Consider the following 71,073-nt stretch of genomic DNA (forward strand, 5'->3'; position numbering starts at 1 on the left):
TGGTTACAGTCCTTTAAAGTGGCAGTAATTAGACTCCTTCTCAAAAAAGCAACCCTGGATCCAGAAGTTTTGGCCAACTACAGACCAATATCAAATCTTCCTTTTCTCTGCAAAATTCTGGAGAAAGCAGTTGCTAAACAACTGTGTGACTTTCTCCATAGCAACAGCCTATTAGAGGATTTCCAGTGAGGGTTCAGGATTCATCATAGCACAGAAACAGCACTTGTCAGAGTTACCAATGACCTCCTACTAGCATCAGATGAGGGACTGGTCTCTGTGCTGGTCTTATTAGATCTTAGTGCAGCTTTTGATACCATTGATCACCATATCCATCTATGGAGACTGGAACCTGTCATTGGCATGAAAGGAACTGCACTTAACTAGTTCAGGTCATATTTACTAGGTCAATCTCAGTTTGTACTCACTAATGATAAACCCTCGGAAACCACTGCAGTCACTTATGGTGTTCCTCAAGGCTCTGTGCTTGGACCAATCCTCTTCACCCTTTATCTGCTTCCTCTCGGTCACATTATTAGGAAACACACAATTAAATTTCACTGTTATGCTGACGACACACAGCTGTACTTATCAATGCATCCACATGAAATAAATCAGCTGACTAAACTGGAGGCCTGTCTAAAGGAGATAAAAACTTGGATTACCCTTAATTTCCTTTGATTAAACTCCAATAAAACTGAAGTCATTGTCCTGGGCCCAAAACATCTTAGAGACACCCTATCTAATGAGACCCTGGAAGGAATTACCTTGGCCCCCAGCACGACCGTAAGGAACCTAGGAGTTCTCTTTGATCAGGATCTGTCCTTTAATGCCCACATTAAGCAAATTTCTAGGACTGCTTTCTTTCATTTATGAAACATTGCTAGGATCAGACACATCCTGTCTCAAAAGGATGCAGAAAAACTAGTCCATGCCTTTGTCACTTCCAGGCTGGATTACTGCAATTCCCTCCTATCAGGCAGCACCAGTAGGTCCCTAAAGACTCTCCAGCTGGTCCAAAATGCTGCTGCCCGCGTATTGACGAGAACTAGTAGAAGAGACCATGTCTCTCCTGTACTGGCCTCTCTGCATTGGCTCCCTATCAAATTCAGAATAGAATTCAAAATTCTTCTTCTAACATACAAAGTCCTCAACGGTCAGGCACCTTCATATTTGACAGAGCTCATAGTCCCCTATTATGCAGCTAGAACCCTTCGCTCCCAGGATGCGGGGTTACTGGTGGTTCCTCGAGTTTCTAAAAGTAGAATGGGACCAGAGCCTTCACCTATCAGGCTCCGCTCCTGTGGAACCGTCTCCCAGTTTCGGTCCGGGGTGCAGGCACCCTCTCGACCTTTAAGAGCAGACTTAAGACCTTCCTTTTTGATCAGGCTTATAGTTGGGCTACTTAGGCTGGCCCTTAGATATGCTGCTATAGGCTTAGACTGCTGGGGGATCTCCCATGGTGCACTGGGCTTCTCTCGACTCCTCTCTGTCCTCCTATATTTGTCATACATAAATCATACTCATGCATATTACTAACTCATCTTCTTCTCCGGAGCCTTTGGGCTCCCCTCATCCTAGATCCCGGGTGCTGCTGGAGGAGGCTGCAGACCTGAAGAAGCTCAAGCTGCCACACGTAGCTCCACCTGCTCACGTCCCCGTCTGTCCATCAGTCTCTTCCTTTTCTCTCTCTCTTTATCTCCGTCCCACTCTTTCCTTCTGCATAAATGTCTTCCTCCATTATCTGTCTTTGTCTCTGCCCCGCTCTCCTGCTCTCTTTCCCCCCAACAGGTCAAAGCAGAAGGCCGTCCCCATTGAGCCTGGGTCTGCTCGACGTTCCTGCCTGTTAAAAGGAAGGTTTTCGTCGCCGCTGTTGCAGGATGTGCTTGCTCATGGAGAACTGTTGGGTGTAAATTCATTGAAGGAGCGTGGTTCTAGACCTGCTCTACCTGTAAAGTGTCATGAGATAACTTTTGTTGTGATTTGGCGCTATACAAATAAAATTGACTTGACTTGACTTGACTTGACTTGACCCGGTTGGGACTCGGCGAGAGCAGTCGCACTCCTCTTCTCTCCTCCTCTTCTTTTCTGTCTGACTATCATTCTTTGTCTCAACTCCTATCCAACGCAGCTGTGAGCTCTCTACCTAAAAACTAATCATGGAATTGATCAGCTGGTCTCTCAACGCTATTGACACCATATTTTCGACAAGGAAATCAGGACCGGAGGAACCTGCCTGTCCGCATGGAACCGACCCTGCGGGCTACGTTCTCGATTCCTGGGGGAGATGGCGTACCACGTGCTTGACGCCTCTCTCCGTGGAGGACATCGAGGATCTCTACTTATTTGGGTTCATGGTTGTGAGGCTTCTCCTCCTCGGAATTGGAGGTGCCCTCACATACCGCAAAATTGGCAAGACGTCGGCTGCCACCAGATCTGGACCTCCACAACTGACCGTCATTTACAACGCAATTATTGAGGCTGGCAAAGTGGGGCAACAACAGACTCTTGAACTGAAACAACAGACTCTTGAACTGAAACAACAGACTCTTGAACTGAAACGCAGGATGGAAACCATCTCGGAGCAGTTGGCCGCTTTGCGAAGAGGAGAGTGATGTTGAAGACCAGAAAATTTTTAACTTACAATTTGGATTGGACTGAAAGAGAAGACGGATTGGAATGTGTGCTCCTCTGCCCTAACCCAAACACAGCTTCCTTATCGGCTACTGAAGGTCATCTACCCACTGTTTATCCTCCAGGAGAACTCCTTCTGCCTTGGTGACGCAAATGGCACGTACTATCCCCCCCTCCCCCGTGTGTTCCTGACCCCCGCCTCTGCCCTCCCTGTTAATCTGAATAAATTCTTTTGAACTAACTGGAAGGTGTCCTCTTCAGATTTTGAACAGCGCAATATAGACTCTGTGGGTCCATCTGAATGATTAATGATGACTTGTTGAAAATTTCTACACATTCAAAACATTTTTGGAGCCTCTTGTTGGATTTTGCCACAGAGAATCAGAGCCAATCAAAAGCATGGTGGACTTTAAAATGGAGGATTGAACAAGTCAAGAAATCCTCAGTTTGACCTTCACAGGTGTTTCTTTTACTGTCTAAATGCTGTAGAAAGAGCCTGAGGAGCTCAGACGTGAGAGCATCAGACTTTTAATCTGAGGGTCCAGGGTTCAAGTCCCTGTTCAGGTGTTGTGGAGGTTCCAGTGTTTGACAACATGGCACTGGATGAAGTTATTGTTGAACAAAAAGCCAAACTTTATTCATCCTTGTCTCAACTCCGAGTCTGTTGATCTGCAGCACTCCAATTATTTGTTTCTTTCCAGACAGAAGCAGGTTGATGGAGGAATAAAACCTCAACAGTGAACAAACAGCAATGAGAGAAGTGAATCCTGCACTCAGAGAAGTTGTGTCTGCACTCGCCAACCAGGAAACGTGTCTATCTTCTGTGTGACTGAGGCAGCTGCTGAGAGCTGTGTTTCTCAGCTGTGTGGGGGCGGGACTCTGTGTGAGATTGACAGGTCAACTGCCTCTCAGACAATGTTGTTGGACACAGACACCAAATAAACACTGAGCATGGAGGATGACACTTTGTTACTGGTGCTTGTTTATTACGCTGCCTTTTCATGACTACATCATCCCTACTGGATGCTGATTTCATCCAAGTATAGAAGTTTAGTGTGTGGTTTGCTATCAACTGTTGTCACATTTAGGGATCAATTTAGCTGATAAGATGAAGGCTGCAAGGGACCAGCTGGAGATGCCAGCTCTGGAACCCGGGGCCTCATACATGCAAAGCATGCGCTCTACCACTGAGCTACATCCCCTCTGGTAGAGTCACTGTTTTACTGATGCAGCAAACACAAATACAGACACAACACTTTTTCCTCATTTTAGGGAAAAAAAGCAACTCAGCCTGTCATCTCAAAGGCTCTGTGATCTCAGTAGTTTCACTGTGATGTCAGCCCACACAGCCTTAGACCACAGAGGCAAGTCAGGCTCCAGGAAGCTGAGGCTGCTCCGTTCTCAATCCAGTCCAGAGTGAATGTTTCCCTCTCAGAAGCTTCACAATCCAGCCCAGATCCTCTCTGACTTGTAGGAGTCAGACCTGATGTTAAATGCTGTGATGAAGGACAGTGTTGTGGAAAAGTGGACAAAATGAGTCAATATCAAATGAAACTGGAAACCTATTTGAAGTCTTATTTTGTGTTTGATGGCCATTTTAAAAATCACTCATGATTTTTTGTCTGAACATCCTGGACACTGTGTTGCCTGATGAGGAGACAACTTGAGTACAAAACTGGGGAAGAGGGATTCTTTTTTTGCAGTGTAACAAGTCAACAATAACTGTGGCAAAATGTCATCATGTCTCAAAATGTCCTCACTAAGATGGTTTGTAATTCTGTCTCTCCCTCATTATCAGCTGCTGCAGCCCTTTAGAGAAAATCTTTGACTGGTGGATCTAACAAAGATCAGATGTTGTCTCATCAGGAACAGCAACAGTTTAACATTTTGGCAGGACTCCAACCTGAGCAGGGAGACCCCAATGGATTTCTAGTTCTGATAGGGGGATGGAGCCTCCTGGGTAGCGGAGTAGGACGATTCGCCCACTGTGTTTGATTGACAGGGCAGGCTTGATCTATGTTTTCATTGCCAAAAGCAACTTTGAATATTTGTGGAAAGTTCACCCAACTTGAACATGTCTTCTGATAGTTTATCGACTGTTGTCACATTTAGGGATCAATTTAGCTGATAAGATGAAGGCTACAAAGGACCAGCTGGAGATGCCAGGGATTGGCCTCATACGTGCGAAGCATGCGCTCTACCACTGAGCTACATCCCCTCTGGTAGAGTCACTGTTGAACTGATGCAGCAAACACAAATACAGACACAACACTTTTTCCTCATTTTAGGGAAAAAAGGAACTCAGCCTGTGATCTCAGAGGCTCTGTGATCTCAGTAGTTTCACTGTGATGTCAGCCCACACAGCCTTAAGGTGTGTTCACATCAATCGTGATACAAATTTTTCGTGCAACAAGTTTACATGTAAAGTTTATGTAGAGAGGTGAACTTGTGTGTATACTCGCCGGGCAACGTGAATGACGCGTATTCTCGCATTTGAAAATATTCAACTTATTAGACAAATTCGCATGACAATGAGTTCAGAGAGCCTATCAGCATTGAGATTCTCCTGGTGTCAGGGAAGTCACGTCAACGGTCCCGGCGCCTGGAGTTGGTGTCGGTCCGAAATATCCTAAAAGAAAAAATGTCCGAAAGAATACAGAGCTCTGGAGATGGTCTTCCCCTATCCTGGAGTCAGCATACGCAGATGCGTCGTCCCTGGCGTTGGGGCAAGAAGTCCAACGATCTAACTCTCTCTTCCAGGTTTATGTGTTACAAGGAGGTGCTTATGTGATCACTTCTGCGTGCAAGTGTGTATTTTTGATCTTCGTGTTTTTTTTTGCAGATTCTTCCGTCTGACCGCGTGCCAGCACTATCTATTCCCATCGTAGACTTCTTGTTGCATCTGTGAAGATCAAAACCTCTCTTTTCTCTGATTCATGACCTTGCTCTTGTCTTCTTCTGACTCCCGCCACTTCATGCTACCGTAGATATTCTGTCGACTCTGTTCTGACTTAATTAGCTTGAGGGAGTGATGCTAGCCATGAGCTACACTCCTGCTATTCCCTGTTGTGACCTTTTCACCTGTGTCCACTCTTATACAATCTGGTCTGTGCTTCACTGCCTTGTGTTTCCTGCACTCTATTTTAAGTAAATATATATGTATAAATTTAACTACAGTTTAAGCAAATATATATGTATGATTAATCTACAGTTAAAGCAAATATTTGAATAAATTTATCTACAAATGTCATAAGAATGCACAGGATGAGATGTTAGTTTCCTTCATGTCTGCAGTTCCTCCACTGGAAAGTAAAGTCAATGCTGTTCCTCTGCTGAAACCAGGGATCAGACCAGGGACCTTTAGAGCTTCAGTCTAACGCTCTCCCAACTGAGCTGTTTCAGCTCTGAGTGATGGCCCTGCTTCTCTCATTTTATAATCTCATCCACTCTTATTAGAACTTAGAGAGGATTTGAGCTTCTGAAGTCATGTCACATTGAACAATTCTACAGGACCATTTTTTGATGAATGTCTGAATCACACCAGCCTTTTTTGTTTGTGTTCTTCCAGTTGCCTCAACATGATGCGAGCCAATAATTCCACATCTGTACCACACACCTCTTATTGGTGGGTTTTATGGATCTTTCTGTTCTAACAGTATCTTTTATCTTAAATATGCCACTTTCACATGAAAACATCAATAACAGTACAACATCAATAGCATTCAACCTGCAGTATGGAGGATTTTATTGTTTTAATATCGGACGGAGAAAGTCTACTACACCATCGACATCATAAAGAAGCACATCATCTGACGGGGATTTGAGAATGCTGACATCTTTTCAACTGAGCTTGACAGTTTCTTCTGTTACTTTAGCTTTTGCCTTGTTACCTGCTGAGCTGGTAAGCTAACTAGCTTAAAATGCCTCGGAAAAAAAACGACGTGCAGCATCCAGATTCCAGATACAACAATCATCGAAAGGCCTGAGATTAAGAGGGCTACAGGCTGGCCACGACCAGCTGCTCCTCAATTACAACCTCAAAAAAGAAATACCCAGAGGATATGACATGACGAGCTACATACCAGATTAAAACTGAAGTTCAAGAGACAGACAGACTCAAGATTCAACAAAAAAAAAGTCGGCAAAAGAAGACAAGCCAAGCTGGACCCCTGGCTTGGTGATGCCACTTTTAGATATACAAAACTGGGCTGAAGTGATACAAAGATGTACTGCTACTTGAATGAAAAGACCTCTGATTTAGCAAATAAAGGCCCAGAGATTCTGTCCACACACAAGACTGTTGACAAAATCATCTTACACACTGGCACAAACGACATAAGTCACCAGCCATCAGAAGTCATAAAAAAGGACCTGACTGAACTGCTACAACTACTTGCCCCGGCTCGGGTCAATGTCTCTATTAGCGGCCCAGTGCCAGCGGCTGGATTAAGATGGTACCAATTCAGTAAGATCCTGCAGATAATTAACTGGCTTTCATGTATCTGCCCCCTATACAAGCTGAACTTTGTCGACAATTTTAACTTATTTTGTCAAAATTCATGCTTTTTTCAAAAAAATGGCTGCCTAAACCGAGCTGGAGAAATAAGATTTCTCCAGGAAGCTAGAGTATGCTGTTACACACCCGATAATCAAGGACAGGGGCCAATCCAAGGACGCCAGCACACAGACGGAGACATCGGCCATGCACATTGCGGCACCTCAAGATCAGCCACGGATGCCCACACCTGCCCACACAAAGGACAAGCCACAGACGTCATCACAGATCCCGACTCCCAGAAATAACAGGCACACCCCGACACATGAAGACAAGCCACTGATGTTCACGGTACATCAACCAGCCGTACCCACCTCGACTCCCAGAGAAGACAGCACGTCCACGGCACAGCAACCAGCCATACCCACCTCGACCCCCAGAGATGACAGCACCCTCTCTGTCCCCCCCTTATCTCCCCTGTCTCCCCATGCCCTCCAGCATACCCCTTTTCTCTCTCTCTCTCCCTCACCCCCTTACCCCTCCCCTCTCTCTCTGCAGACCCAGACCTGCTGACGACCACGGCTGACACCCAGCCAGTCCTGCCAAGCCAACCCTGCATACAGGGTGGCACTACGGCTGCGAAACAACCACTGGCCTTTCCAACTGCTCCTGATGACTGGCCCGACCTGTGTGCTCCTGTCAGAGCAGAACCCACACCTGGCACTGCCCCCCCACGGTCAGATCAACCAGCAGGTCACAGAGGCAGGCCGCGATGATGGTGATAATTCTGCTGCAGAACAATCACAGACCTGTGTGAACACCCCTGCCCCAACAACCGCCCACCCTTGCCCGCACCCCTCCCCCTCACTCTCCCCTCCTTCCCCCACTCTATTCCTGCCCTTCACAGACGAGATGGACAAATAAATTGCTACCAGCCTACCCAACATAGCAAGCCCTCGACCGAATCCAAGTATATTCAGCCCATTACCAAGTCCCTGACCAGTCTTCACCCATCACCCAAAGCTGCCATGACCACCCACCATCCACCATCCAAAGCCTCTCCCAAACCACCCGCATCCCTGCCAGACACCCACCCCAGAGAAGCCAAGACTTCAAAGGAGCCATCTGCACCCCACCTGATTCAAGCATCGACCACTAAAGGCTTTGCGATTCAAAGACACAACATTTGCCAAAATCCTGGAGAACAGAAAAACATCCCAACCATGATTACTGATAGGCCCGACAGCCACTGCACAACACGCTGTATATACAAGCCCAACCTAATTGGTATTAGCAAATCTCAGAGAGCAACCCTTAACGTCACAGAGCCCTTAGCGCTGAGACTGGTGTAACCCACATCAGGTTACAGGACTTTTCTGCTTTTCCAGGACTGCTTCAATTCCCTGTTTCACCTCTGGGTGGTGCGTACGGCATAAGGAAAAACTCCCACCTGTATTCACTCTCTTTGGATCCAGACACCAACAAGAGCATACATTCACCCCACAGAGACCATCCATCCATCCATCCATCCATCCATTGTCCATCCATCCATTGTCATCTGCTTATTCCTGTTAAGGGTCGTGGGGGGTGGAGCCTATCCCAGCGGCGACGGGCGAGAGGTGGGGTTCACCCTGGACAGATCACCAGTCCATCGCAGGGCCAACATAGAGACAGACAACCATTCACACTCAAAGTCACACCTACAGTCAATTTAGAGTATCAATCAGCCTCGTCCCCAATTGCATGTCTTTGGATGGTGGGAAGAAGCTGGAGTACCCGGAGAGAACCCACGCAGGCATGGGGAGAACATGCAAACTCCACACAGAAAGATCCCGTGACCGAGCTGGGACTCAAACCCGGAACCTTCTTGCTGTGAGGCCACAGTGCTAACCACTGCACCACTATGGAGCCCCACCACAAAGACCCCAATTAAAAAACAGAGAGCAAGAGAGTTGAGCTGCACGAGTCTGTGAGCTCCTCGAGATTCCTCCAATATATATTTTTTTATCCAGACCGTGTCTGTCGGAATCTGAACTTGATTCTCAGTGGTGAGCCAGTGTTAAACGAAGATCCAGAATGTGGAGGAACCTGCCAAGAGGTGTGGCAACCCGCAGGATCCATCCACAGGACCCAATAGTTGATCTCCCATCCTCACTCATGTACATATAGGAAAAATACACGAAATCGACCCGGGTCGTAATAACAGAATTTATAAGAACCTTCACACACACACTCACACACACACACACACACACACACACACACACACACACACACACACACACACACACACGACTTGAGCTCTTTACTTAAAGATGAAATGCACATTGAAAATTGAATTTAATTTTTTGGGGGGGGTCCCTTTTATTGTGTTTTTCAGGATGCTTGGAGCATACAGCATGATATGGCACCAAACCAATCTGCCAAAAGGGAAGGAAGAGACCTGCTGGACCAAGCCAATGCTTTTGGATCCGTCCCCCATTCCCTCATCTGGACAGCCTTCAACTTCTTCCGCATCCCAAATACCATCACGAACCTGGTGAGAAACTACTTCCAAGATCTGCAATTCTGTGTCAGAACAACAGAGTACACAGCATCATGGCAATCTTTGGAAGTGGGAATAATGTCTGGATGTACCATCACCCCACTAGCCTTCACCGTGGCAATGGAAGTGATCATTCAAGCTTCCAAATGGGTTGTGGGAGGAGAAAGACTGAAGTGTGGACAGCATTTACCTCCCATTCGTGCCTACATGCAGTGGCAGGGTGGCCGTTGCGACTACCGGAGTTTTCCTGGTGGCCTGGCCCCTTGGTGGCCTGCCTGGCTAGCAAGGAAATTTTTTAATTTTTTTTCCTTCCCCCTCAAGCCAGGCCAGGCCAGCTAGCGACAGACAGCACAGATAAAACAGAAGTCTCAATTCTGTCTTGGCCATTCATTCAATCAATCTGCTCAGTCAGTGCTGCTGCTGCAGTCTCCAGTTTGTGTAGCACGAGCAAGCGACACGAGAGAGCTGCACTCACTCGGCTTGCTCGCATGCTCGCCCCCTCCTCCTGTTTCTCAGTAAACTGAAAGTGAAACTTTCACTTTAGACTGAGAGGCACTCATGGCAGGCATGGGCAGTCAGACGAGTGATGGTGTAATAGAGAAATTAATTAAGTAATTATTACACCTTTGTTTTTATATAGCAATGAGAATGTATTGCTAATTTTACTGCACAAAATTGTTAGTAGATCTGGCCAAAAATAGCCTGAAAAGTTTGACCACCTCTTGAGGTATGATAGTCTGTCAGACAGATGCCACCATTTCACCGGCTCGATGGCCAAAGTGGCTTGCTGGTATTAATTCCTCCTGGTCAGATTTGGAGTCCCACCCTGGCCCTGCCAATATGGATGACTTGACCACCCTGACCTCAACCGTCGCATGCACCAAACATCTGCTAGGAAAGCTTCATTCCAACATTACACGGGCACGGATGAAGCTCAAACCCAGCAAATCCTGGAGAGGCTCCACATCAAGGATACACCCATTCCATTGGTGTCAGAACTGCCAGTGAAGAGTCTGGGGTGATCGCACTACGCAAGCCTTAACGACTTAGAACAGAGTGGTCAGCTGAGGGAAGAAACCATCAAAGGCCTTGTCAGCATAGACAAGACCTTGCTTCCTGGTCAGTTGAAACTATGGTGCCTGCAGATTGGATTACTCCCCCGCCTGATGTGGCCTCGAACGGTTTACGAGATCCCCATGACCAAAGTTGAGAAGCTGGAGAGGACAGTCAGTTCATACATAAAGAAGTGGCTTGATCTCCCGCGTTGCCTCAGCAATATCGGCTTGTATGGACATGGTGCCCTGGAGCTACCCGTCTCTAGCCTCACAAAGGAGTTTAAGTGCACCAAGGTGAGGCTGGACATGACCCTGACCAAGTCTTAAGATGACGTGATCGGAGCAGCTGCTCCCAGGCAGACAACTGGGAGAAAATGGATCCCACCTGAGGCTGTACAGTCTGCTCTCAGGCATGGAGACATTATAAGACAGGTGCAACATGGAAGAGTTGGATTTGGACTTGGCACAAGTCGACCCACATGGCACAAGGAAAACTCAACCCAGAGGAGAACGCTGGTAGCGGCTCAGGTTCGGCAACAAGAGGAGGCAGACAGATGTGCAACAGCAGTCACACAGTCCAAACTGGCCAGTGGATTAACTGGGAAAACCTGGAACACCGTAAGCTCACATGAAGGGATCTTTGGGAAATGGAAGGAAGCCAGATCAGCTTCATCATCAGAGCCACCTACGATATTCTTCCCACACCCAAGAACCTAAACCAGTGGCTTGGAGAAGATCCCCTCTGTCCACTCTGTCAAATCCCTGCAACACTAAAGCATATCCTCACTGCCTGCAACACCTGTTTGTCCCAAGGCCGCTACACCTGGAGACACAACCAGGTCCTACGACAACTGGCGATCACCCTTGAAGAAAGGAGAACTGCCAACAATGCCCTCCCTCCATGGATGCCCCGATGTGCAAACATCACCCCGTTTGTAAAAGCAGGACAACTCCCTGCAAGAATGGAGGCAACCCTCCTGGACTCAGCGATGGATTGGAGGATGCAGGTCGACCTAGATCAAAGACTCATCTTTCCACCTGAGATTGTCACAACTAGTCTCAGGCTGGACCCGGTGTTGTAGTCGACCTCCCAGAAGTCTGTGTTCATTGTAGAACTGACTGTACTATGGGAGGCTGCAGTTAGTGAAGCATATGAACACCAACAGCTGAAGTATGCGGACATAGATGAAAAAGGCTTGAGACTGAGGGCTCACAGGAATTGCAGGTAGGTGCTGCCCCCTAGTGACCCAATGACCCATTTCTTGAAGCAGTTACATAAAATTATCATGTTGATCAAACTCCAAAACCTTCAAACACGATGTGAGTGCAGGTGTTTAAAGTAGAGTGTCAATGATGACAACCCCAGTAGTTTGTAGTCTGTTGTGTATCTGTAGGATAAGCCCAGCCACCCCCTATTTTTTTGTTATTTCTATCACTCTATTTCATTCTCAAGTTGTCATCCAAGTTTATTACAGAGTTCATGCTACTGCAAGTTAAATAGTTAAAAAGATAAAAAAAAAAGAGTTCATGCATAAGTCTATTTTATTTTGTCATTCTGTGTCATGTACATAAGTTAAAAACAGTAAAATAATCACTGGATTTCCCTGCTTAGACAACACATATACAATAGCTCCAGCTCACCACCAGGTGACAAATGCCCTCCAGTAAGCACAGCAAGTTTCTGTTTTGTCACGTGAAGAAGCCATTACATCCTGCATTGTAATGAGGAGAGACAACACTGCAGAAACGTTCATTCATGTTATATGTGTCCATATCTGTCTTTGCAGGTGAGATATTATAAAAGTGGGTTTATTGAGATGCATAAAGTAGTATTCGATGAGGGAGCATGTTGAGGGTGGATAAGCTGGCCATTTGTGTATTTCCACTTGTTTATGTTAAGTAGTCAAGTCATGCTCTGAGTTTGGGTTAGCATGTAGCAACCAAGCTTAGCAGCTACAGCTAACATGACTGGAGGAGTGACTGTAGAGGCTCCAGGTTGCTATTTTGTGAGTCTAATGGGATTTATGGAATTATGCCACTACCCCACTATCATAGTGACACTATTTTATAAGTAACAGTGCTATTGCTGGTGTGATGTGCATTTATTTTATTTTGGAAACCGTTTTTGGGTATTAACTGTATAATTGTAGCCTGTTGATATGTCATGTTTATGTTCAGTTACAGTATTTACAGTATCTGTCAGTGTTAAACTCGTGAAGAAGCCATTACATCCTGCATTGTAATGAGGAGAGACAACACTGCAGAAACGCTCATTCATTTTATATGTGTCCATATCTGTCTTTGCAGATAAACTTATTATGAACCACACCACTATGGAGTCCTTATTTCATAGAAGTGTGTAACATATCATAGAATGTTTGCTAGTGAATGGAAACGTGGCAGCCCTGCACCAACTGCTCCTGGTTCATGTTGCCTGTGTGGACTGTATGTTTGTGTTCAGTCATCTGTCTTGAAAGCCTTGTCTGGTTCTTCCTCCACAGAACTCTTTGCTCACAGGACATTCCAGTCTATTCATGACAAATGTGGTTTTCCAGGTCATGGAATGATTCATAGGGAATTGTTTTTGGGAGGCAGCATCCTGGAAGGTTTGGTTTGCTCTCCATTTGCTCAATGATTAAATAGAAACCGACTTTTGACATGGACAGTGCAGTGTTGGTGATAAGGAAGAGCTGGTTTGTCTCAACGATGGTTCTGGTACCAGAACTGATGTGGCAATAGGTTCAGAGCCTGCAACAGATTTAACTCTTGTTCCAAAACCACTCGGAGGTGAATGTGATAGGGAAGTGCTACAAAGCTACGATAAATGGAAACACATCCAGAAGGAAGCAGGAAGAGGATGGGGTGTCCAGGATGAGGCAAGGACTTACAGGTTTGAATCCAACTTTATTTATAATGACAAAGATGTTGATGGTGTGTGAACACTGCAACAGTCAAGAGACCAGAGAGCCTCCAGTCATGGAAGGCCTGCATCCATCAAGCAGACAAAGATGAAGTTCACAACTTCAGGACAACCAGATGACATTTAATCTATGCGATGAACTGCAAAGGGAATCTGGAGAAATCTGTTTTCATGTTCTGTTTTCTTTTTGAAGAAGACCTGGCTATTGAAAAGAGTCGAGGAGAGCGGAGGTTGACCACGTGATCCACGCTCCAGTCCAGGTGGTGGCGGTAATGAACCAAAAAGCTGGCTGACAACTGCTATTCAGAGGAAGAAGAAGAAGAAGAAGAAGAAGAAGAAGAAGAAGCGGGACGTTTTCAAACAACAAGGAAAGAAGGAGAAGTCCGCGAATTCCCGGTCTCGGTCTTTGTCTCCTGAAGGCTGAGTGGCGCAGGTACAACCGCAACATGTGCGCCGCGCAGCTGCTGCGGGTGTCGGTCCAGGAGCGGATCCTCGCCGCCGCTGAAGACTTCCTGCTGCAGCTGGGAGAAGGAGACTCAGCGGCTGGGGTCCCGGTGCTCAGAGCGCTGCTCACCGAGCGGCTGGCGGCGGCCACGGAGCAGATCGTGGCTCTGCTGGAGGAAACCGTGGCGGAGTACGAGCGGGAGAACCGCCGGCAGAGGTTGCTGCTCGATGCCGTGATGAAGCCCCGAGACAGGCTGGACAGAGCAAGTGAGTCCCCGCCATGGACCTGCTGGGCCCCTAATTCAGCCCAGGAAGTAGAGCTGCAGAGGCCCTCCAGGCGCGGAGCAAATCCCTGTCCTGGGTCCTGTTAAGAAGCCCTACCTTAACGATCAGTAGCAGCATGTTACCATTGAATGGAGTCACAACAAGACCTCGCCTGGGTGACGTTCACACTGGATCACCAACTACTGCTAACTTGTGTACCAGAATGTGAACCAGGCTCCAGCTGCATTGTTTCCAACATAAAAGGGAGGTTTTAGTAGCTCAGGAAAGGAAGTCCAGGAAATCCAGCTGGAGCTTCATCAGACCAAGTGGTCCAGACCAGCATGGGAACATCAGTTCAGCAAACTCCACCTGCAGGGGCCACAAAGAAGGTTTATAAAGGCAAAGGTGGTAAAATCCCATCCATAATCCCAGAATTGTTTAGTGCCCACTCAGATAAAGATGGTGTATAAAATCAACAACAAGTCAGAAAAAGTCAAAGAGCAGGCAGCACAACGTTGTTGGGACTTGTTCTGATGATTGAGCTCCATTCTACCAAAATAATGGATCAGAGAAATGAGGAAAGCTATGGAGCAGCTGAAGGTGGTTGCTGCCAGGCTGAAGACCATCAGACACATCAGTAGGATCAGTATGTTGATTCTAAAAGAGCAGTACAGGACTCAGTCAGCACAGACACACACACACATGCAAGCAGTCTCTGTGTCTCCTGCAGCAAGTCACATGATATGCAAATGAGTCACGTCAGAATTCACTGACATCACAACACTTAGCAGGACCGTAGATTTTTTTTTAATCTGTTGTTTTTACTCCTCCATTTCTTTCTCACCTGTCTTCATTCTTTTTGACATTTTTTTCCACGCTATCATCACGTTCAAATTAAATCAATTTTATTTATATAGCACCAAATCACAACAAAAGTTCTCTCATGACACTTAACAAGTAGAGCAGGTCCAGTATGTCACTCCTTCAATGAATTTACACCCAACAATTCTCCATCAGCAAGCACATCCTGCAACAGCAGTGATTAAAACCATCCTTTTAACAGGCAGGAACATCGAGCAGATCCAGGATCAGTGGGGACGGCCTTCTGCTTTGACTGGTTGGAGGGAAGGAGAGCAGGACAGCAGGGCAGAGACAAAGACAGATAATGGAGGAAGACAGATATGCAGAAGGAAAGAGAGGGACAGAGACAAAGAGAGAGAGAAAGGGAAGCAGGTGGAGCTACAGGTGGCAGCTTGAGCCTCTTCAGGTCTGCAGCCTCCTCCAGCAGCACCTGGGATCTGGGATGAGGGGAGAAGAAGAGGAGTTAGTGACACATATTAGTACGATTTTATGTAGGACACATATAGGAGGACAGAGGAAAGAGAGGAGGAGAGAGAAGCCCAGTACATCATGGGAGATCCCCCAGCAGTCTAAAGCTTGGTTTATGCTTCTATGTCACGGCGAAGGCGGTGACCATACACTGTCATTGAGCAATCGAAGTTCAGCATTGAGGGAATGCGTTGCTCTGCAATTCACCAACAAGGCGCTAGGGGGTGTGGCTGTGTCTTTGTATTGTTTCAGGGGCTCTTCTTAAATTCCAAAACAAAACTATTTCTAACAGAAAGTCCAGTGTTTTTCTTTGAACGGCTGTTTGCTTTCATGAATCAAACTGTAAACTTTGAACATGACAAACATGACTTCTTGAGGCCGTTTTCTTCCAGAGATGCACATATTTGTCACGGAGGTTCTTCCACCTCTAAATGCATTCAGCGACCTCCTCTGAACGGACCAATCACAGTCCTTGATGTTCACGTCACAACATGTCAACACGATGCGTAGTCAGAATTTTTTGGAGGTGCACGTCAGGCTGCGGCGTAGGGTCCGCGTAGGGCTCTGCGTCGACAGTGTAGGTACGGCGTTGGACTGGCCATTCAAGAATTGTCCATTTGTCCCATTACAGACATTAACATTCCAACTAGTGAAGGTGATTATGAATGGACAAAAGCATTCAGTGGAGGGGACCAATGACCTTTGACCTGGGTGACACAACATTGATCCAAGCATCTGAAGCCAGCGTTTCTGTTCCCAGTTTGCTGACTGGTCGTCAGTAGCAGGATGTCTCTTTTCATTTAGTTGATTTCTGTTTCTGTCTGTTGCACTGCTATTTGAGAGTAAAATGAAGAGATTTCTGATGTTGCTGTTTGTGTCCTGCAGATGTGGAGCAGCTGCTGGTGATTAAAGAAGAGGTTCCCCCTGAGCTGCAGGACCCAGAGCCCCCACACATTAAAGAGGAGTGGGAGGAGCTTTGCATCAGTGAGGAGGGAGCACAGCTTCAAGGGCAGGAGGAGGCTGACATCACTCTGGTCCCTGTGAAGAGGGAAGGGGATGAAGAGAAACCTCAGTTCCCACAGCTTCATCAGAGTCTAACTGAGGAAAGCTTTAAAGCAGAGTCTCTGACCAGCAGCCCAACTCATCATCTTAAAACAGAAGCTGATGGAGAACAGTGTGGAGGACCAGAACCAGAACCAGCCAGCAAACTAGATCCAGATACACTTGTGCAACCCCAGACTGATGACCAGATGTCAGACTCTTCTGAAGCTGATCCTGAAGTCGGTGAGGATGATTGGGCCAGACCTGATAACACGGCCACCTCTGAGCACAAGGACCCCTTTTGCTCAAGGAGAAATTTGCTGCAGAAATTGAGACCAGGACAGGAAGCTGCACATTGCAGCTCAAAAGAGCAAAAACTGAAGACTGAAAGAGAATCAGAAATCATCAGGAACATGAACTTTGGTCCTTCTGAATCTCAGACAGAAGTGAGTGAGAATGAGCGTCCCTTTAGGTGCTCAACATGCAGTAAAGGTTTTAGTTCCAGAGGGAGTTTGGATAAACACATGAGAACACATACTGGAGAGAAACCATTCCCATGCTCCGTGTGTGGCAAAAGATTCTCAGAAAAGGGAAATCTTAAAACACACATGAGAACGCATACTGGAGAGAAACCATTCCCATGCTCAGTTTGTGGCAAAAGATTCTCAGAAAAGGGATGTCTGAATAGACACATGAGAATGCACACTGGAGAGAAACCATTCCTCTGCTCAGTGTGTAGTAAAAAATTCCCAGAAAAGGGACATCTGAAAAGACATATGAGAGTGCACACAGGGGAGAAACCATTCCCTTGCTCAGTGTGTAGTAAAAGATTCCCAGAAAAGGGACATCTGAAAAGACACATGAGAACCCACACTGGGGTGAAACCATTTCTCACGACATGGCTCTGAAGCAATGACAAAAGAGTAGGAGATTTGGGTTGGAAACCAAATAATGATTCTTTTTAACTAAGAAAACAATAAAACAAAATTGAAGAAAAAGAACAATGGCAAGAGAGTCAATGTTGTGGTTGCATGAGTGTAAGGGAGCTGCAAGAAGGAGATGTTGGCTGCTGAAAATCAAAATGACAATTGATGAGGAGGAAGAGAGGCTCCCAGCCAGCTAGGCGGATTCTGTATGTTGAGAGCACCGGGCCAGGGGCTTCCAACTAGGAGGAATGAGCAGCTCCCCGCCCTCCTACTACCTGCTGCAACACAAGAAACATCATGAAAGACACCAGCCAAGGAACCCCCCCCCCCCTAAAAGAACGGGGTCCTGAAGGGAATCCCAGTACCAAAATACCATGAATGCAATTTTTCTTGAATGCCCAAAATGATAATTAAATAAACCTTTAAAAACCATATACATCTCCCATTGGACTGTTCAAAAAAGGTAAAACTATCAGGAGGGCAACCAGTGGCCTGCTCCAGTGGTCCAGCATCGCTTGTTGCAATTTAAGAGACTAGGAAAAGACGAGGAGAACCAGAAAGAGGAAAACAGTTCACAATCAGTTACCACACTGAGGGTACTCTAGACAACGCGTCCACCACCACGTTGTCGGTCCCCTTCACGTAGTGAATATCCAGGCAGTATGACTGCAGGAACAGAGATCACCTGACTCGTCTCTTGTTGGGACATTGCAACGAATTAAGGAAGGTGAGAGGATTATGGTCAGTGTAGACAACGTGTCTACATGGAGAACAATGATGAGAACACACTTCTGAGAGACATTATTCTTGCCAATCAGGAAATCTTGAGACGAGAAAGAGCAAGAGAAAACACATCAGGAAAGAAACACCATTATCCTGAACTAATGGAGCCACCATTTGATATGATGGTGTGAGGGCTGATCTTATTTCTTTGAGGTCACCATCAAAGATCCACTTGGCACCAATTACCGATCTTTATATTGATGTATTGATCCCTGATCAAACACTGCATTATCTTTTAGATGTGTGAAAATAAATGAGTGGGCAAAGTCTCTGATGTCAGTGATGTCATCCAGCCGATGGAGAAATATGTGACATCAGCTGAAGCCTCTGGTGAAGTACCTTTAGTCGTAGTACACATGCAGTATATGCTCAGTACCGGCTCCTACACAGACACAGCGGGCGCTAAACAAATACATGGTTCCTATGTGAGGGATTGGTTGGATTTCTGGTGTATCAGGACCAGGACTGAAGTTGGTCCCTTACCGTCCTGGAGAGGTGGCTGTAACACAGGATGAATTTTCACATTGAGGGTCATCTTCTTCTACAGCTAAATCAAAGTGGAAACAGCCGTCTACACACCTTTTAACTGTCCTTATAAAGTTTTCTTTTAATAAAGTTTCTGTACTCTTTCAAAGTTCTCAGTGCTGTTGTTTACATGTAGAGGCTCTACTTGTATCACCACTGAGGTGTTTGCTATTTTGAGTGGATGTTGTTATCATTTGTCTGTTAATCCGCTGCCCTCAGGACCTGCGTTGGGAGCTAATTAGCGGTATGCATCAAAACCTAGTTAGATATGGATGCTCTCAAACCAAATCCCTGCCATTGTTCGAAATAATAAAAATAAAAGAACACACCTGAGGTTCCTTTTTAGCTGGAATTTTCCTTGAAGAGCTTTAAGAGTGAGGAGAAGGATGTTCAACTCTATTCTGGATTGGTGATGTGGTCTCTCCTCCTAGTTCCTGTCCATGCATGTGCAGCTGCATTCTGGAGCAGCTGCAGTCTTCAAGGGGAGTTTCCCTTTTCTGGACCTTTGGCCTTATTCCCATCTCACCCAGGGTGCTACCAGCAACTGGAGACAGTTTTCGACCCATTTGGTCTGGTCCTGCCGACGCTGTCTGCAATGCTATTGCTAGCGCGAGTGGGTAGGCCTGCCATTTAAATACCATCTTACTCACTCCACAGCACATTCCAGGCGATTGAAATAAAACTCCAGAATATCAATTTAAAGTTTTTGTTGATAGAATCATTTTGGGTAGAAAACTTTTAGTACATCGCGTTTCTTTTTGAGGGACAAACCTCAGATTTCAGGTGTAATTTGACCTCTCCTCTAGTCGGTAGTAGTGGGCTCACGTTACAGCTTCAGAGGACTGATGTGCTACTGACTGAATGTATTTCTCAGTCATTGATAAGTAGGCCTATATTTATATATAATATATATTTATATATCCAGTGATTTCTACCAGTGCTGTCTCTGTGCTGGGCTGGGCTCTAAAACCAGACTGAACATCCTCAAATCAACTCTTGTTATGGAGGAAGTCACACAGCTGATTAGCAGCTGCTTTCCCCAGGATTTTAGAGAGGAAGGGGAGGTTAGCTATCAGTCTGTAGTTGGCTAGAACCTCAGGGTCTAGAGGAGGCTTCTGAAGCAGTGGTTTAATGACAGCTACCTTAAAGGACTGTGGTTCATATCCTGTTACTACCAACAGAGGAATCAGATTTAATAAAGAGGAATCTTGTGTTGTACGTCGCTTTGGACAAAAGCGTCTGCTAAATGAAATTGTAGAATTGTAGAATTGTAGGAATCAATCTAAGAGACAGGATGAAGGTTTTGATGAGGTCATCATTGAATGAAGTTCTGTATTGTTAACTTGATAAAAGTGGTCGAAATAAATACCTGGTTTAACAGCAGTTTCTATGTTTACTGAGTTTACAGGTAAATTAGAATCTCTTGAGGGCAGCAGCTGTTTAATTTGAGCCCTAATAGTTGATATTTTGTCATCAAAGAAGCTCCTAAAGTTGTCTCTACTGAGAGCTGAAGGAATCCAGGGTCAACAGAGGCAAGGCAAGGCAAGGCAATTTTATTTGTATAGCCCGTTTTCACAAACAGTTTGTCTCAAAGGGCTTCACATGGCATCATAACAACATCCTCTGCCCTTAGACCCTCACATTGACTGAGGAAAAACTCTATAGAAAACCCTTTTAACAGGGAAAAATCTGAGAAACCTCAGGGTGAGCAATAGAGGAGGGATCCCTCACCCAGGACGGACAGACGTGCAGTAGATGTTGTTACAGACAAGAAAACAGTTTACAATACAAAATGTGGGAAACACGGAAATGTTAATAACAGCTGAAGAAGGAAGCTTCTGGTAGGGGAGGCAGGGAGAGCAAGCCAGCTTGATGGGGGACTGGATGGCAGACTGGTTCATGGAAGGGGAGCGCAGGCCGGTGTAACAGTAGGGAATAAGAGGGGGGGGGGGGCGATGCAGGCGGCGGTTGGGGCTCTGGTGGATCTGTGGAAACACAGAGAGACTGCGAGACACCAAGGCCAAACTACAAAGTGCAACAAGTAATGGTAATGACAGTTCCAAAAATGTGCAGGGAGGAGAGGAGGAGAGAGGGGGAGAGGAGAGGAGAGGAGGGAAGGGCTCCATGTAACCTGATGTGTCCCCCAGCAGTCTAAGCCTGTAGCAGCATAGCTATCAATGGTTCAGAGCTACCTGAACCAGTCCTAACTGAAGGCTCTGTCATAGAGGAAGGTCTTAAGCCTGGACTTAAACGTAGTTAAAGTGTCTGCCTCTCTGACCCATGGAGAGAGCTGGTTCCACAGTAAAGGAGCCCGGTAACTAAAGGCTCTACCTCCCAGTCTGTTTTTATTGATACTGGGAATCACTAAAAGACCTGCATTCTGGGAGCGGAGTGCTCTGGTCGGACAGTAGGGACTAATGAGCTCTTTCAAATAGGATGGAGCTTTATCATTGAGAGCCTTATAAGTTAGCAGAAGGACTTTGAAGTCGATTCTAGATCCTACAGGAAGCCATTGGAGAGAAGCTAAAGTGGGAGAGATGTGTTCTCTCTTCTTAACTCCCGTCAAAACCCTCGCTGCAGCGTTCTGGACCAGCTGGAGACTCTTTAGAGAGTATTTAGGACATCCTGACAGGAGAGAGTTGCAGTAGTCCAGCCGAGAAGTGATAAATGCATGCACCAGTTTTTCAGCATCACTCTGGGAAAGGATATTCCTAATCTTAGCGATACTTCGCAGATGGAAGAAGGCGGTCCTAGTCACATGCTTTATGTGGGAGCTGAAGGAAAGGTCCTGGTCAAAAATGACCCCAAGGTTCCTTGCAGTTGTACTCGAAGTTAGGGTGATGCCATCTAGAGTAGAGATCCGATTCAAGAGTGTGTCCCTGTGGTGTTTAGGTCCAAAAATGATTACCTCAGTTTTATCTGAATTGAGCATTAAGAAGTTAGAAGACATCCAGGATTTAATGTCTTTCAGGCAGTCTTGCAGATGAGTAAGCTGGTTTGTGTCGTCTGGCTCCATCGACAAGTAAAGTTGTGTGTCATCTGCATAACAGTGGAAGTTGATCGAGTGATTATGTCACCTAATGGGAGCATGTAAAGAGTGAAGAGTATCGGTCCTAAAACTGAACCCTGTGGTACACCATATGTAACTCTGCTATACTCCGAATGGTCATTATTAACATTAACAAACTGAAACCTGTCAGATAAGTAGGACTTAAACCATTTTAGGGCAGTTCCTTTAATCCCAATGTCATGGTCTGGTCTCTGTAGCAGGATGCTGTGGTCGATGGTGTCAAATACAGCACTGAGGTCCAAAAGGACAAGCACAGAGACAAGACCGCTGTCTGAAGCTATAAGAAGATCATTAGAGACTCTGACCAGTGCTGTTTCAGTGCTATGGTGTTCCCTGAATCCAGACTGGAAGGCTTCAAAGAGCTCGTTGCTGTGCAAATGTTCATGTAGCTGCTCCAGGGCAACCTTCTCAAGGATCTTGGAGATGTAGGGGAGGTTGGATATTGGCCTATAGTTGGCTAACACATCTGGGTCAAGAGAAGGTTTTTTAAGTAAAGGGTTGATGACAGCCACCTTAAAGGCCTGTGGCACATAACCTGTGACTAAGGAAAGATTAATTTGATTTAATATAGAAGTGTTGACTAGAGGGAAGGCATCCTTAAGGAGGCTTGTTGGGATGGGATCCAGCAGACAAGTGGCTGACTTGGAGGAACCGACTGCAGAAGTTAATTCTGACAGGTCGATGGGGGAGAAGCTGTCCAAGTATGCACCAAGTCTGGGAGGTGCTTCTATGGGGACTGTAGTCTTTCCTCCATTACTGGCAATCTTCGTTCTAATATTCACAATCTTTTCAGTAAAGAAAGAAAGGAAGTCGTTACTGCTGAGAGTTGGGGGGATGCATGGCTCAACAGCACTATGGTTCTTGGTGAGCCTGCCCACGGTGCTGAAGAGGAACCTGGGGTTGTTCTTATTCTTTTCTATCAGGGACGAGTAGTAAGCGCGTCTGGCATTACGGAGTTCTTTTTTATATATTAATAAACTCTCCTTCCAGGCTTGGTGGACTTCCTCGTGCTGGCTGGAATGTGTCTTCCTTTCCAGTTGTCTGGTCTTCTGTTTTAAGGCACGCAGCTCTGGGCTGTACCAGGGAACTATTCTTTTCTGGTTGATAACCTTCTTCTTCAGGGGAGCTACGGCATCAAGTGTCCCAAGGAGTGCTGCTGCAGTGCTGTCCACAAGATAGTCTACCTGCGAGGGGGTGAAATCAGCATAACTGCCCAATATATTATTACAAGATGTGGCAGCAAGCTCTGCTGGAATAAGCTCCTTAAATCTAGAAACAGCAGTGTCAGCTAGACATCTACTGAAGCGGGACTTTTTCCCAGGTAGAATATAATTTGTTAAAGTAAATTCAAATGTAATTAAGGAGTGATCAGACAAGACGGGGTTCTGAGGAAGAACTATGATGCGGTCAGCTTCTATTCCATAAGTGAGTACTAAATCAAGGATGTGATTAAAAGTGTGAGTGGGTTTGTTTACCCTCTGACAGAAGCCAACAGAATCAAGAAGCGACTTAAACGCAGTGGCCAGAGAATCATCATTGACGTCCACATGGATGTTAAAGTCACCCACTATCATGACTTTGTCTGAGTTCAATGCCAAGTTAGACAGAAAGTCAGGGAATTCTTCTAAGAACTCAGAATAAGGTGCAGGAGGACGGTACACCACAGCAAGTAAGAGTGGTTTATCTGCTTTCCAGTCTGGGTGGGAAAAGCTGACAATAAGGCTCTCAAATGAGTTAAATGAACTGTTAGGTCGAGGGTTAAGCACCAAATTTGACTGATAGATAGAGTCAGGACTCTGTCAGTTTAGCTCAGGTGCTGAAAGCAAACCTGGACTGTTTTTATGTTCCTCTGTTAGTGATGAATAATAGGAGGTTCTGGCTTTACTGAGGACCTTCTTCTACATTTGAAGATGATTCTGCCTCTTGTTTTAGTTGCCTGGTGATGGAATTCTACCACACAGCTGTTCTCTCTTGTTTAAGGATCTTTTTTAAAGGAGCAATGGAGTCTAGACTTGTTGGTAGTGAACCTGCAGTTTGATCTGCTGTGACATCAGCCTCCAAACGACTAAACTCAGAATCAGGGATCTCTGTTGTCGTGTTTGTTGTAGGTCACTGTTCACGCACAACTTTGTGCTGCACATCACATCACATGTTGATGCCCACACAAGGGGTGTCTTTTTTAAAAGGAGGAATATTACGCCTCCGTTTCACACAGACAAGACGGCAAATTCCCGCCTCAACCAGGCAGCAAATTTGGCACATTTTCTGTCTAAACAGGGCTGGAGAGGGATGGAGGTGAGGGAGGAGAGGAGACAGAGAGGTGGGGAAGAGGAGAGAGAGAGACCAGACATAAAGTTTGCTGCTCCATTTTGAGTGTTGCTCTCCAACTTGCAGTTCAATAAAAACCTGTTCATCACATCAGTCCCATGTGGAGCTGGGTTGTTCCAACAACATTGAGCTCTCAGCTCATAGCAGTTCTACGATAAAGGTTTCAACACAACATTCCATTTGATCCATGAACAAAGCAGGCAGTGAGACCATGATGATGTCACATCTGGCCACTATTCAGATGTCAGAGCTGAAAATGATACGATGCAATGTTCCCTTCAACAACAATCCAGCAGGGAGCCACCATGAAGACCTGAGGAGAAGCAAGGCAGCTCACCAAAGTCAGGACCTCCCAATCACTTCAACAAGATTTCTGTCCACTCACGTTCAACCAGACCAACAGATCACCTGCATCCCCATTGCCTCACCACCAGAGGGCAGTAGAATATCAACTCTAGAGGCTCGCACTGAGGAATGAACGTCACCACTAGCAGACAGCTCTCCCTCCCTGACAGCATTTAAAAGGAGATGAATGATGGAATTATTAAAACTCCACCATTAACTTTTCCTCAGGGCCGCTCCATTTGCTCTGACTCTCTTTGATAATTTTTCTTTGTTTTATTCAATCAAGTTGTTCCTCCTTTCTCTCTATCTGCTGCTCTATTGTCTCTCCCCTCATGTGATGTCTACTGTCTCCTCTTCCTTGATGTCAGTAATTGTGAGGTCAGGCTGAGGTCTCTTCATCAGCCCTCCTCTGCTTTCTGAGCCATAAACAGTTTTACTGAGTTGCTAAAACCCTGAACTCCATCTTGAAGCCAAGTTCTCAGCAGCCTGAACACATTTACTGAACTGATCACTCTTTGGTGAAACCATCAACATGATTCTGAAGGCCCTGAATGTCTTGATGCTGATGTCATTCTGCTTCCTCTGACATAGGCAGGTTGGATCCGTTCTGTCACTATGACATCAAAGACAAAATTCTGAGATCAAAGAATAACAAATATCCTGAGTCCAATTGAAGCCAATTTTTGGAGGTCGCCCATGAACTGGGTTCTCCTTTCAGACAACGATCAGGGGGGAATATTTGTTCCAATGATGTCCTTCTTGAACCACAGTCCGTTGTCACATAATGCATGTTGTAAAACAAAGGTGCAGACACACTCATTGCCAACAGCCCATATTCCCCTGTCCTACATTACTCTGTATGTACTAAATCCACATGTACTCACAGTTCACTCCTGGTAGTTTAGGAGGAACACAAAGAGGAAGCAGATCCAGCAGTCGAGCCTGATAAAGAAAATGAAACAAGGCTCCATTCTATCATGGTGCAGGAAGCCAAGCCACTTCCTCCGACCAGCTGCAGTGAGGTGACCAGAACCAAGCAGAGACAAATCTGAACACTGCCTGACCACTGATGCACCATTTCACCAATGACACATTTACAGAAATATAGGATCTGCCTCCATCGTCAATAACAGATTGGAAGTTGCTTCAAATTGTTTTTCTTCTGTGAAGAGAAAAATAGCATTGTTTTTCTGACAGAAACCAACTTCACCCTGAGCTTTTTGGTGAGCCTCTTGTGATGCGAAGGCAAGTTTTCTTCAAGTTCAAACTCAAGTCCTTTGTGAGCTGAGACTTGTTGTGTCACCTGACATTTTCCAGCCTGATAGGAGTGTTGGCTGATCTCTAGAAGCATCATTTTGTCAGCATTGTGTTCACGTCTCAGTCTACAAAGATCTTTTCTGCTTTTTGCTGCTTTGATCTTAGAATTCTGGCTTTGATGTCATCTTGGCAGAATGGACCGAGCCTACTTCTATAAGAGGAAGCAGAAACCTTGTATGAACAAGGCATGAGCTTCATCACCAACCAGTGATTAGTTCATAAATGTGTCGGGCCTGGTTCTTCTACCTGGAACAACAGGCGCTGGAAACATTTTGCTCTCTCCAAGAGGGATCACAATGCAGGTTTCACCGTGTGTTTGCAGAGAAACATTCAGGCCAAAGTTTTACACCGTAGGCAAATGAGTCTCCCTTTGCTCAGTGAATGCCGGTGTCTTCCAGCAGCTTCATTTATGAATAATGACCAAATGTTGAACAGCTCCTGATCACAGCCCTTCAATTCCAGGCCAACATGATCCAGTTTCATTAATGCTGCCCACACCAGCCTGTGAACCTTTGATCTCCTGTGATGTTGGAAGCTAAGCAGGATTGGGTCTGTTTAGTACTTGGATGGGAGACTGCCTAGGAGGACCAGGTGCTGGAAGCTCTCTGCTCTACTAACTACTTGAGTACTAACCAGGCCCAGTTGCCTTCACATGATGGTGTGGCCGTAAACCAGTGGAAAGACTTTTTAGCCTGGAATTCATGACAGCGATCGTGTGCTGTTCAACATTTCTTTATTTTATAGAAAATTAAACTGGTGGATGACAGCAGCCTGAGAGTGATTAATTGATTGATTGATTAATGTGTCTCTGTGTTCCACAAACAACAAACATCAAACAATTGCATGCATGTGTCCCTTCTTGTTGAAGCCTTCACTTGCTGGTCGTATCACTGCAGCCCACTGGTTTATTTCAAGGCTCACTGCTCCTGGAGGAACATCCTTAGAACCCAACATTTATACACAAATCCAACATCTGATAATAGGACAGGTTTTATTCTCTTAAGTGCATTTAACACACACACACACACACACACACACACACACACACACACACACACACACACACAAAAGATGATGAATTTGATGACAGAATTCTTTTTCCTCCTCCATCACCACGATGCCATAGACGGCCCATTACTGTTGCAGTGTAGTCAACATCATTACTTTTGTACAACAATCTTTGTCAGCTCTGCGTGTGTCTGGAGTGACGTCTCCAAGGACACTTGCTGACAGGACTACAGCATAAACATCAACATCTGTTTGTATCTGGCTTCAATTGTACTTTTTCTTCTTAGGTTCAACTTTGCTGAGGTTAAAGTGACTTGTGTACAGAGTAGTGACTTGATCAGCTGGTGATGATGATGTATCTTTAGGAAGTTAACACAGGTGTTACTTGGGGCACCGCTCGTTGTAATTTAGTGTCCAACGAGAAGCTATCAGTCTCAGATTGTAGCTTAGCAAAGAGTTCTTTGAGGATCAGTGGCTTACATACAGATATAAAAACGAGCTGTAACACTTCTTGGAATTTTAAGAGGATTTAATACAAACAAGGAAGCATGTAAGACAGAGTAATAATACCAGTAAAGCAATGAAGGCACAGATGGAGTATCAGACATGAATCATAAGATTTATCTGAGATTCAAGTGGACGGCAAAGGTAGCAGATGAAAAAGTGTTCAGGATGAATGATTAGTGACCTCCAAACAAAGAAAACTACTGAATGGAGGTCTTCTTCGCCCGTTTCGAGGCAGAGCCACCAGAGGCAGCCACGGTACCCCTCGGTCCACAACAGCTTCACCTTCACAGTCGGGGAACATGAGGTGAGGCGCACACTGCGGGCCATCAACACAAGGAAGGCAGCGGGTCCCGATGGCGTCACAGGGCGTGTTCTGAAGGACAGCGCGGACCAGCTGGCGGGGGTCCTCACCGGGATCTTCAACCAGTCCCTTGCCCAGTCTGCTGTCCCATCTTGTCTCAAATCCTCCACTATAGTCCCCGTTCCCAAAAAATGCCACATCTCCAGTCTAAATGACTACCGACCTGTCGCTCTTACCCCAGTGGTAATGAAGTGTTTTGAGAAGCTAGTCCGGGTGCACATCACATCACTCCTGCCCCGAGGCTTTGACCCCCACCAGTTTGCCTACAGGGCAAACAGGTCCACAGAGGACGCCGTAGCCACAGCCCTCCATGCTGCACTTTCCCACCTCGAGCAGCAAGAGAGCTATGTGAGGATGCTCTTTGTGGATTTTAGCTCTGCTTTTAATACCATCCTTCCCAACAGACTGGTGGATGTACTGGGGGACTTGGGATTCCCACACAACACCTGCATGTGGATTAAGAGCTTCCTGTCCGGACGCAGCCAGAGAATGAGAGTGGGTCGTCACACATCCACCTCCCTCAGCCTCAGTACTGGCTCCCCACAGGGTTGTGTGCTGAGCCCGCTGCTTTACACCCTCTACACACACAACTGCACCTCCGTCCACCACAGCAACACCTTGGTCAAGTTTGCTGACGACACCACAATAGCAGGGCTCATCTCCAAAGGAAATGAGTCTGCCTACAGGGACGAGGTGGTGCAGCTGTCAGAGTGGTGCAGAGAGAACAACTTGCTTCTGAACACATCAAAGACCCAGGAACTGGTCATAGACTTCAGGAGGAACGGTCAGACATTGCACCTCTGATCATAAATGGGGAGTGTGTGGAGAGAGTGGCCTCTTTCCGTTTCCTGGGAGTTCACATTGAGGAGGGCTTGACTTGGGGCATGAACACCTCTGAGCTGCTCAAGAAGGCCCAACAGAGACTGTACTTCCTGAGGGTGCTCAGGGGGAACAACATCACTCAGAGACTGCGGGTGACCTTCTATCGGTGCTCCATTGAGAGCATACTGACGTACTGTATATGTGTGTGGTACACAAGCTGCACAGCAGAACAGAGGAAAAAGCTCCAGAGGGTCATTAACACCGCACAGAAGATTGTTGGGTGCCCCCTTCCCCCCCTGGATGAGCTGTACAGATCCCGCTCATCCAAAAAAACACAGAACATTATAAAGGACACTTCCCACCCCGGTCACTCCCTGTTTGAACTGTTGCCGTCAGGCAGACGGTACAGATCAATCAAGACAAGGACCAGCAGACTCAGGAATAGCTTCTACCCCACTGCGGTAGTCGCACTAAACGCTGCTATGTAAATGTAATAAGGGTCCTGTGCAATACCAGTCCTTTTAGCTTTTTAGGTTTTTATGTTTTATGTTTTTATGCTTTTAGTTCTCTTAGCTCTTTTTAGTTTTTATGATTGTTGCACTGGTTGGTCGGCACTTTTAATTTCGTTGTACATGTTACAATGACAAAATAAAGATCTATCTATCTATCTAAAGAGCAGACTCTAAGGAGTCAGGTGGAGCTGGCAGTGACAGAGGAGTTGAGGCCTGAACAGGTGAAGCACTGGTCTTTGTTATTGTGACAGCACAAAAACCAACGGAACCGGCTTACGTTCTCATCTGGATTGCCCCCATTGATACACGATACCTCTCCAGTGAACTGGTGGGGGACGGCCTCCAGAGCCTCCGCATCAACAACCGTGGCTCCTGTTGGGATTCGCTGGATGGAGAAGGGAAGCGCGTTGGTTCGCTACCGTCTGGTCTCAGGCTGCTGGTTGGCTCGACGCGATGCTCTTCTCAGGCACAAGATGGCTTCTCTCTGCTGGTCAGGATGGAGATGCGAGGCTCACGGGAGGTCAACAGTATTGTGACCGTGAGCCACGATTGATGATGATGAGTTACAAAATAGAAAATCAAGAATTTAAATGCTACGCAGAACGATGCCTTCACGAGGTCAAAAATGAGAGGCACGTTCAACTTGGTGTACCGAAAAACTTTGCTAAAGGAAAAGTTGTGGCAAGGAAAGACAATAAGTTCTGTATTAAGTTAAAGAACAAAGAAACAAAAATTAAGCAGAATAGAAAGAAAAGGGGAGAGTCGGACCAGCTGCTCTAGGAGCTCAGAATAAGAAGAATAAGAAGCGCTGAAGAGCCCCGAACCTAACCCAACTGTAACGGATGGTGTGTGACTATTATAATAAACTGGTCCGCCTTGGGGGGTGACGTTGGACCTGTGTGGGGCTGCTGGCCAATCAGCACCCTTTGCTGTCCTCAGTACTTCTTCGATATTACAGTATTAAACGGGTAAACAGAGGGCAGTCATGCATCACTCAGATCATCTAGAGAATAGGATGGGACAGAGTGATGATGATAACAGGGAAAAGCAAGGAACTTAACAACTACAGACAGGGAAATATTCTTATCATGTCCATACTCATAGGTGTGTGTGTGTATGTATATTACCATGTGAATGTCTTTGGATGATGGTGTGTGTGTGTGTGTGTGTGTGTGTGTGTGTGTGTGTGTGTGTGTGTGTGTGTTTGTCACAGACTTCCTCACTTAACTTCACACACACACAGTCTCACACACACCTACACACACACACACACACACACACACACACACACACACACACAGAGACCTCAGTTACAAGGTGGCATCACTTAATACAGGGTCCAGGTTTCATCTTTGGACGTTGACAGATTCCTTCTCTAATTGTCGTAATTGTCAGTTGGATGCTGGAAAGTTTAAGTACTCAAACATCCCAAGAAAGAGGGTGCATCTCCACATGATCAGACAATGCATCCTCAGTTCATAATCCCGGGTCTCTTCCACATGGTGAATGTTTATTACGCCCTGGGGGGGGGGGGGGGGTAGCGGTCACAGACAGGTGAGAGACCCCCCTTTGGCTAGCACTCCTGACTGGAGTTAGGACTTCCTTGGTCAGGGTGAACAGGAGAGGTGACTGGACGTCTTGATAAAGAGGGAAGGAGATGTTCTTGGTTCATGTAAGGGTTCATCATCATGAGAAAGGTCACGAGGGAAGTGTTCTGCTCCTCTTTCTGGACTAAGGGTTCTGAGGGGGTCACTCCAGAAATCCTGAAGAGTGTGATGAAGGAAAAGGGGGCTGGTACACTGCAGGACATTCTGGCTTCCTTGCTGAGGTTGTTTCCCCCACGACCCAGACACCCCGGATCAGCAGAGGACGATGACGATGTGCATGACAAACAGCACTGATGAAATTGCAGTCCTCTAAGACCCACTGTGTAAAAATAGGCCGGAACAGTATGAAGGAAAAAATACAACATTTGAGGTAAACTTTCAACATTTGACAAACAAGGCACTGAAGGAATTTCCTGAGGTAGTGCGGTGTAGTGCAATAGTGCAAATAGTGCGATGGGAGAGTGTCTGTGTCAAGGGGTGGGTGCAGGGGTGGCAAATTCAGTGGGGGCAGAGTGCAGAGTCTGTGGGGGGGCAGAGACTATATGTGTGTGCCTTGTCAAGGCTTGACTTTTCTGGTTTTACTGAAATTGGATCTGATCACTTTTGACTTTTTGTAAACTGTAAAATACACACAATGAAACTACATCAGTACAGACATGAAATATGTGCACCAATACCACACTTTCATCATCAAGGTATTTTTAGGCATGAAAGCTTAGCTAACTTGGCAAGCTAACCTAGACCACAAGACGTTCTAAAGAGAGTTCTGAAAGGGCCATTCCTCAAATTCTTCTTAAGAACAGCCTCACCACTTATAAATTAGAATTTCTTTATTTTTCCTACTTATGAACTTCTTCAAATACATCACGAGTGTATGCTGCATCGCATGCACCGCAACGAACGCTGACATCAGCACCATCAGTTACCAGTGGCGAGGGAGAAAAAGCGGTCTGAAAACTTTTCAAAACAGGAGCTTGAGTTGATGTTGGAGGAAATTAATTCAAGGAAAAAACTTCTACTTGGGAAAACTGATAATATGGGAGTAACTGCAAAAAACAAGAGGAGGGGGTGGGCCAAAGTGGCTGAGGTGGTCTCAGCGGGGGGAGGGACGCTGAGAAACGGGGAAGGAGTGAAGAAAAAATTTGATCTGAGAGGCTTACATTTTCACTAAAGCAATTTAAGACAGGTCTGGTTGTCTGAAACTTAAGACAAATGGTATTCTTGAAATCAAAGTTCTGAAGTTTTTCTTGTTTTTTTTTCTCAAGTATTTTCCTAAGATGAAAGATATGAAGAAAATTGTGAAAATATTTTAGAAACTTTTTTTGAAAATTTGACTTTTTCTCTATTTCCTTCTTAAGACTTAATTTAAGAAAAAGTGACACAAGAAAAAAAATTCTTAAGAAGGTTTTGTGAATCCAGCCCCTGGTTGGGATTAGGTTTAAAGTCAAGCTGTACATAGAATGGAAATTAATGGAATGGCTAAGGATAGCTGTGCAAACCTGTGTGTGTGTGTGTGTGTGTGTGTGTGTGTGTGTGTGTGTGTGTGTGTGTGTGTGTGTGTTTATCACATTGTGGGGCTCAAAACCTGAATACACAGTCACAGTGTGGGGACCAAAATTTTTGTGGGAACCAAAAACCTGGTCCCCACAAAAAAAAACCTTGAATTCAGTGAAAAGAAGGTCACAGGGATGCCCTGTCAAATTTTCAGGGGTATCCCTACAATGCATAGAAACCAACTTTGTGTGCTTATGTGTGCTTAGGAGAGGTAACTCAGTACCGGCACCTAGTGGTAGGAGTTGGTAATGCACAAGCACACAACTCACACACACTTGGCTCTCCTGCGCATGTGCATGCACATTTACTTGTCTTTGTGGCATTGTACGGACACCAGACAGGGACATGCAGTCAGAGACAGATTATTCGCACTGAATACTGTTTAAACATAGATTTATTGTATATGCACTACGTATTTACAACTGGTTATTTGTTAATCATTAATCATTTAATATATTTATCAAATTGTCTACCCTAATTGGAATGTTTTATTGTTTTTACACAACTATATTTTATTTTACTTAATTTATCCATTAGATTACCTTCCCTAATCAGAATATTTTAATGGATTTTAGCTAACTGTGGTATTGGGGCCAGATGGTGGTTAGCAAGAAAAGCCGAATGGACGAGATGGAAGATAGCCCGTACTGTGCTAGCTTAGATTATATAACTTTAACGTTACAATGTAAGGAAACAGTTAGCTACATAAACATATCCATATAAATTATGTTACCTTTGATAAAGTGGTCACTGCACACACCAGTATTATCTGACTCCGCTCCTCCTGACAGCAGACGAAGTCGCACCATAGCAAAGCAGTGACATGCTGGCGTGTGCAAACAAGCTTATAAGATAAACTAGTGCTTAATTATCCTAACTTCCAAGTCAGGGGTATAATGTCTCATACGCCATATTAATGAGGAATATGTATATATAATCAAGAAAAATTGGGGAAAACTCTTTATGGATAAAAAGTTTCGTTTGTATTGAATGAACAGATTGGATTGCCTTGATACGGATTTAGTGACATGCCCGGTGGGCGGAGTTGTTAAGTTTTATCTATAACAGTATAACCACCCTTAGAAGACGTACTCATAATGCGAAACAAGCGCTCCTTGGCTGGAAATACGGAGGAGAGAGGAGAAGCGGCAGTCTCGCCTTTCAATGTCAACACAGCAGCCAGAGCAGCATTAATAAAAAGGTAAGTTATGCTGGCACAACATTAGGATTTATTTCAGTGAACTGAGCTTATTTTATATGACTTAAATGTGGTCTAAATGTGGTCAAACCATGAAGAAATGTTTTTGTTTTTTTTAACCAGGTAACCATAAAAGCTCACATTTACCTGAACGTGCTAGATAGCTTCGGTTAACATAAAAATATTAAAATAAATGTTACAATTTCTTACAAATAACAGGAGTGTTTCTGTTTTTAAAAAGTCAAAAGACAAGAAAGTTTGTGCACAGACCACAATTTCTTTACTCATGAATGATAATGCCAGCTAGCTAACTAAGCTAACAACGTTAGCTAGCTAAGCTAAATTGGCTAATCGGCTTGAAGTTATTAGGAACAGCAGGCACATGTGTGGATAAAAAAAAAAGTTGGTTTCATTTTATTTTGAATCAGTAAGGCATAAAGTAGCATGATAAATGTGACACAATGAAGATTTTTTTGTATTCTTTTTCAAGTTTAACATGCCAACATGAGGGCTATGCCTCATGTTAATGGTATAAGTTTGAAAGTGGAAAGTGAAGCACCCAGTTTAATATTATGAAGCCCTTTCTAAAGGGAGTCCATCATTTCTCAATTAGGTAGCGTGTAAACTGTTATAAGGTTGTTTGGACCAGTGTTTCTCAAACTCGGTCCTCGAGCGTCACTGCCCTGCATGTCTTATACCCTTTTTTACACCAAAATTAGCGTATATATGTAGGGTTTTTAAATGCGGGTAAACCCCCCAGAAATAGCCATTGCCAGCAGTCCTGGGTCTGATTTAGGTATCTGCAAGGCTGTCAGGATCCGACATGCTGAATTTGGAAGAGAGAGCGCAACACACTGAATATTTGGGAAAGAGTGTGCGCGAGTGAGCTGATAGCAGAGCTAGCTGACAACAGGAGCAGGAGAGGGAGCAGGTGTTGAGAGAAAGCAAAGCTGAATGAGAGAAATATGGTTCAAGCCTGATAACAATCCATTCATTTGAATCAGACTTGTTGAAGACATCTAAAACATGCAGGGCAGTAGTACTCAAAAACTGACTTTGAGAAACACTGGTTTAGAGTTTTTTAACCCATTGGTTATTGTTGAGTAAGGGACAGGTGCGGTGTGGAGTGGCTCAGCATGCTGCCATTTTTTTTTCCAATTTAGATTTGGTACATGGAGTGGTTCATTTTCTGATTGCATTGTTTTAAGTTTGAACCTCGTATATTAAAGTGTGACACTCTGGTGGTCTACATTTGGTTGTTAAAGCTAACAAAGAATTTTTATTAAAAGATTTATGAGGCTGTCTAAAAATATCTAAGCATTTTATTTTATTTTAGGATTTGCAATGTCAAGGAGATGCAGGAAACCACCATTACAGGATGCAATAGAACATGCTGTCAAGGCCCTTGACAAGACAGCAGCCTTGGAAGTTCGATACATTAACTCTTTTAAAGGTACAGTATGTGTGCATGTGTTTATACTTACCGCTTAATTGTACCCTTGTTTAGTGAAGAGAAGACATGGAAAGTTGCACAGAAATTAGCAGTGCACTTTGAATTTGGGGATGAAAAAGGATCTATCTATCTATCAAGGACATTAGCTCTGGTCTGGTGGCCTGACTGGATGCGGATGCACAAACCAAAGTTTGAAATTATTATATTTGGGGTGTTATTGTAGTTATAACCTTTTATTAATGATATCTGTTCATGATGATTATTGATGTCTTAGATCCCCTGTTTATGCAGCTAATAGGGATACAAAAAAATAACACAACTGTAAAGCTTTCAACAATATCTGCTTGTGCACTAGGGCGAGGTGTGTTTGCCAAGGTCCATTTCAGAAAAGGAGACTTTGTGGTGGAGTACAGAGGGGAACTAATACATTCTGAAGAATCTCTAAGGCGGAGGAGGGCATATCACAGTAGATGTGTTGTATTCATGTTTGACTTCTACTGGCAAGAAAAAACATGGTGGTAAGGCTTTTACATTAAATTTTAGATTTTTGAATGGTCAACTAGTTAGCAATTATAGCCATTAGTAAGTGGCCTGTCTTGTTGTCTGAAGCTCTCTTTTTAAGAACTGGTATTAAATTACAATCAGTGATTAAATTTTTTGAGGCCGAATCACTTATTTGCTGCCTTTCTAAAGTGTTGATGCAGCTCAAGAAGATGACAGCTTTGGACGACTCGTTAATGATGACCACGAGCATCCAAACTGCAAAATGAAGAGGATCATAATTGAGGGCAAACCACACCTCTGTCTATTTGCTCTAAGGGACATTCATGCAGGAGAAGAGATATCGTATGACTATGGTGGAACTGATTGGCCATGGAGGAAACAGGTTTGTCATAAATGAGTCACTGAATGCGAGTGTGAAAAATTGTCATTCATGGAAAGAAAGGTTAATGAATGTGAATGTTTTACAGTTATACAGATTGACACTAACACAACTTCCATTCATTTATTTAATACTACAACATATTAATAATGTACAATGTCTGGTGTTTCTAGTTTTAGTCAAATGTGTGCAAGAGTTACACTTGTGAATACTCTTTGGTTTTACTTTGGATCTTTACAGCTCTGACGTCAAGTACGGTGCCAAGCACACTCTGGTTTTTGTGATTTAATGGGGACCGTCACACACTTGTCTGGTTTCTCTTAATTGTTGGGCCCATCGTAGGTAGATGATATCATACAGATTCAATGACACTAATCAGACTCTTCCATTCATAAACTTAATAATGTACAATGTCGGACACATGACCTTGCACACAGGCTTAGTTTGCTCTCTACGATTCACTGCAGATCTTGGTTACAGGTCAGTTCACCCCTGCAGTACTTCACATGTATTTGCTACCAACTGTAATGGTGACTACAGTGCTATAACAGGCTACACTCTTGTGACTGGAATCAGAGAAAAGACGATTTGGAATCAGATAAAGGACGATTCAAACATAAATATCACAGATCTTTTTCCTTCCCATTTTGTCTCTGTAACTAACTTGTTTCTGTTGACGAGCTACTCCATAATGATTATGAATTATCATTCCAGGCTGAAGGACAATCTTCTATTACTGAGTCTTTGGACACTGAAGTCTCCAGAACAGCAGAGCACACTGCGCAGAGATCTTCAGTCTCCCAGATGATGGTAATAATCTGTTGTTTTTAAACCCTTCTTTTGTTTCTAGTTTTAGTCAAATGTGTGCAAGAGTTACACTTGTGAATACTCTTTGGTTTTACTTTAGATCTTTACAGCTCTGACGTCAAGTACGGTGCCAAGCACTCTCTGGTTTTTGTGATTTAATGGGGACCGTCACACACTTGTCTGGTTTCTCTTAATTGTTGGGCCCATCGTAGGTAGATGATATCATACAGATTTAATGACACTAATCAGACTCTTCCATTCATAAACTTAATAATGTACAATGTCTGACACATGACCTTGCACACAGGCTTAGTTTGCTCTCTACGATTCACTGCAGATCTTGGTTACAGGTCAGTTCACCCCTGCAGTACTTCACATGTATTTGCTACCAACTGTAATGGTGACTACAGTGCTATAACAGGCTACACTCTTGTGACTGGAATCAGAGAAAAGACGATTTGGAATCAGATAAAGGACGATTCAAACATAAATATCACAGATCTTTTTCCTTCCCATTTTGTCTCTTTAACTAACTTGTTTCTGTTGACGAGCTACTCCATAATGATTATGAATTATCATTCCAGGCTGAAGGACAATTTTCTATTACTGAGTCTTTGGACACTGAAGTCTCCAGAACAGCAGAGCACACTGCGCAGAGATCTTCAGTCTCCCAGATGATGGTAATAATCTGTTGTTTTTAAACCCTTCTTTTGTTTCTAGTTTTAGTCAAATGTGTGCAAGAGTTGCACTTGTGAATACTCTTTGGTTTTACTTTAGATCTTTACAGCTCTGACGTCAAGTACGGTGCCAAGCACACTCTGGTTTTTGTGATTTAATGGGGACCGTCACACACTTGTCTGGTTTCTCTTAATTGTTGGGACCATTGTAGGTAAATGATATCATACAGATTTAATGATAGTCCCCATCATACCAGCTTATGGTCACACATAAATTCAGTCCTGTCATACTTCACCTCTGCCTTTTTTCATCTGTAATCATTACAGTATTCCTACAGCAGGCAACCTATGTAAGACAGAATCACAGCCAACTTGAACCTATCAAAAGTAACTTAGATTTTAAGTCAGATACAGGAAATATTTTTCAGGTGTATTCAGTACCGCCAGTTAACCCAAATGCTTTTGTAAACAGGACACTAAAGTGATGGCTGCTGAAATGGATTTTACAGTCATATGAGTAATTATCTGCAAATCTATAGTTTCCACCTCAAATAGCAATATTCACGAATAGTTTTTGTCATGCCGTGTCTTTGCTGTATATTCAAATTCCTTTAATGCCACCATGGTAAAGTACATGTTAGTTTTTTGAACAATATGACAATGTCTTGGTTAGTTTTTCTACACGTCAGTTTTTATACAGATGTATATGTTTGTGTATTTTGTTGTCATATATATCATTTCTTCACTTTTTTTTTCTTATAGAGTTCAGATGAACCAGAACTCTTTCCTGCAACTGACAAAGTTACACTTGTAGATTACACAGATTCTGACGAATCTCAGAGTCCATGCACAAGTCCTTCCCAGTTGAATGGAAGCTGCCAGGTAAAGTAATGTTAATTCATTTTTGAGCATTTACATGTATGGTGGTTTGTTCACGTTCTTTCTTTTTGTACATTGGTACAAATGCAAATTACATGTCTTTTGGACACTCTAGACATGTCCGACTTCTGAGTTTGAGTCTGGACCTAGCCTCACCGACCAGGACAGAGATTATATTCCAAGGTTGAGGAGGACCAAAAGCATACAAGTAAGCAACACGCTATGTAGAGAAGAGATTAAAACGTGCATAAAATTTAATTACTGATAGTTTGCATCTTGAGTTATGTGCCTGTGGAAAGTGTTTAATCATGTGCTGACTTTAATTGAATTTACTTTTTCTTTTCTGAAGATGAACAGACAGATTGATTTTGATTCAGATGAGCTTTTTGACCTCACCTCAGATGACAGTGGAGAGGAATATATTCCTAAGAGTAGTGAGGATTCTTCTGAAGGTACAGATACAAGCGAAGTTATTGGCCCAGTCAATCAGGAAGACAGCATGCTCAGATTTCCAAACTTAGGGAAGATGGCTTACATCGGAGATGGATGTCTCTCACTGACAGAACTGAACAATGCTTCTTCAAAGCAAATGAATAGAGGACGCTCACCCTCAAGAAAAGAAAGCAGCTCTGGCATGCCACGCAAAAGGCAAAGTTTAAGCAGTGTATCCTGCCCCGCAACACGAAAAAGTACTGGTCACTCAACAAAACAGTGTGTAGGGGGTGACATCGGAGCCCTGTTAGAAAATCCTGATCTGGAGCAAAATCTTACTGACAGAGCCTCTTCCATCCTCGCAGAAGATGAAGTGGATGATGGTTCGCTTTCCATACCTGCTGTCTGCAAAAATGAGAATGGATCAAGAATGTACAACAAAAAGCAGTATTGTTTGTACTGTAAGTTGGGATTTATAAAAATGGCAAGGCATTTGGAGCGTGCCCATCACAATAAGCCAGAGGTCACATTGGCTCTGTCTTTCCCAAAAGGCTCCAAAGAAAGACGAATGCATATGGAACATTTGAGAAATAGGGGGAACTTTGCACATAGTGTTGATGTATTGAATGCTGGTGTTGGAAATCTTGTTCCTCGCAGGCAACCAAAACAGGATTCTCAAACACAGAATTTCATACATTGTGTATATTGTCAAGGCTTCTTCACAATGAAAATCCTTTGGCGGCACATGAAGACCTGCAAGTTCAAGCCTCGTGTTCCACATAAACCTGGCAAAACACGTATCCAGGCCCTCTGTGCATTTGCTGCACCTCCACCACCTGGTGTCAAGGAAGAGTTCTGGAAGCTGCTTAACAACATGAATCAAGATGAAGTATATGCTGTTGTCAAATCTGATGTCTGTATCATGGAGTATGGTGAGCATCTGTATAACAGGCTCGGATATGATGCTGGCAAACATGAATACATTTGTCAGAAATTGAGAGAGCTGGGAAGGCTTCTGATACGCTCAAGGAAAACCACACCCTTGAAGACCATTCAAGATCACATCAAGCCTGCCAGTTTTATGCATGTTGTGCAAGCAGTGAAACACCTGGCAGGCTATGACAGTGAAACCAGTGCATACAAGTGCCCAAGCCTGGCACTCAAAATTGGACACAGCTTGACAAAGATTTCAATGCTTGTTGAAAGTCGTGCAAATGTACAGAACAACTACAGTGCAGCAAAAGATGCTCGTACGTTCCGCAAAGTGTATGAAGCCAGGTGGAATGAACTGATATCAGCTGCATCACTGAGAACACTCCAGGAGTCCAAGTGGAATACTCCTCTGTTACTTCCATTCACAAAGGATGTCCAGACTCTCCATTCCTATTTAAATGTGCAACAGCAAGATCTTTACAGTAAATTGTCCACAGAGACATCCCCCCAGACATGGACACAGCTGGCAAAGGTCATTTTGACACAAGTCATTTTGTTCAACCGACGAAGAGCTGGGGAAGCATCAAAAATTCCCCTTTCTGCTTATTTATCTCAAAATCCACCAGACCCATATGAAGATGTGAATGCTGCCCTCTCAGACCTAGAGAAGAAACTCTGTCAGCATTTCAGGAGGATAGAGATAAGAGGAAAAAGGGAAAGAAAGGTTCCTGTGCTTTTGACCCCAGCAATGCAGCAAGCATTGGATCTGCTTGTCAGCAAACGGCAAGAATGTGGGGTTCCTCAGGAGAACATATACTTATTTGCAAGACCATCCACTTTGTCCTGCTACCATGGGTCTGATTGCCTTCGACACTTCTCCAGGATCTGTGGTGCCAAAAATCCTGAAAGTCTCAGGTCTACAAAACTACGCAAACAAACGGGAACCCTGTCACAAGTTCTCAACCTCAGTAATACAGAGCTGGATCAGTTAGCTGATTTCCTTGGCCATGATATTAGAGTGCACCGGCAGTTCTACAGACTTCCTGAGGGCACCCTCCAACTTGCTAAAATTAGCAAAGTTCTCATGGCCCTTGACCAGGGACGCCTTGCAGAATTCAAAGGCAAGACGCTGGATGACATCAGCATTGATCCTGAAGGTACTTATCATTTCGCTATATCTACACATATTTCTACATAAAAGAATGTCTGCTTATCTAATGTGATTAAACAATAGTTATGTCTCACACATGTTTTTCTTGGGCATTTTTGGAGCATGTGAGGATCAAATGAATTGCATTCTGCTTTCAGTAACAGTCATTTCCCTCCCTCCCCTCTTCTAACACTCCACAGAGAATGTGCACCTGGACAGCGACCTGGACAGAGACCCAGAGGTGGCATGTGAATCAGACTCACAAGGTAAGTATTTAGGGCCTGAGCCAGTACCTGGCGAAGACCCTATTATGTTTCGAAGGCACACTCGCCACTTCAAAAGTTAATTTGACCCCCTAAACATGCTGGAAAACTCACCAAATTTGGTACGCACATCGGGTGTGGCGAAAATTTCAATAATTAAACAAAAAAGAGGCGCTCTACTCAATAGCGCACCTACATACACAAAAAACCACGCCACAGCCTGTTGGAATGTCCTACAGATATGGGACCAACACCATTGAACTCGTCTCATCAAGACGGATAAATCATACACTCACACCCCTGACCTAACTCTAACAGGATGTCCACAATTTGGACACGAATGTCTAATATTGGACAATTTTGCGCCCCGAACAAAATCTATCTCCTCCTAAACCGTAAATGCCAGGGCTTCCAAACTTTCACACATTACTCTCCCAACTGTGCTTATTAAAAATTGTTGAAGGTTAATATACTACTCGCTCGGTTTGGATTTTATAAGCCGTCAAAGTGGGGGAGACACTTTTCGCCTTACAATGGAAGTCTATGGGGAGAGCGTGTCCTCTCAGGGTACATACTGTCAAACAAATGCTTGTCACGTCTACGCCATACATCCCACAGCTTTTAAAAACACACCACTGTATTCCTGACAAAAATCCCTACAAAAATATGATATTATGTGTAACTTTTGGCCAACGTATACCGAGTTATTCAGCTTTTACACACTACATTTCTCTTAATCCTCCACTCTCTCCACTCCAGCACAGATCAGAGACAGTGCAGTGGGCTAGGGGTTCTTAAAGGGCCAGCTGGCAGCTCTGCTCTCACTCTCTGCACTCACACTGTGCAGCACACTGAGGCTCGTATCTCCTAAACTACAAGGCCTAGGGATTTGACGATTACACCGTTGGATTCGGGCCAGTGTCAAGGACGCGGCTATAGGCCGCGCGGGGGCTCAGGCCCTAACAACGCTGCTTGCAGCTTTAATTTTATTTTATTTTCATATGATCCTAAATCTGACTATGCTTATGCATTTAAGGATAACCACAATTTACTATATGGATGTGACCGAAATATTGATTAAATATGTATCCGAACAGCTGTAGATGCTAAATCTAACACACATTATTTTTCACGAGCTATTTGATTAACATACTGAAGATATGTTCAAATTACTGACATATTAATGAGTGTTTACTTGGGGAATGCCACTCCTGAAATTGACATGACATGATTAACTATAGCTTATGTGTGTCACACCTTGTTGGAACTACAGAAACACTCAGTCCACTCTGATTGTACAGTGGTGTTTCAGAGTGGAGCTACTTCACGTGCAATCTTTGGCTGAGTGTCAGAAATCAATTACACAGGTACACTACCAGTCAAAAGTTCGGACACACTTTCTCATTCAACTGAATGGGAAAGTGTGTCCAAACTTTTGATTGGTCGTGTATAGCCAAAAAAATTGTCATTTTCACACACTGCCAACACACAGTTTTCACTTGCAGTGAAATGTTATACTGTACAGTGTCGCTGTGTAACGAAGAGCATGGTTGGAACACTAGCAGACTGAGGTGGACAAAACCGTACAGTAAAGAAACTCAGTAAAGTACAGTTAAGAAATGATGAGATTCAGATTGGCTTTATTGTAGCTGATATAAATCCATTAAAAAAATACTTGATTGGCCCTGATACTGATACTTTTGACTCAGGATGGCTGTAATTTACTGTGGTATGACTAATACTTCATAATTGTTATTGTTTTGTAATTTATTTTCTTCTGGATTTCAGAGAGTCAGGTCACATCTAATGAGAGGGAGGAGAATGTGACAACAGAGCCAGATGTGAGTCATAGTGATGCAGCACCACAGCAGGGCACCATGACACCTCCACAAGCTGGTCATTGCAAGTCACTGCCAAAAAGGGAAAAAGGTAAGGTTTTTAGGGATTTTAATTTTATTATTGTTGTGCACAACAATGTGAGTGTGAATGGTTGTTTGTCTCTGTATGTTGGCCCTGCGGTGGACTGGCGACCTGTCCAGGGTGAACCCCGCCTCTCGCCCGTAGATGCTGGGATAGGCTCCAGCCCCCCCGCGACCCTTACTTGTAAGGAATAAGCAGAAGACGACGATGGATGGATGGATGTAATCTTGAATGTCACATTCTTTGTTTGTGTTAACTGCTGTACAGGTCATCAACGTCATCAACGAAAGTCCACTTGTCAGTAGTTGTGGTGGCAGCAGGCCTGTTCCAAGAGCTTTGCTCACGTTCATGATCAGGCTTCATCATGGTTCTGGACCACTGAGTGATAGCAGCTGATCCTGGGGGTGGACTGTCTTTAGGAGGCTGAGGTGGCTGGTGGTCTTGGTGGACCCCCTGCATCCCAGGCTGAGACAACAGAGTCCTGTGTTCCTTGAGTCATTGTGTATAGTCTTTGTTGTTGGAGAGCTCAGTGTGGTCCCAGATGGTCTAGTGGCTAGGATTCGGCAGTCTCACCGCCGCGGTCTGGGTTCAATTCCCAGTCAGGGAAGTTGTGGACACCAAAGAGTTGACAAGTTGCTCCTCATTCTGGTGATGGACTGTTAATCCATTGTCGTGTTCTTGGTTCACTCTGCCATGGCCCCATGTTGAAGGGTAACTGTCTCATTCAGGTTCAACCCTATGATCCACACTATTAAGTCACTGACTCCAGCAAGGAAAAACTCCTGAGTAGCTTTGGTTCCTTGCAGGAGTCAATGAGTCGTCTTCTTCACGACTGAGTCTAAACACACAGACGCGTAAATGGGCTTGTGACATAATTTTAAATAATTTTGTGAATTTCACTCTTCTACAAATGTGTGTGTGAATGTGGTTGTTGTGGCCGAGTGGTGAAGGCGATGGACTAGAAATCCATTGGGGTCTCCCTGCTCAGGTTGGAGTCCTGCCAACAACGTTAAACTGTTTCTGTTCCTGATGAGACAACATCTGATCTTTGTTAGATCCACCAGTCAAAGGTTTTCTTTAAAGGGGGGCAGCAGCTGAGAATGAGGGAGAGACAGAATTACAAATCATCTTAGTGAGGACATTTTGAGACATGATGACATTTTGCCACATTTATTGTTGACTTGTTACACTGCAAAAAAAAAAAAAAAATCCCTCCTCCAAAAACCCTCTTCTCCAACTTTGTAGTCAAGTTGTCTCCTCATCAGGCACCACAGTATCCAGGATGTTCAGTCAAAAAAATCATCAGTGATTTTAAAAATGTCCATCAAACACAAAATAAGACTTCAAATAGGTTTCCAATTTCATTTGATGTTGACTCATTTTCTCCATTTTCCCTCCTCACTGTCCTTCATCACTGCATTTAACATCAGGACTGCTCCCAAATCATCTCCATGACCTCATCCCTGCACCAGCGTACCGCCCAAGTTCATCAAGGATGGCCAACATGAGCAGGTCTAGATTCACCTCCTCTTGATCACTTCTTCAATCTGAAAATACTTTGAAATTGAACAGTCAGAATAAATCAAACTTCTTGCAAAACGTGAGACGCTGGTTCCTCACATTTGACCTGCAGCAACAGTTTCACACTGGCAAGACAAGAACACTTCTCCTGTTGATGATGACAGTTTGTTCAACACAGAACTTCATGCAGTCTCATGTTGTCAAACACTGGAACCTCCACAGCACCTGAACAGGGACTTGAACCCTGGACCATCAGATTAAAAGTCTGCACTCACTGGAAATGACGATGCAGTGTCTTCTTCTTTTACGCTGATCTGTGACTGGCTAGCTCAGCATCAGCACCAGCACCAGCTAATCACGCCACCTTTTGCCTGCACTTGTTTGTGAATTTTTGAAGCAATAAAACAGCAAAATGAACAGTCATCACACATCGTTACACCATAATCGGCGCCAACAACGGGATGTCCTCCTCCTATTGGCTGAAGATGCAACGATATGTATCGTTTATTTGTGTGATCTATTTAGCAAAACATTTTGGTGACAAGTCGTTTTAGTTTTGTCAAACCCGTGTCCAAACAGAATCTCAAACTTGTCCCCATTATTTGATGTAAAGATGACTCCATACAAGTCAGTGTCGACCAACTCTCATCATAGCTGTCCGCTGCCATTTTGATTGATGAAATGAGTGCGGTGAGTGTCCACAGTCACATTCTCAAAATCTTGACTGATTTAAGTACGTCATCCACTTACTTTTGCATTCTCCATTGTCACACACTATACATACTTTTTTCCATTTTAAGTTGAGAATACTCAAAATTTTAAGTATGTAGAATGGAAATATGCGATTTGGGACACACCATGTCTCTCCTGTACTGGCTTCTCTGCATTGGCTCCCTGTCAAATTCAGAATAGAATTCAAAATTCTTCTTCTTACATCATCGTCCTCAACAGTCAGGCTCCTTCATACCTGACAGAGCTCATAGTTCTCTATTACCCAGCTAGAACCCTTCACTCCCAGGATGCAGGGTTACTGGTGGTTCCTAGAGTTTCTAAAAGTAGAATGGGAGCCAGAGCCTTCAGCTATCAGGCTCCCCTCCTGTGGAACTGTCTCCCAGTTTCAGTCTTGGATGCAGACACCCTCTCTACCTTGAAGAGCAGACTTAAGATCTTCCTTTTTGATCAGGCTTATAATAAGGACTGCTTAGGCTGGCCCTTAGATGTGCTGCTATAGGCTTGATCTGTTGGGGGATCTCCCATGGTGCACTGGGCTTCTCGCTCCTCCTCTCTTCCCTCTCTGTCCTCCTGTATGCATCATACATAAATCTTATTCATACGTGTCACTAACTCCTCTTCTTCTCCCCTCATCCCAGATCCCAGGTGCTGCTGGAGGAGGCTGCAGACCTGAAGAGGCTCAAGCTGCCACCCGTAGCTCCACCTGTTCATGTCCCCATCTGTCCATCAGTCTCTTTCCGTTTCTCTTCGTCTTGATCTCTGTCCCTCTCTTTCCTTCTGTATATCTGTCTTCCTCCACTATCTGTGTTTGTCTCTGCCCCGCTCTCCTGCTCTCTTTCCCCCCAACTGGTCAAAGCAGACATCTGTTCCCACTGATCCTGGATCTGCTTGAAGTTCCTGCCTTTTCTTTTTAGTCGCAGCTGCATGGTGGTGCAGTGGTTAGCAAGTCTGCATGTTCTCCCTGTGCCTGTGTGGGTTCTCTCTTGGTGCTCTGGCTTCCTCCCACTGTCCAAAGAAATGCAATTAGGGACGAGGCTGATTGATACTCTAAATTGACCGTAGGTGTGACTGTGAGTGTGAATGGTTGTCTGGCTCTGTGTTGGCCCTGTGATGGACTGGCGACCTGTCCAGGGTGAACCCCGCTTCTTGCCCGTAGACACTGGGATAGGCTCCAGCCCCCCCCCCCCCCGCCCCCACACACACACATCCTTCAATAGGAATAAGCAGAAGACAATGGCTGGATGGATGGATGGTTTTAATCACTGCTGCTGCAAGATGTGCTTGCTGATGGAGAATTGTTGGGTGCAAACTAATTGAAGGAGTGAGGTGCTGGACCTGCTCTACTTGGAAAGAGTTGTGAGGGAACTTTTGTTGTGATTTGGTGTTTTACAAATAAAACTGACTTGACTAAAATGGAATCTGTGGGGGGGGGGGTGTAGCCTCCATCAGTTATGTTTGATCTCTGAATTCTGTGTTTGATCTCTGAATTCTGTGTTTGATCTCTGAATTCTACAATTCTACAATTTCATTTAGCAGACGCTTTTGTCCAAAGCGACGTACAACACAAGCAAGAATTTAGACTTAATTAAGGAAAAGCCCATAGGGAGTGCAAAAGTGCTTCAGTTGTGATTTGGTCACAGGTACTGCCATCTAGTGGCAGAAGAAGTGTCGCCCCCCCCCCCTTTTTTTTTTTTGACAAACATACAACATCACACAACACAGCTAGTGCTACATAATCCCTAATTGCTGGGTCTTGGACCCTCTGACTTATTCTACCCCACAGGACAAAGAGGAGAAGAGTCAGGTTAAGTGCCGAATTCTGTGTTTGATCTCTGAATTCTGTGTTTGATCTCTGGTTTCTGAGCATTGATCTCCTGGTTCAGTCTTTGATCTCTGACTGATTCTGAACTAATCAAATCAATCACACACAATGGGCAAATCGTCCCACTCCCTATCGTGTTCCCCTGCTCCGCTACCCAGGAGGCTCCCTCTCTCCATCAGGACTAGAAATCCATTGAGGTCTCCCTGATCAGGTTGGAGTCCTGCCAATAACGTTAAACTGTTGATGTTCCTGATGAGACAACATCTGATCTTTGTTAGATCCACCAGTCAAAGGTTTTCTTTAAAGGGCTGCAGCAGCTGATAATGAGGGAGAGACAGAATTACAAACCATCTTAGTGAGGACATTTTGAGACATGATGACATTTTGCCACAGTTATGATCAGGGGTGAAAGTGGGCGTGCGTACAGTTGCAGTAAGACTTTAAAGCCAAAGGGCATGTGTTAAAAAACAAAGGGAGCACGCTGCCGTCAAATTTTTACGGTTTTTAATTGGTTTTGGGAGATTTTTATTCCAGTTTTCGGGTGTCTATTCCCCACACAACAGCAGCCCCCATAGCCCCACCCTTCCCGCTCTACCCCTGGAAATGCTTTGAAAACTGCTTTTTACAGTAACTGCCCACAACAGTGCTAACAACAGGGAACAGGCAGACATGCACACATGAACAAACAGATCATCAATATCACTCAATGATTTATTTAGCAAAATATCAATTTACCCTTTACAGTGAGTGACACAACACAAAACGTGGAAAATTTCAAGATCAGTTGCTAATTTGATTTTGCCCTCTGTTTTATTTTCTCTCTCTTTTTTCGTTCTGTGAAAGCAGAACATGTGTGGTTTTAACCAATCAAAACTAACAATGCTGGTAACGTGTCCCACGCGTCCGTCTGTCAGCCAACCAGAAATGCCCCGCATGCGGAGATGCGCTCATGGGCACGACTCCATGTCAAGGCGGTTTCACACTGAAGGTGCAAGGTGCAGGCTGCGGGGGGGGGGGTCCATTCATTGTGTATGTGGGCGCGCTGTGACGTCACATAAACGCAAACCAAGCCAAGCAACTCGATGGGGCTGCGCGTGCCCGACTAAATTTTTCAGCTGTTTAAATCAAAAGTATGTTCAACAATTAACATCTTATACATGTGAATTTGGATACTAACAAGGGAATTTATAACACACACTCGCTCAACTAAACTACTGTACTTGGATGAAATCAGTATCCAGTAGGGATGAAGCAGTCATGAAAAGGCAGACAATAGAGTCCTGTGTTCTTGAGTCATTGTGTATAGTCTCTGTTGTTGGAAAGCTCAGTGTGGTCCCTGATGGTCTAGTGGCTAGGTTTCGGTGCTCTCACCGCTGCGGCCTGGGTTTGATTCTTGGTCAGGGAATGAGTTATTTAGAGGTTGAAACTGGATACAGGAGAGGTGATCAGGTGGTCCACATAATGGTGAAGGTGATGAACTGTGAATCCATTGTTGGCTCCACTCTCTCCCCATTGTAGTGTTCTTGGTTCACTCTGCCATGGCCCCATGTTGAAGGGTAACCGTCTCATTCAGGTTCAACCCTTTGTTAGACACTACTAAGTCACTGACTCCTGCAAGGACAAACTCTGTAATCCTCCTTAGTAGCTTTGGTTCCTCCTCAGCACAGAAAGTCTGTTCACTGATGTAGGAACTGAAAAACTTAGAGCTCCGGTCCTTGGTTCCTTCCTCCACTGAGCAGAACAAACACAGAACAGAGAGCACTTCCTCCTCCAGTTCTCAGAAAGTCTGAGTGATCCCAATGCCAGTCTTAACATTAAACATGGGCAGTGATGGGAAGAACAGCACTAAAATATACGGCGTTACGAAAGGCATTACTTTTGTCAGTAACAGGTTATCTTCTTCTTTCTTTCTCTATTGTTACAACGCCATTACTGTTACCAAGACGCCGTTCCTATGTGTCACTGAAGCTACTCATGGAAGCTTGGCTCACACAGACACAGGAGCTGCAAATGCGTGTGGTTTTTTTTCTCCTTTGGTGAGGGGGGAGGAGGCAGAGGGGGCGAGATAACCGCCTAAGTAATGATTATTGGCGAAGAGAGAGTAGGATTTCCTGTTAAGCCAACCAGAGACATCGGGTGGACAGGTGTTCACACACAAACCCAGCATGTAGCAGCACACACACACACAAACTATCAGAGATGGCGAGTCCGGATTGATGTGTTCCTTGAATCCAATCAAGAAAAATGCGTATTCACACACCACAATAACATTATTTTATATGTTTACATTTTGTAATCCAAGCCCAAATATTCCACCTTAAGAACACAGGGGTTACAGGGAAAGACGGCATTTTCAAGATGGAGGTATAGGCACTACTTTCACTTCATGGAGGTTAAAGGTCACAATGTACATGTTGAGTGTAGGTTATGTCGTCCCAGAGCGAGAGCAAAGAGGCTGTCAAAATCCAATGTTAGCAACTCCAGTTTCATGAAGCCCCTCTTGAGGGCACACGCCTCTACTAAACCAGTGGCCAGAAGCACCGTTGACACCGCAAATGGTGATAGCAAGCAGGTGCTGTTAAGGTGAGCTCTGCTATCAAAGAAGGACACAGAGCCACGCAGCCAAAGCTGGATTTTAATTAAAAAAGAAAAAAACAAATTCTATGACATTTTTAAACTTAAAAGAAAAAACAGTAACACAATAGTTACTTTCCTTGGTAACGAGTTACTGTCATAGTGGAGTTTCTCAGTTACTGAAAAAGAGACAAACAGATGTTGATGTTGATGCTGTAGTCCTGTCAGCAAGGATCCTTGGAGACGTCACTCCAGACACACGCAGAGCTGACAAAGATTCTTTTACACAAGTAATGATGTTGACTACACTGCAACAGAAATGGACCGTCTACGGCATCGTGGTGATGGAGGAGGAAAAAGAATTCTGTCATCAAGTTTTGGATCACTTTGATTTTCTGTGATGGGAAGGAGGGATTGAGACATCCTGTGCTTCTCATCTTTTCTCATAAATGTTGGGTTCTAAGGATGTTCCTCCAGGAGCAGTGAGCCTTTAAATAAACCAGTGGACCGTGGACTAAGGATATTTGTTATTCTTTGATCTCAGAATTTAGTCTCTGATGTCATAGTGACAGAACGGACCCAACCTGCCTATGTCAGAGGAAGCAGAATGACATCAGCATCAAGACATTCAGGACCTTCAGAATCATGTTGATGGTTTCACCAAAGAGTGATCAGTTCAGTAAATGTGTTCAGGCTGCTGAGAACTTGGCTTCAAGATGGACTTCAGGGTTTTAGCAACTCAGAAAAACTGTTTATGGCTCAGAAAGCAGAGGAGGGCTGATGAAGAGACCTCAGCCTGACCTCACAATTACTGTCATCAAGGAAGAGGAGACAGTAGACATCACATGAGGGGAGAGACAATAGAGCAGCAGATAGAGAGAGAGGAGGAACAACTTGATTGAATAAAACAAAGAAAAACAATAAAAGAGAATCACAGCAAATGGAGCAGCCCTGAGTAACAGTTAATGGTGGAGTTTTAATAATTCCATCATTCATCTCCTTTTAAATGCTGTCAGGGAGGGAGAGCTGTCTGCTAGTGGTGACGTTCATTCCTCAGTGGGAGCCTCAAGAGTTGATATTCTACTGCCCTCTGGTGGTGAGGCAATGGGGATGCAGGTGATCTGCTGGTCGAGTTGAACGTGAGTGGACAGAAATCTTGTTGAAGTGATTGGGAGGTCCTGACTTTGGTGAGCTGCCTTGCTTCTCCTCAGGTCTTCATGGTGGCTCCCTGCTGGATTGTTGTTGAAGGGAACATTGCATCGTATCATTTTCAGCTCTGACATCTGAACAGTGGACAGATGTGACATCATCATGGTCTCACTGCCTGCTTTGTTCATGGATCAAATGGAATGTTGTGTTGAAACCTTTATTGTAGAACTGCTTTGAGCTGAGAGCTCAATGTTGTTGGAACAACGCAGCTCCACATGGGACTGATGTGATGAACAGGTTTTTATTGAGCTGCAAGTTGGAGAGCAACACTCAAAATGGAGCAGCAAACTTTATGTCTGGTCTCTCTCTCTCCTCTTCCCCACCTCTCTGTCTCCTCTCCTCCCTCACCTCCATCTCTCTCCAGCCCTGTTTAGACAGAAAATGTGCCAAATTTGCTGCCTGGTAGAGGCGGGAATTTGCCGTCTTGTCTGTGTGAAACAGAGGCGTAATATTCCTCCTTTTAAAAAAGACACCCCTTGTGTGGGCATCATCATGTGATGTGATGTGCAGCACAAAGTTGTGCGTGAACAGTGAACTATAACAAACACGACAACAGAGATCCCTGATTCTGAGTTTAGTCATTTGGAGGCTGATATCACAGCAGATCAAACTGCAGGTTCACTACCAACAAGTCTAGACTCCATTACTCCTTTAAAAAAGATCCTTAAACAACAGAGAACAGCTGTGTGGTAGAATTCCATCACCAGGCAAATAAAACAAGAGGCCGAATCATCTTCAAATGTAGAAGAAGGTCCTCAGTAAAGCCAGAGCCTCCAATTATTCATCACTAACAGAGGAACATAAAAACAGTCCAGGTTTGCTTTCAGCACCTGAGCTAAACTGACAAGAGTCCTGACTCTGTAGACCCTGGATTCCTTCAGCTCTCAGTAGAGACGACTTTGGGAGCTTCTTTGATGACAAAATATCAACTAATAGGGCTCAAATTAATCAGCTGCTGCCCTCAAGAGATTCTAACTTACCTGTAAACTCAGTAAACATAGAAACTGCTGTTAAACCAGATACTTATTTCGACCACTTTTTTCAAGTTAACAATACAGAACTTCATTCAATGATGACCTCATCAAAACCTTCATCCTGTCTCTTAGATTGATTCCTCTTTATTAAATCTGATTCCTCTGTCTGTAGTAACAGGATATGAACCACAGCCCTTTAAGGTAGCTGTCATTAATCCACTGCTTCAGAAGCCTCCTCTAGACCCTGAGGTTCTAGCCAACTACAGACTGATAGCTAACCTCCCCTTCCTCTCTAAAATCCTGGAGAAAGCAGCTGCTAATCAGCTGTGTGACTTCCTCCATAACAAGAGTTGATTTGAGGATGTTCAGTCTGGTTTTAGAGCCCAGCCCAGCACAGAGACAGCACTGGTAGAAATCACTGGATATATAAATATATATTATATATAAATATAGGCCTACTCATCAATGACTGAGAAATACATTCAGTCAGTAGCACATCAGTCCTCTAAAGCTGTAACGTGAGCCCACTACTACAAATTACACCTGAAATCTGAGGTTTGTCCCTCAAAAAGAAACGCGATGTACTAAAAGTTTTCTACCCAAAATTATTCTATCAACAAACCCTTTAAATTGGGGTCCTGGAGTTTTTTTTCAATCGCCTGGAATGTGCTGTGGAGTGAGTAAGATGGTATTTAAATGGCAGGCCTATCCACTCACGCTAGCACTAGCATTGCAGATAGCGTCGGCAGGACCAGACCAAATGGGTCGAAAACTGTCTCCAGTTGCTGGTAGCACCCTGGGTGAGCTGGGAATAAGGCCAAAGGTCCAGAAAAGGGAAACTCCCCTTGAAGACTGCAGCTGCTCCAGAATGCAGCTGCACATGCATGGACAGGAACTAGGAGGAGAGACCACATCACCAATCCAGAATAGAGTTGAAAATCCTTCTCCTCACTCTTAAAGCTCTTCAAGGAAAATTCCAGCTAAAAAAGAACCTCAGGTGTGTTCTTGTATTTTTATTATTTCGAACGATTGCAGGGATTTGGTTTGAGAGCATCCATATCTAACTAGGTTTTGATGCATACCGCTAATTAGCTCCCAACGCAGGTCCTGAGGGCAGCGGATTAACAGACAAATGATAACAACATCCACTCAAAATAGCAAACACATCAGTGGTGATACAAGTAGTGCCTCTACATGTAAACAACAGCACTGAGAACTTTGAAAGACTACAGAAACTTTATTAAAAGACAACTTTATAAGGACAGTTAATGACTATTCACAGTACAGTAGAGTTACATATGGTGTACCACAGGGTTCAGTTTTAGGACCGATTCTCTTCACTCTTTACATGCTCCCATTAGGTGACATAATCTGGAAGCACTCGATCAACTTCCACTGTTATGCAGATGACACACAACTTTACTTGTCGATGGAGCCAGACGACACAAGCCAGCTTACTTATCTGCAAGACTGCCTGAAAGACATTAAATCCTGGATGTCCTCTAACTTCTTAATGCTCAATTCAGATAAAACTGAGGTAATCATTTTTGGACCTAAACACCACAGGGACACACTCTTGAATCGGATCTCTACTCTAGATGGCATCACCCTAACTCCGAGTACAACTGCAAGGAACCTTGGGGTCATTTTTGACCAGGACCTTTCCTTCAGCTCCCACATAAAGCATGTGACTAGGACCGCCTTCTTCCATCTGCGAAGTATCGCTAAGATTAGGAATATCCTTTCCCAGAGTGATGCTGAAAAACTGGTGCATGCATTTATCACTTCTCGGCTGGACTACTGCAACTCTCTCCTGTCAGGATGTCCTAAATACTCTCTAAAGAGTCTCCAGCTGGTCCAGAACGCTGCAGCGAGGGTTTTGACGGGAGTTAAGAAGAGAGAACACATCTCTCCCACTTTAGCTTCTCTCCAATGGCTTCCTGTAGGATCTAGAATCGACTTCAAAGTCCTTCTGCTAACTTATAAGGCTCTCAATGATAAAGCTCCATCCTATTTGAAAGAGCTCATTAGTCCCTACTGTCCGACCAGAGCACTCCGCTCCCAGAATGCAGGTCTTTTAGTGATTCCCAGTATCAATAAAAACAGACTGGGAGGTAGAGCCTTTAGTTACCGGGCTCCTCTACTGTGGAACCAGCTCTCTCCATGGGTCAGAGAGGCAGACACTTTAACTACGTTTAAGTCCAGGCTTAAGACTTTCCTTTATGGCAGAGCCTTCAGTTAGGACTGGTTCAGGTAGCTCTGAACCATTGATAGCTATGCTGCTATAGGCTTAGACTGCTGGGGGACACCTCAGGTTACATGGAGCCCTTCCCTCCTCTCCTCTCCTCTCCCCCTCTCTCCTCCTCTCCTCCCTGCACATTTTTGGAACTGTCATTACCACTACTTGTTGCACTTTGTAGTTTGGCCTTGGTGTCTCGCAGTCTCTCTGTGTTTCCACAGATCCATCAGAGCCCCAACCGCCGCCTGCATCGCCCCCCTACCCTTATTTCCTACTGTCACACCGGCCTGTGCTCCCCTTCCATGAACCAGTCTGCCATCCAGTCCCCCATCAAGCTGGCTTGCTCTCCCTGCCTCCCCTTCCAGAAGCTTCCTTCTTCAACTGTTAACATTTCCATGTTTCCCACATTTTGCATTGTAAACTGTTTTCTTGTCTGTAGCAACATCTACTGCACGTCTGTCCATCCTGGGTGAGGGATCCCTCCTCTGTTGCTCACCCTGAGGTTTCTCAGATTTTTCCCTGTTAAAAGGGTTCTCTATGGAGTTTTTCCTCAGTCGATGTGAGGGTCTAAGGGCAGAGGATGTTGTTATGATGCCATGTGAAGCCCTTTGAGACAAACTGTTTGTGAAAACGGGCTATACAAATAAAATTGCCTTGCCTTGCCTTGCCTTAAAGATGTGTAGACGGCTGTTAACACTTTAATTCAGCTGTAGAAGAAGAAGACCCTCAATGTGAAAATTCATCCTGTGTTACAGCCACCTCTCCAGGACGGTAAGGGACCGACTTCAGTCCTGGTCCTGATACACCAGAAATCCAACCAATCCCTCACATAGGAACCATGTATTTGTTTAAGCAGCGCCCGCTGTGTCTGTGTAGGAGCCGGTACTGAGCGTATACTGCGTGTGTACTACGACGAAAGGTACTTCACCAGAGGCTTTAGCTGATTTCACATAGTTCTCCATCGGCTGGATGACATCACTGACATCAGAGACTCCGCCCACTCATTTATTTTCACACATCTAAAAGATAATTCGGTGTTTGATCAGGGATCAATACATCAATATAAAGATCAGTAATTGGTGCCAAGTGGATCTTTGATGGTAACCTCAGGGAAATAAGATCAGCCCTCACACTGTCATATCCAATGGTGGCTCCATTAGTTCAGGTTAATGGTGTTTCTTTCCTGATGTGTTTTCTCTTCTGTTTTCAAAAACTCTTTGAACCCACAACCTTCATGTTTGGCTTCACCACCATGATTAATTTCAGCTTGAGTCACACCAACACAGGATGGGCAAAGGAAGTTCCTCCGTTGTGTCGTCTCAAGTTTTCCTGACCTGAGGAGCTTTAGCAACTAACTGTGCAAGAATAATGTCTCTCAGATGTGTGTTCTCATCATTGTTCTCCTTCTAAACACTCAGTATTATTCATGTAGATATACTGCTTGGATATTCGTAACGTGAAGGGGAATGACAACGTGGTGGTGGACATGTTGTCTAGAGTTCCCTCAGTGTGGTACTTGATTGTGAACTGTTTTCCTCTCTCTGGTCTTTTCCTAGCCTCTTAAATTGCTTCCTCGGTGCACCAGTTGATGTGGGAGCTTGGGACAAGAGATGCTGGACCAATGGAGCAGGCCACTGGTTCCACTCCTGACAGTTTTACCTTCTCCGAACAGCACAATGGGAGATGTATGGGGTTTTGGGGGGATTTACTTAAGTATCTAAAAAAACAAAAAACTGCACTTGTGGTATTTTGGTGCTGGGATTTCCTTCAGGACCCAGTTCTTTTGGAGGGGGGGGGGGGGGTTGACAGTCCCTGACTGATGTCTTCCATTAAGATTCTGGTGTTGCAGTAGGAGGGCGGGGAGCTGTTCATTCCTCCTAGTTGGAAGCACCTGGGCCTGGGCCTCTACATGTAGACCCCGCCTTGCTGGTTGGGAGCCTCTCTTCCTCCTCATCCATTGCCACTTTGATTTTCAGCAGCCAACATCTCTTCCTTACACCTCCCTTACACTTACGTATACACACCCACACCACTGACTAAACTGACATTGTTCACCTATTTCAGTTTTGGTTTATTTTTTGTGTGTTTTTGGTTAAATACATTAATTATTTGGCTATCGACCTGTGTCTTCCACATTTTGTCATAGCTTTAGAGTCATGTCAAGGCAAATGGTTTCTCCCTAGTGTGGATTCTCATGTGGCTTTTCAGATGTCCCTTAACTGAAAATTTTGAGCCACAAACTGAGCACGGGAATGGTTTCTCCCCAGTGTGTGTTCTCATGTGTCTTTTCAGACATCCCTTCTCTGAAAATGCTTTACCACAAACTGAGCAGAGGAATGGTTTCTCCCCAGTGTGTGTTCTCATGTGTGTTTCTACATGTGCCTTAATTGAAAATCTTTTGCCACAAACTGAGCACGGGAATGGTTTCTCCCCAGTGTGTGTTCTCATGTGTCTATTCAGATATCCCTTCTCTGAAAACCTTGTGCCACAAACTGAGCACGGGAATGGTTTCTCCCCAGTGTGTGTTCTAATGTGTGTTTCTAAATGTGCCTTAACTGAAAATCCTGTGCCACAAACTGAGCAAGGGAATGGTTTCTCCCCAGTGTGCATTATCAAGTGTTTTTTCAGGTAAGCCTTCTCTGAAAATCTTCTATCACAAAATGGGCAGAGGAATGGTTTCTCCCCAGTGTGCGTTCTCATGTGTCTGTTGAGACCTCTCTTTTCAGGAAATCTTGCACCGCAAACTGAGCACGGGAATGGTTTCTCCCCAGTGTGTGTTCTCATGTGTCTTTTCAGACATCCCTTCTCTGAAAATCTTGTGCCACAAACTGAGCACGGGAATGGTTTCTCCCCAGTGTGCGTTCTCATGTGTGTTTCTACATATGCCTCAACTGAAAATCTTGTGCCACAAACTGAGCACGGGAATGGTTTCTCCCCAGTGTGTGTTCTCATGTGTCTTCTCAGATGTCCCTTTTCTGAAAATCCTGTGCCACAATCTGAGCAAAGGAATGGTTTCTCCCCAGTGTGCATTCTCATGTGTCTTTTCAGTCGTTCCTTCTCTGCAAACCTTGTGCCACAAACTGAACAGGGGAATGGTTTCTCCCCAGTGTGTGTTCTCATGTGTCTGTTAAGACATTTTTTTTCAGAAAATCTTTTGCCGCACACTGAGCATGGGAATGGTTTCTCTCCAGTATGTGTTCTCATGTGTGTATACAAACTACTTCTGTGACTAAAACCTTTACTGCATGTTGAGCACCTAAAGGGACGCTCATCCTCACTCACTTCTGTCTGAGATTCAGAAGGACCAAAGTTCATGTTCCTGATGATTTCTGATTCTCTTTCAGTCTTCAGTTTTTGTTCTTTTGAGCTGCAATGTGCACCTTCCTGTCCTGGTCTCAATCGCAAATTCCCCCTTGAGCAAAAGGGGTCCTTGTGCTCAGAGGTGGCCGTGTTCTCAGGTCTGACCCAATCATCCTCACTGACTTCAGGCTCAGCTTCAGAAGAGTCTGACATCTGGTCATCAGTCTGGGGTTGTACAAGTGTATCTGGATCTAGTTTGCTGGCTGGTTCTGGTTCTGGTCCTCCACACTCTTCTCCATCAGCTTCTGTTTTAAGATGATGAGTTGGGCTGCTGGTCAGAGACTCTGTTTTCAAGCTTTCCTCAGTTAGACTCCGATGAAGCTGTGGGAACTGAGGTTTCTCTTCATCCACTTCCCTTTTCACAGGGACCAGAGTGATGTCAGCCTCCACCTGCCCTTGAAGCTGTGCTCCCTCCTCACTGATCCAAAGCTCCTCCCACTCCTCTTTAATGTGTGGGGGCTCTGGGTCCTGCAGCTCAGGGGGAACCTCTTCTTTAATCACCAGCAGCTGCTCCACATCTGCAGGAAACAAACAGCAACATCAGAAATCCCTTCATTTGACTCTGAAATAGCGGAGCAACAGACAGAAACAGAAATCAACTCCACAATTATTAGGCAAGAGAGTATTTTGACCACATCGTCCTTTTGATGCTTAATTTCCAACTCCAAGCTTTATGAACTTGAATGGCTATTGGATTTAATCATACCAGGCCATGTGCATTTGTGTAATGAGAGATGGTGTGGCCAAAGGAGATCAACACCCCATATTGCCAGTAAAGGCCTTAAAGATGAAAGAATAATGACATGGCCCCCTTCCTCACCAGACGTCAACCCTATTGAGCACTTGTGGGCCCTGATAAAACGAGAGATTTACAGAGAAGGAAAACAGTCCACCTCTCTGAACAGTGTCTGGGAGGCTGTGGTTGCTGCTGCACAAAAAGTTCATCATATACTCCATGGATGGAAGGCTTTTGAGTGTTATTGAAAAGAAGGGTGGCTATATCGGTCACTGATTTTTTTTTTTTGAAATGTCAGAAATGTTTATTTGTAAATTTTGAGTTGTTTGTTTATTATGATCACTTTGACAGATGAAAATAAACAAGTGAGATGGGAATTTTGTTTTTCATTGAGTTGCATCATAATTCTGCCCATTAATAGTTACCTAATAATTTTGCACACAGATATTCTCCTAAGATAGCCAAACCTCACTTTTACTTCCTTGAATATTCAGGTTTGAGGTTTCTTAACATTTTGATTGAGAGCACTGTTGTTCAATAAAAAATGTATCCTCAAAAATACAACTTGCCTAATAATTGTGCCCGCAGTGTAAATGAAAAGAGACATCCTGCTACTGATGACCAGTCAGCAAACTGGGAACAGAAACGCTGGCTTCAGATGCTTGGATCGACGTTGTGTCACCCAGGTCAAAGGTCATTGGTCCCCTCCACTGCATGCTTTTGTCCATTCATAATCACATTCACTAGTTGGAATGTTAATGTCTGTAATGGGACAAATGGACAATTCTTGAGCGGCCAGTCCAACCCAAGCCGGCCAGGCCGCAAAGGAAAATCTTTTTTTAATTATGACTTTATAATTTCCAATATACACGATTGTCTTTTAACAAGGTGGCACCGTAGCAGCCTACATATTAATGTCACAAAAGAAGCAACATGCACACTGGGCCAGCCTGTCACACACACACACACGACACGGCAAGGCTGAGTGAGGCAGTCATCTGCATGTGTTTACAGCCTGCCTGGTCCTGTCTGACCTGAGAATGACAGACATTTACTGAAATCTGATTGGCTATTTGGCTCAATATGTTTTGTTTCTCTCATCCCCATCAGCGTCAGTCAGCTTTTTAGGTGGCGATTCATTTGAAAGCACAATTCTCAGTTTGTCTCCTCCAGCCTGGAAACCTCAACAGCCACTCTTTATCATTGTGTACCGCCCTCCTGGTCCTTACTCTGAAATCTTATCTGAATTCTCAGAGTTTATATCCAGTTTAGTTCTCAAATCAGATCAAGTCATGATTGTAGGTGACTTCAATATTCATGAGGATGTTGATAACCACAGTCTGGGTGCTGCATTTCTCTCTCTTCTAGACTCAATTGGTTTCCATCAGTCTGTTCATGAACCGACTCACTGTCACAGCCACACCCTCCACCTCGTCCTAACATATGGAACTGAAGCTGAACATCCAGTTGAATTTCTACAGAATGCGCTCTTATCAGACCATCAATTAATCACTTTTGAATTTGCACTAACCAACTCCACTCAGGAAAAAAGTGATTTCCAGATGTTTGTCTGATCAGGCCATAGCTGGATTTAAGGAAGCGATTCAATTGGCGCTAAATTCAGAGTCATGTCCCATTGTTACAGTGGACACTGATGTCAACCTTAGTCCCTCCCAAATTGATAATTTTATCGATGGTGCAGCAGGCACCTTAAGAGCAACTGTGGACTCAATTGCCCCACTAAAGAAGAGAACAATAAATCCAAGGAAACAAGCACCTTGGTACAATTCAGAAACCAGGCAGCGTCAACAAAAACTCAGAAACTGGAGAGAAACTGGAGAGAAGGAGCCTGTCACTAAAGGTGCTCTCCAGTGCTGTCAGGGTGTTGTGCATGGGGTGGGAGTCCGTGTTCAACAGAGATGACAGCTTGGCCATCGTTCTCCTCTCACCCACAACATCCAGGGGGCATCCCAGGACAGAGCTGGCCTTCTCAATCAGTTTGTCCAGTCTCCTCTTGTCTGCAGCTGCTGGACTGCTACCCCAGCACAACATTCCATAAAAGATGACTACAGAGACTGGAACCTGTCATTGGCATTAAAGGAACTGCACTACAGTGGTTTAAGGTCATATTTACTTGGTTGATCTCAGTTCATCAAATTTAGAATAGAATTTAAAATTCTCCTTCTCACATCAAAGTCAGGCTCCTTCATTCCCGACAGAGCTCATAGTCCCCGATTATCCAGCTAGAACACTTCGCTCCCTGGATGCAGGGTTACTTGTGGTTCTTACTGCGTGTTCACACCGAGTGCGAATTTGCACATTTGTGCAAACAGTTTCCATTCAAAGTCTATGCAAACTTGCGAATGACACAAATTTTTAGTCGGGCAGTGCGAATGAGGTGAATGTGCGAATTCATGTTGCAAAATTTCACCACTCGCACAAGTTGAAAATATTCAACTTTGCCGAAAAATTCGCGTTACGACAGCCAATCAGCGATGATGATGTCCCGACGTCACGGCTGACTGTAAAGATGGAGGACAACTTGATTGTGGCTATGTGTGGGAACCCGGTGCTATATGACACTACGTGTCCAAATTACAAGAAACGGTTGAATAAGCTGGTGTCCATTCGTGAAATTCTGTCACCGATCCTAGCTAGCAGGTCGTCAAACTGGCCAGTCGTCATCTGAAAATACCGCTGGAAGCGGCAGTTATCCACCGCAGCCCCTGGAAGAGCTCGCCTCTAGATGGTGTTGTTAACCCAGATACAATGGCATTTAGTTTTCTGACGTATTTCAGACTTCCACAGCAGGTACAATGCAACAGTTCTTTGAATATTCATGGTGAAATGGCGGAAAAAAATATAGCCAGAAATACTCGCTGCTCGGGCAGGTGAGAGAATACGCATATTCACACGAATGACACAAATGGACACTAAAATGATCTGGCGTCAAATTCACGCGAATAACGCGGCATGAAATTCACATTCGGTGTGAACACACAGAGTTTCTAAAAGTATTTGATCAAGTTTATAGTTAGGACTGCTTATACTGGCCCTTAGATATGCTGCTATAGGCTTAAGCCTGTTTTATACTTCTGCATTACATCAACGCCGCAGACCTTCGCCGTAGCCTGATGTGCACCTCCAAAAAAATCAGTGTGTTGGAGTATCGTGACGTGAACGTCAAGGACTGTTATTGGTCCATTCAGAGAAGGTTGCCGAATGCATGAAGAGGTGGAAGAACCTCCGCAACAAATATGTGCGTCTCTGGAAGAAAATGGCCACAAGAAGTCATGTTTGTCATGTTCAAAGTTTCCAGTTTGATTCATGAAAGCAAACAGCCGTTCAAAGAAAAGCACTGAACTTTCTGTTAGAAATAGTTTTGTTTTGGAATTCGACAGGAGGAGGACAAAGACACAGGCACACCCTCGAGCGCCTTGTTGGTGAATTGCAGAGTAACATGTCCCTCAATGCAGAACTTCGAATGCTCAATAATGCCGTAGGGTGTACGCCATTGTTATGCTGTCGCCGTGACGTAAATGGACTCAATTTTATATAGCACTTTTCTACCTTAGCGGCACTCAAAGCGCTTTATAGTGTCGTCTCATTCACCCATTCACACACACACACTCACACACTGATGGTGGAGGCTGCCATGCAAGGCAACCTACTCATCAGGAGCAATTATGGGTTCAGTATCTTGCTCAAGGACACTTCAACATGGTCACCGGGGTCGAGGATCGAACAAGCGACCCTTCGGTTGCTAGACGGCCACTCCCTGAGCCATGCCGCCCACAGTAGAAACATAAAACAAGCTTTAGACTGCTGGGGGATCTCCCATGATTCACTGGGCTTCTCTCTCCTCCTCTCTTTCCTCTCTGTCCTCCTATATGTGTCATACATAAATCGTACACGTGTCACTAACTCCTCTTCTTCTCCCCTCATCCCAGATCCCGGGTGCTACTGGAGGAGGCTGCAGACCTGAAGAGGCTCAAGCTGCCACCTGTAGCTCCACCTGCTCACGTCCCCATCTGTCCATCAGTCTCTTCCCTTTCTCTCTCTCTCTCTATCTGTGTCCCTCGCTTTCCTTCTGCATATTTGTCTTCCTCCATTATCTGTCTTTGTCTCTGTCCTGCTCTCTTTCTGCCCAACTGGTCAAAGCAGAAGGCCGTCCCCACTGATCCTGGATCTGCTCGACGTTTTCATCACTGCTGTTGCAGGATGTGCTTGCTGATGGAGAATTGTTGGTGTAAATTCATTGAAGGAGTGACATACTGGACCTGCTCCACTTGTAAAGTGTCATGAGACAACTTTTGTTGTGATTTGGCGCTAAATAAATAAAATTGACTTGACTTGCCTTGAACGTGATGATAGCATGGAAAACTGTCAAAAAGAATGAAGACAGGTGAGAAAGAAATGGGAGGAGTAAAAAGAAGAGATTAATGAAAAGCTACGGTCCTGTAGCTGTGTTGTGTTGTGATGCTCCATGTTTAGCTGTCAAGCTAGCAGCTCTGGACTCACTGATTTGGACTGAAACTGCATTTAAATGAAACAACAGAGCTTCATTGGTGTCTGCAGGAGTTTTGATTTGGACTGAAACTGCATTTAAATGAAACAACAGAGCTTCATTGGTGTCTGCAGGAGTTTAGCCTTTGTATTTTGTCTGCTAAAGCTGCTGTAACTTTAGGGAATTCTGACATGACTCATTTGCATATCATGTGACTTGCTGCAGGAGACACAGAGACTGCTGACATATGTGTGTGTGTGTGTGTGTGTGTGTGCTGACTGAGTCCTGTGCTGCTCTTTCAGAATCAACATCCTGATCCTACTGATGTGTCTGATGGTCTTCAGCCTGGCAGCAACCACCTTCAGCTGCTCCATAGCTTTCCTCATTTCTCTGATCCATTATTGTGGTAGAATGGAGCTCAATCATCAGAACAAGTCCCAACAACATTGTGCTGCCTGCTCTTTGACTTTTACTGACTTGTTGTTGATTTTATACACCATCTTTATCTGAGTGGGCACTGAGCAAGTCTGGGATTATAGATGGGATTTTACCACCTTTGCCTTTATAAACCGTCTTTGTGGCCCCTGAAGGTGGAGTCTGCCTAACTGATGTTCCCACGCTGGTGTGGATCACTTGGTCTGATGAAGCTCCAGCTGGATTTCCTGGACTTCGTTTCCTGAGCTACTAAAACCTCCCTTTTATGTTGGAAACAATGCAGCTGGAGCCTGATTCACATTCTGGTACACAAGTTAGCAGTAGTTGGTGATCCAGTGTGAACGTCACCCAGGCGAGGTCCTGTTGTGACTCAGTTCAATGGTAACATGCTGCTACTGATCGTTAAAGCAGGGCTTCTTAACAGGACCCAGGACAGGGATTTGCTCCCCGCCTGGAGGGCCTCTACAGCTCTACTTCCTGGGCTGAATTAGGGGCCCAGCAGGTCCCGGGCGGGGACTCACCTGCTCTATCCAGCCTGACTAGGGGCTTCATCACGGCATCGAACAGCAACCTCTGCCGGCGGTTCTCCCGCTCGTACTCCGCCACGGTTTCCTCCAGCAGAGCCACTATCTGCTCCGCGGCCCCTGCCAGCCGCTCGGTGAGCAGCGCTCTGACTCCAGCCGCTGAATCTCCTTCTCCCAGCTGCAGCAGGAAGTCTTAAGCCGCAGCGAGGATTCGCTCCTGGACCGACACCCGCAGCTGCGCGGCGCACAAGTTGTGGTTCTACTTGCGCCACTCAGCCTTCAGGAGACAAAGACCGAGATCGGAGGTTCACGGACTTCTACTTTCCTTGCTGTTTGAAAACGTTCCGATTCTTCTTCTCCTCCTCCTCCTCCTCCTCCTCCTCCTCCTCCTCCTCCTCCTTCTCCTTCTTCTTCTTCTTCTTCTTCTTCTTCCGCTTCTTCTTCTTCTTCTGAATGGCAGTTGTCAGCCAGCTTTTTGGTTCATTACCGCCACCACCTGGACTGGAGTGTGGATCACGTGGTCAACCTCCGCTCTCCTCGACTCTTTTCAATCACCAGGTCTTCTTCAAAAAGAAAACAGAACATGAAAACAGGTTTCTCCAGATTCTCTTTGCAGTTCATCACATAGATTAAATGTCATCTGGTTGTCCTGAAGTTGTAAACTTCATCTTTGTCATTGTAAATAAAGTTGGATTCAAACCTGTAAGTCCTCGCCTCATCCTGGACACCCCATCCTCTTCCTACTTCCTTCTGGATGTGTTTCCATTTATCGTAGCTTTGTAGCACTTCCCTATCACATTCACCTGCTAGTGGTTTTGGAACAAGAGTTCAATCTGTTGCAGGCTCTGAACCTGTTGCCACATCTGTTCTGGTACCAGAACCATCGTTGAGACAAACCAGCTCTTCCTTATCACCAACACTGCACTGTCCATGTCAAAGGCTGCTTTCTATTTAATCATTGAGCAAATAGAGAGCAAACCAAACCTTCCAGGATGCTGCCTTCCGAAAACAATTCCCTATGAATCATTCCATGTCCTGGAAAACCACATTTGTCATGAACAGACTGGAATGTCCTGAGAGCAAAGAGTTCTGTGGAGGAAGAACCAGACGAGGCTTCCAAGACAGATGACACTGTAACTGCTTGATGGTGTTGGTGGGGCTGCTATTCTTCACCAGTCTCCCTCTTCCTGTCCATCTGATGAGGGCGAGTGCTTTTTGTTAGATCCGTCCTGGAAGGATACCAGCAGTTCTTTTTGGACGACTCTGAATTTGAAGTTCCAGCTCTCAGAGGGGAATCTATGGCGTCATGTAGCTGTCATAATATCACGAGAGCAAAAATACAAACTAAACGAGCACAGGATCAGGAACTGAGGGCATAAAAAAAACATAAAACTGAGAGGTCAAAAATAATCTGTGGCAATTAAAGTTTTTGTCTGGAGTGTGTAAACTGTGACAGAGAGCAGTCGTGGGGCAGTGGCGCTGCTCGCTCTCTCTTCTAACTTACAGGCTCGCTCGCTTTGGGACGTTTCCTATATTATAATATGTCCTGACATGATGATTCTATTATTGGAGAAGGACAAGAGAAATCAGAAGTAACACAGACAAGAGGAACTCACCAACTAAAGCCTTCAAGTATCAAGCATTGGGAATGAATTCTGAACACCACTTTTCCAGAACTGTCCAGTTAATATAACCTGAACCAAAGTGATCCACAGCCACTCTCTCAGCTCATTTAGTTTGCAGCTCTCACTGGAAAGTCCTGGGGCTCCTCCCACTCCGAAGAAGGCAGTTGCTCCAAGCCAGCCGACACTTTCACTCTCTTGTAGGAGTGAAGAACCAAATCAAAATCAAGACTCATCACTCTTTCATTGGGGCTCCTTCCTCCTTGTTCTGATCCAAGAATTCAACAGCTTCTATCATTCATTTTACAGGAAATGTTGATGACACTGGGATTTTTTGTGTTAATGCTGTCACTGTCAAGTGCAGCTTAACATGTGAGAGGCAGCAGGATCCATTCATGTATTCATGTTTACAGCGGTGTTACAGATTCCAGGATCCGGGTTCATTTTGTGTGTGTGTGTGTGTGTGTGTGTGTGGGGGGGGGGGGGGGGTTGGCTGTGTTTTGTTTCCGCCGCCTCATCACCTGTTGCCTGCTGGACAGGTGAAGAAGGATGCCTGTGACATCACTGGGATTTCCTCGGCTGTGCTCCGCCTCCACCGTGTTTCCCCTGCTCCAGCTGTGTGCTACTCACTGATCACCTGGGCCGCCTCCATCCCCTCTCCACGTTAAAGGAACCGTCAGTGCTTCACTGATAGCAGTCTGTATCTCCCCCATACGCAGACCTGCCACGTGTGCTTGTATTTCTGATGTTGAAAGCTACTAAAAGCTGGTGGTCGCCGCTCTGTGGGAGAGCCAGGCGTGTAAACTTGGTTCTCTTTTCTATGGACGTGTGCTGGCCTGAGAGCCTCAGTTTGGTTTTCTTTCTTTTGCTGCCTCTAATAAATGGCAGGCCAGCCTTGGTACTTTACCCCCAGGCTCATTCTGCATCTTTAGGGTTGTAACAAGCAGCAAAGGGAGGCCACCTTGGAGGAATTCAGTGACTTTTATCAAAGGTCATACTGGAGTATGAAGTTCCAACCAAGCTGGCCAGGAGGTGAACCTAGAATCTTCTGATCCCAAGTCAGACGTGTTCTCCTTTACGCCACCAGCCCTACGGGGAAGGTTTGTCTGAATAGAAAAAAGTCAACATGTTCATTTGGACTTGATTTGACAAAGTTGAAATGATAGGGTGGCATTATCTGGTTTTGTGCTGCCGGATTTTCTAAATATCAAGTTTAGATCATCAAGTTATCAATGGAACACATGAAGAGAATACAGTAATAAAAACATGATCATTTTAAAAAATAGATCTAACATAAATTATTTTACATGAAATCATTCACTTTTTTAAGAAGAAAACAAGAGACAACCTGCATCATCACAGCATGAAGACCTCAACACGGCTGAAGAGAAATTCTTGGGCTGACAAACGACCAGGGCTCTGCACATGACGTGTAGCGACCAGCGCGGTGGCTTTGGCCCTCTTAATGACTGCTAAGTGTTACTGACAGAAACTGATGTCTCAAATGGAGACGTGAGTCCAACAAGAAAACCCTTCAGCAGCTTCCTGAACACCATCCCTCCCTGGAATTGCAGATTGTTAACAACACAGTAAAGTGTTGGAGGAGGAGTTGTTGCCTCTCCTTCTTCCCAGGATGGTTCCACCTCAGTGGAGAGGTTAACTAAATACTCATCAATGTCTCTGGTCCAATCATATTTATGTTGGCACACAGAGAACAGATCCAGAATCAGAGCTGAGACTTGAGTCAAACACCTTAAGGGTGGAGGAGAAGAAGCCCTGATTTCTGCCTCACAGTCTTTTTACTCTCTCTTGGCTCCACCCACACATGGCGCTGATCTATCATCAGCATCACATCTTGAGCATCCCAGCATCCCCTGGATATGTGCAAAGGGTTTTTTCAAGAATGGCCCCCAAATGGAGTGACAGCAGGAACAGGAGCTCCATGGAGCTCAAAGGAATGAACACTCTCAGCTTTGAGCCGTCCTGGTCAGAGTTTTCCAACAGAGCTTTGAAAGACCAGGAGTTCCCCAGAGCTGCAAGGAGGAACAAGAAGTAGACTTGGAAAAAGGAAGGAGTGAAACCTGTTGATTGTTGAAATCTGGACGACTCCACAGAGAAGAGAAACAGAAGAGTTTCTGATGAACCAGGACTGTGGAGGGAAGGAGTCATGGTTTACACTTCCTTGTTGTCTGCATTATAGAATCAACAGACATCCATGTTTACAAGTGTTGTTGTTGTTGTTGTGCTTTGTAGTTCTCTTTTGCTCTCTAAGAGAGGCCTCTTAGAACAAGAAGAGTTACGCTCTAAGTCACATCAAGTGAGCCAAGGAGCCGTGGTGGGTGTCCCTGATTTTCATTCCTAAAGGTGGCAACCTGAAAGCAAACAAACCCATCATCTGAACTAGGAGTCTCAGTTGAGGCTCCATCTGAAACCAAAGACTGTGTGTGAAGAACTATCAACCCACATTCTTTGTCTGAACTAAACGTTAACTGGTTAGCAGTTAGCGAAGCTACCTGTGGTCAAACCTGCAGCTGATGGAACCCTGCAAGAGCCGGCTAGCTAACGTTCAGATTTGATTTTATGAATGGAAAGAATCAGAAAGGCAATAACAATGACATCATCAATACAAAACCTGGTGCTTACAAAGGTGAGGTGAACAATTTTAACAATCAATCCAAATTTAGGCTTGAAGTTAGAAAACAATATGAGCTAGCTAGCTAACATTAGCATATCCTGCCCAAGTAGAACACTTTATTTGTTTATTTGGCCAAAATAAAAATGGATGAAAATGTGAGGGATTTCCCTCCCAAATCTGATTCCTTCAACTGAAACAACTCTGTAACATTTAGAGATTCATTTCCTCACAGTAATGTCTTATTTCCAGCTCTGCTCTCCCTCAACTACTGTTTAGTGTCATATTTATTTTGCTGACTACTTCATTGAAATGTGGTAAAAATGTCTGGTGTTTCCTGAAATTAACTGAGTGCTGCTCAGTAAAGGTGACATGACTTGAGATTTTATTCCTGCTGGGTCCATTTCAACATTATTATCCTCCCTATCATTGGAGATAAAGTATCAGTTAGGGCTGTACTTGATTCGTACTACTGCATATAGTACACATCAGTCACTGCCATTACACAGTGGACTGGAAGTTGAAGTACTGTTTTCCACCGAGCTGAAAACTGTTGTGGTATTTGACAATTCTATTGTTTCTGAATGAAAATCATGTGAAGGGGACGTTCTCAAAATGGCTGAGGTCTCTGAGCTGCAGCAGGTCTGAGCTGCTTTTGATGCCCAGATGATGCAGGACTCAGTGAATGTTGGGTTCGTGTGGAGCTGGAAAAAGGCTGCAGGTGTTGAGAGGTCTGCTGGTGTCCAGGACCTGAGTTGTTGGGTCACAATCAGAATCCATCCTTGTCATGATGACAGCTGGACTCCCACAACATTCTTAGGATGATAAAATGCTGGTTTGGTTCAGTTTCTGATGAGAGGTTAAAAACTAAGATCTGAATCAAAGGGACCAATAATTAAGACCTCAGATTTTCCTGGTTTAGAAATTCTAGGGACCACCAGTAACCCCGCATCCTGGGAGCGAATGGTTCTAGTTGGATAATAGGGGACTATGAGCTCTGTCAAATATGAAGGTGCCTGACTATTGAGGACTTTGTATGTTAGAAGGAAAATTTTGAATTCTATTCTGAATTTGATAGGGAGCCAATGCAGAGAGGCCAGTACAGGAGAGACCTGGTCTCTACAATTCTACAATTTCATTTAACAGACGCTTTTGTCCAAAGCGACGTACAACACAAGCAAGAATTCAGACTTAAGGAGAAACCCATAGAAAGCGCAAAAGTGCTTCAGTTGTGATTCTACTTGTTCTCGTCAACACGCGGGCAGCAGCATTTTGGACCAGCTGGAGAGTCTTTAGGGACCTACTGGTGCTGCCTGATAGGAGGGAATTGCAGTAATCCAGCCTGGAAGTGACAAAGGCATGGACTATTTTTTCTGCATCCTTTTGCGACAGGATGTGTCTGATCTTAGCAATGTTTCGAAAATTAAAGAAAGCAGTCCTAGAAATTTGCTTAATGTGGGCATTGAAGGACAGATCCTGATCAAAGAGACATCCTAGGTTCCTTACGGTCATGCTGGGGGCCAAGGTAATTCCTTCCAGGGTACCTATCTAATTAGATAGGGTGTCTCTTAAGATGTTTTGGGCCCAGCACAAGAACTTCGGTTTTATCGGAGTTTAATAAAAGGAAATTAAGGGTCATCCAAGTTTTTATCTCCTTTAGACAGGCCTCCAGTTCAGTCAGCTGATTTATTTCATGTGGATGCATTGATAAGTACAGCTGTGTGTTGTCAGCATAACAGTGAAATTTAATTGTGTGTTTCCTAATAATGTAACGGAGAGGAAGCAGATAAAGGGTGAAGAGGATTGGTCCAAGCACAGAGCCCTGAGGAACACCATAAGTGACTGCAGTGGTTTCCGAGGGTTTATCATTAGTGAGTACCAACTGAGATCGACCTAGTAAATATGACCTGAACCAGTTAAGTGCAGTTCCTTTAATGCCAATGACATGTTCCAGTCTCCGTAGAAGGATATGGTGATCAATGGTATCAAAAGCTGCACTAAGATCGAATAAGACCAGCACAGAGACCAGTCCTTCATCTGATGCTAGTAGGAGGTCATTGATAACTTTGACTAGTGCTGTTTTCTGTGCTATGATGAATCCTGAACCCTGACTGGAAATCCTCTAATAGGCTGTTGCTATGGAGAAAGTCACACAGCTGTTTAGCAACTGCTTTCTCCAGAATTTTGGAGAGAAAAGGAAGATTTGATATTGGTCTGTAGTTGGTAGAACTTCTGGATCCAGGCTTGCTTTTTTGAGAAGGTGTCTAATTACTGCCACTTTAAAGGACTGTAACCAGATAACAGTGACACATTGATCATATCTAAGAGGGGAGAGCTAATGAGGGGTAGAGAGTCCTTAAGTTGCTTGGTTGGGATGGGGTCTAGAAGACAGGTGGATGGTTTAGAGGAGGAAATGACTGAACTGAACTCATAAAGGCTAACGGTAGAAAAACTGTCCAAGTGTACGTCTGGTCCTCCAGCAGCCTCTAAGGCTTCTGAGGCTATAGGTGCCATGTTGTCAGCTGATGGCAGGAGGAGGTGAATTTTCTCTCTAATAAGGACAATTTTGTCATTAAAGAAGTCCATGAAATCTTTGCTGCTCAGGGAAACAGGAATGCTTGGTTCAGTAGAGCTGTGGCTCTCTGTCAGTCTGGCTACAGTACTGAAGAGGAACCTGTGGTTGTTTTTGTGTTCCTCTATTAGTGTCGAGTAGTAGGCTGCTCTTGCTATACGAAGGGCTTTCTTATAACTTTTAAGGCTGTCTTGCCAGATGATGTGAGACTCCTCCAGTTTAGAGCAGCGCCATCTTCTCTCTAACTTCTGGGTTTTTGTTGAAGATGTCTGGTTTCTGAATTGTACCAAGGTGCTTGTTTCCTTGGATTTATAGATTTAGTTTTTAGTGGGGCAAATGAGTCCAAAGTTGTTCCTAAGGTGCCTGCTGCTGTATCGATAAAATTATCAATTTGGGAGGAACTAAGGTTGACAACAGTGCCCACTGTAACAATGGGACATGACACTGAATTCAGTGCCACTGGAATTGCTTCCTTAAATCTAGCTACAGCCTGATCAGACAAACATCTGGAAACCACTGTTCCTGAGTGGAGTGTAGTTGATTAGAATAAATTCAAAAGTGATGAATTGATGGTCTGATAAAAGCGCGTTCTGTGGAAATACAACTAGATGTTCAACTTCAATTCCACAT

The 71,073-nt window shown here is 44.6% G+C and overlaps 4 protein-coding genes and 1 long non-coding RNA gene across 5 annotated transcripts; 4 read left to right on the forward strand and 1 right to left on the reverse strand.

Moving 5' to 3' along the window:
* The first annotated feature begins 14,027 nt into the window (after positions 1-14,027).
* LOC147242002 (uncharacterized) lies at positions 14,028-18,702 on the forward strand. Its single transcript, XM_086192343.1, has 2 exons — positions 14,028-14,357; positions 16,569-18,702. The coding sequence occupies exons 1-2, from the start codon at positions 14,093-14,095 to the stop codon at positions 17,630-17,632; spliced, it is 1,329 nt and encodes a 442-aa protein (XP_086048469.1). The 5' UTR covers positions 14,028-14,092; the 3' UTR covers positions 17,633-18,702.
* Positions 18,703-33,524: 14,822 nt separating this feature from the next.
* LOC147242003 (uncharacterized) lies at positions 33,525-35,896 on the forward strand. The gene is made up of 4 exons (XR_015111084.1): positions 33,525-33,590; positions 34,924-35,040; positions 35,396-35,558; positions 35,734-35,896. It is a non-coding gene; the product is annotated as an uncharacterized LOC147242003 (long non-coding RNA).
* Positions 35,897-37,319: 1,423 nt separating this feature from the next.
* Positions 37,320-40,316, forward strand: LOC147242004 (uncharacterized). The gene is made up of 5 exons (XM_086192381.1): positions 37,320-37,410; positions 38,170-38,289; positions 38,402-38,494; positions 38,636-38,767; positions 40,311-40,316. Exons 1-5 carry the CDS (start codon positions 37,405-37,407, stop codon positions 40,314-40,316), a joined length of 357 nt encoding a protein of 118 aa, XP_086048507.1. The 5' UTR covers positions 37,320-37,404.
* Positions 40,317-40,709: 393 nt separating this feature from the next.
* LOC147242005 (uncharacterized) lies at positions 40,710-44,719 on the forward strand. The gene is made up of 4 exons (XM_086192344.1): positions 40,710-40,808; positions 41,002-41,067; positions 42,853-42,993; positions 44,415-44,719. Exons 1-4 carry the CDS (start codon positions 40,736-40,738, stop codon positions 44,516-44,518), a joined length of 384 nt encoding a protein of 127 aa, XP_086048470.1. The 5' UTR covers positions 40,710-40,735; the 3' UTR covers positions 44,519-44,719.
* Positions 44,720-54,220: 9,501 nt separating this feature from the next.
* Positions 54,221-63,980, reverse strand: LOC147242006 (uncharacterized). The gene is made up of 2 exons (XM_086192340.1): positions 63,615-63,980; positions 54,221-57,933 (listed from the first exon to the last, which is right to left on the reverse strand). Exons 1-2 carry the CDS (start codon positions 63,643-63,645, stop codon positions 56,210-56,212), a joined length of 1,755 nt encoding a protein of 584 aa, XP_086048466.1. The 5' UTR covers positions 63,646-63,980; the 3' UTR covers positions 54,221-56,209.
* Between the last annotated feature and the right edge of the window lie 7,093 nt (positions 63,981-71,073).

This window comes from Aulostomus chinensis, chromosome 21 (assembly GCF_037954235.1).
Source record: "Aulostomus chinensis isolate RoL2024-O1b breed Wild chromosome 21, RoL_Achi_v1.0, whole genome shotgun sequence".
NCBI lineage: Eukaryota > Metazoa > Chordata > Actinopteri > Syngnathiformes > Aulostomidae > Aulostomus > Aulostomus chinensis.

Bases quoted from the DNA above. Each gene is read 5' to 3' on its own strand.
- LOC147242005 (XM_086192344.1), top strand. From the start codon at position 40,736: ATGGCCCTTGACCAGGGACGCCTTGCAGAATTCAAAGGCAAGACGCTG. The intron at 41,068-42,852 runs GTAAGTATTTAG...TCTGGATTTCAG, and splicing joins ATGTGAATCAGACTCACAAG to AGAGTCAGGTCACATCTAAT. The intron at 42,994-44,414 runs GTAAGGTTTTTA...ATTTAACATCAG, and splicing joins ACTGCCAAAAAGGGAAAAAG to GACTGCTCCCAAATCATCTC.
- LOC147242004 (XM_086192381.1), top strand. The intron at 38,290-38,401 runs GTAAAGTAATGT...TGGACACTCTAG, and splicing joins AGTTGAATGGAAGCTGCCAG to ACATGTCCGACTTCTGAGTT. The intron at 38,495-38,635 runs GTAAGCAACACG...TCTTTTCTGAAG, and splicing joins GGAGGACCAAAAGCATACAA to ATGAACAGACAGATTGATTT.
- LOC147242006 (XM_086192340.1), bottom strand. From the start codon at position 63,645: ATGAAGCCCCTAGTCAGGCTGGATAGAGCAG. The intron at 57,934-63,614 runs GTGAGTCCCCGC...TGTTTCCTGCAG, and splicing joins AGTCAGGCTGGATAGAGCAG to ATGTGGAGCAGCTGCTGGTG.
- LOC147242002 (XM_086192343.1), top strand. From the start codon at position 14,093: ATGTGCGCCGCGCAGCTGCTGCGGGTGTCGGTCCAGGAGCGGATCCTC. The intron at 14,358-16,568 runs GTGAGTCCCCGC...TGTGTCCTGCAG, and splicing joins AGACAGGCTGGACAGAGCAA to ATGTGGAGCAGCTGCTGGTG.